This window comes from Camellia sinensis, chromosome 8, assembly GCF_055761805.1.
Source record: "Camellia sinensis isolate YWXY chromosome 8, ASM5576180v1, whole genome shotgun sequence".
In the NCBI taxonomy this organism is placed as follows: Eukaryota; Viridiplantae; Streptophyta; class Magnoliopsida; order Ericales; family Theaceae; genus Camellia; species Camellia sinensis.
This window is the reverse complement of record NC_138968.1, coordinates 200181329-200253417: the sequence shown is the minus strand read 5'-3', so window position 1 is coordinate 200253417 and position 72089 is coordinate 200181329. Positions and strand designations below refer to the sequence as shown.

The following is a 72089-nucleotide window of genomic DNA, read 5'->3' as shown; positions in this document are numbered from 1 at the left end:
ATTATGTGGTAAAATTGAAAACATCAAATAAAAACCCAATTTGATACTTGATAATTAGTTTTTATTTGACAATTAATATCTAAACAAATAAGTTTTAGAAAAAATTGTAAATAAGTAGGACAATCTTGAAACAATTGCACTATATTTGTAATTTTTTTTTTTTGTGTGTGTGTGTGTGGGGAATTGTCATGATCTAACTCTCATCCCAAGGTATTAGAGAAGTGACCGGTCAGTAGTCCGAAATTATCAAAGGCCTGCTTAACAGTAATACAATAATAGGGGCTGGCAAAAGCCTATAAATAATAAAATATAACGTCCAATGAGCTGTGCATGCTTAAATGAAACATGACAAACTTCGATATACATATATATGTACACATAAGTCTAAAATCACGCTTATGTACAACACAAAATATAATCTAGGGATTAAATACCAATAACAAAACGAAACGGTCATAATAATAGTTATCGACAAGATCAATTCGATATTGTAGCAAACACATTCACGTTGTCACAAATTCCCGTAGGCAATTATCAGTCAAACATTAACAATACCTATTTGAAATTCATATTTTAAGAAACACACGATATGATGACAAAGTAATTTCACTCCCATTCATTCTTGTAAAATCAACGTCATAAATAATAGTTCACAGCAGATTCAATTCAACAAATTCCCAAAATTATAAGTCCATCAATATTTCTCAAGAGTATTCCGAAGGGGTGGGCTCCGAGACAAACTCTAATACCAATCTTTCAATTACTCACTTACATTTGATTTGACGGACTGGATAAGGGGGATCAGAATCCATCGGATTTGAATCCTGAGACTGTGAATCCCTAGAACTATTTGGTTGGATTGGATATATATCCTATGTTTGCTTTCTCATGGGATTAGATGTCTGAAAAAGATTATTTTTAGTGAATCCAATGTTTGGTTGAATGGACTGGATAAGAATAAATGTTCAAAAGACTATTTTACCATTTTTCAATTGTTTACTAAGTAATAACAATATTAAACATACCTTTAATATTATAATTATTTTTAGTTAGATTAAATAAAAATTTATTTTATTTTATTTTTTACACAATTAAATAAATTTATTTTTAAAAATATCAATAAAAGTATATGTTATTTTTTTAATTAAAATTTAAATAAATTTATTTTAAAAAATAATAATAATTAAATAAAATATCTATTAAAATATAAATAATGAAATTAAATAAAATATAAACAAAATTTTAAAATAAAACATTAATAAAATATCTATAAAAAATATTTTAAAAAATTAAATAAATAAAACATCAATAAAAAGTTAAATAAAATTATTTTATTTTTAAATTAAGACATTTAAATTTTATTGAATTTTACTAAATATAATATATAATTAAATAGTAGATGGCCAAAATGGTCATTTTACCACCTAATCCCCATGAGATTGTTATCCCATGAAAATTGTCTCACCCCTCCCCCTCATCCCGTGGGACAGAATAATCCCACATATGGGGGATAAGGAATCCGGCCTGATTCCATGTCTGACGGGCTAGAAAAAAAAAAACACCGGATAAAAGGCTTCCAATAGATTACAATCCAAATAGAAAATAGTCTCCCCCCAATCAAATGCACCCAATGAGTAATACCAAAATAAAAAGGTTAATGAATGAAATCCAACATGATATAAAAACATATTTTACAATTCCAAAATGAATCATATTTCACATTCATGTCAAAACATTTGCTATAACAAAGCCCATCATAAAACATACCTTCAAATTTCCCAAACAATTCATATATCCAATCATATCAATATTTGCAATAACAATAACCAATTGAGTCTTATACGTGGTACATCTAATAGAGTAATAATATAACAATGGGTTGAAACCAATAGGACCACTGGGGTCAATCCAATGGAATCACAATGGGTCAATCAATAATCAATAATTCAATGTGGACCATTAAGGTCTAATATTAGAGATCTCTGTTTCAATTAATCCAATAGGCCATGGTATTGTTTTTCCTGGGTGAGGGCCTATTAATCAATGGGCCATGGTATTATTTCTCCCAAACAAGGGCCTCACAAAAAAATGCCACAAATACATTTCAAAAAGGGATATTTATTTCTTCATATAAAATAAACATTTTAAATTCATCATCGTGTAGCGATTTTCAAAATATATTTCGAACATATCTTTATAAGAATATTACTCACAGTGGAAATAATACCATGACCCAATTTTCAGTGCATTTTGAAAAACAACTTTTGTTTATATTTTCATTCTCATTTTCTTCTAAGCATTTCTAGACATAATTTAAACGTCATGGAAGATTGATAAGTTAGAAACCAACTTAAGTAACGAATTAGAAAGATGAAGTATTGATTGGACTTGTGTTTCAATGTGTATGTCTTTGTGTGTATTATGGAGGTTGATCCGTCAGGGTGTATCATCTGACTATGCACTGTGAGTAGCATTATTGTAAAGATATGTTTATATGAATTATGTTTGAAATGTTATTCGATTAACTATAATTTTTAAAATGTTTTTTTTGATAACTCAAGGTGTCCGGGCCAACTTGCATGTACCTCGACTAATTTTTGAAATGTTTTTTTTTTTTTTTTTTTTGATTTCTGAAATGTTACTTTGTTTTAAGTGAACGAATATCCTATTTTGATCTATTATGGCATTCAAAGAAAGTCCCAAGTCATGGGGGACATCATAATAATGTGGGTCTATGACATCTGTATGTTTACAAGATCTCACTCACTACTTGATGAAGTGGTGATATGTTTGATAATCGGTATCCGGAACCGATTACTCTAGTCGGATGACAATGTGTTATGTTTTATTGAATGTACCATTATTATGTTCAGATATGAGAATGATTTTGTTATGACTTGTTTTATGAATATGATATATTCGGAATTTGTTTTCAAACTCTTTTACTTTTGTCACGACCCAAACTCGCCCCTATGGGTTTAGCACCGTAACCGGCCAGTATTCCAAGATTACCGAAGGCCTGCTTAACAGTAATACAGTAAAACAGAGTACAGGGGCCTGGCGGAAGCCAATACAATAAATAAACAATGTCCAATGAGCTGTGACAATCTGTATAAAAAAAGACTTTTCATTCAAATATACTAACCTATCACCCGTGCGATGCACGAGATAATTATAGATATTTATATTTGTTTTAGATTTTTTTTAATATATAAATTATGTTTTTTAAGATTTTTTTCTTATCACTAACCATAATGTATGGGGAAAGTTGAAAAGGGTATTGCAGTAACTATACACGAATTGTATCTATAATTATTTGTATGAGGGGATTTTAAATGCTGATCAGGAGATTTTGACCAAATCAATAATTGCATGCATGTGGAAAGATATGTTGATTGAAAAAAGTTAATAAATGCTGATCCGGGGATTTTGATCAAATCAATAAATGCTGAGTTTTTTTTTTTAAATAAAAAATTTTAAAAATTCAGATTGGGATATTGAAACTCCCATAGGTTTTGGGGGTTAAAAACTCCATTTTGCTTAATATATAATATAGATATAGATAGATAGATAGATATATCTTTTTATTTTTATTTTTATTTTTATTTTTGTGTGGTTTCTATTCGGGGTTTTTTTTTCAATTTATTTAAGATGGAGTTGTGGGTATCTTTTTTTTAAAATTTAATTTATCTGTGGTTTCCATTTGTTTTTAATTATTATTATTTAGGTAAGTTATGATGTGAGTTAGATATGTGATAGACATGTGAGTTTTATTGATTTAAAGTTTATTTAGATAAACTTTAAAGATTTTTTTTTTAGTTTTTTAGTTTTTTTTGTTATGTTATAATATAATATATAAAATATAGGTAGATATCTACAATTTTAATAGAAAATATTATCTGATTTTTTGGGGAAGAGAAAATGAATGCAAGTTTTAATATTTTTTTTTGAAAATTTGTGAGAGAGATTAAGAGGGAGAGATTATGAAATATTTTTGTAATTAAATAAATAAATCAGTTAATAGTGTTTTTTAATCTATTTTGTAAATTAAAAATCAATAATTTTAAAAAATTGATTAATTTGTCCCATTAAGTGATTTAAAATTTTGATAGATATACATAAAAAAAATACATAATTATATTATTAAATCATAATTCAAATTTAGATGTTATATTTGTTTGAGATCTATAGTTAAATAATTATCTTTTTTTTTTTTATTTATTTTTGTATGTAACCATAGTATATGGGAGAAATTGAAAAGGGTGTTGCAATAATTATGAGAGAAGTCAAAAGGGATTGTGGGTTGGAAGAAGTCAATAAATACTGAGGTTGAGTTGGAAGAAGTCAATAAATGCTGAGTTTTTTTTTTTTTTTTAAAATCAAAAAATTAGAAAATTAGGATTAGGAGATTGGAACTCCCACAGGCCTTAGAGTTAAAAACCCCATTTTGCTTAATATATAGTATAGATACAGTCGGACAAAACAGTATGTACATATATACAATCATTCAGTTCAGGGACTTAATCCCTATTAAACAGCACAGTACAGTAAACAGAACTGTTACAGAGACAAAAGGGGGAACTAAAACACCCCTAAGCCATAACTTGACAGGCTCGGAACCTCGCAGTGAGGCACATAAGTTGGCTTGACAAAACTGGAGTTTACCTTGACGCTTCTAGCTGCGGTCTGGTGCCTGTACACCAACATATATATATGAGCAGTGAGCTAAAGCCCAGTGAATAACGTAATGCGTAAAGAGGTTAAAAATGAATGTCCTTACAGTAATGAAAACAGTTCATTAAATCAGTATTTCAGTCGTTCAGTCAGTACAGTCATATGTGGTACATCCATTAACATAACAGTACAGTAAATAGTAGGTCTTAAAAGACCGAACAGTAAATGATGGCCATCAATCAGTAAACAGTAGTGGTTCCAACAAGGGAACTGACAGAGATCTCTGTAACAGTAACAGTAAACAGTAGTTGCTAAGGATGCCACAATACAATTCAAAATATAGGACATACATTCATTCAATTAACAGTAACAGTTCAGAAAGCAGTACAGTTCAATTGCTCAGAAGATAATCATTTTGAACATATCTTTACACAGTTGTTACTCACAGAGTTCTGGGCTACAATAAAGCTAGAGCGCGTCCCCAGTCGCCAACCCTACACAGTTACAGATTGAACACACACACTAAGCTATACAGTTGGGAAAGATAATAACTTAATCTCTAATTTGCCTCGGTGTGTTCTACATCTATATCCTCATTAAGATGTCTTAAACTAGGCCTAAGAATGCCTAGGATGGGATGAAGATGCAAAGATGCACTTTAAAAGCATTTTCAGAATTTTCAAAAAACAGGGGTCACGCTCGAGCGTAGGTTACTCCGCTCGAGCGGACATGCAGACAAAGGTTTCTGCTCGAGCGTATACTTACCCGCTCGAGCGTTTTGCAAAACAGTCAAAAGTGCTGGATAGGTGAAAATCATGCTCGATTGGGCGCTCAATACCCGCTCGAGCATGAGACACAATGTCCCTCTCGAGTGTCAATTATTCCGCTCAAGCGGACTTCAAAACAGTGCCAAGTACTGGGAGCACGAATTACACGCTCGAGCGCCAGTCACCCCGCTCGAGTGTGAGTTCAAAATCTTGAATTCCCAGATTTGAACCTCAAGCTCAAATTCAAGTTTTAAAACATAAATTTCTATCCTCTTGGTCCAATTTTCCAGTAAACATCCCAAAACTCATAGTTTAACATGATTCTCAAGCTCAATTGTAAAATCAAACCCCAAGGGTGTTTCAAACAACTCAATTTCAAACCAATACTCAAGAACATAACTTCAATTGAACATGCATGAGTTTAAACCATTTCAAAGCTTCAATTTCATGCTCCAATGAGCCAATTCTTTCAAAGACAAGGTGAAATCATGGACTTAAACACAATATGAGCATGCATATAACATTTTACCATGAAATCAACTCACAATTCAAACATGCATGCATGGAATGAGCTCCAATTCAACATTATTAAACCAATTCTTGACTTAACTCTTTAAACTACCATGATCCATGCTAGAAAGGACTCAAATATATAATTTGGAGGATGAAATTCATACCTAGGTTCCTCAATTACAAGTCTAGAGGCTCAATATGCAAGAATCCTTCAATCTCTACAAGACTCTAAGCTAAATTGTGAAGAACTCAAGCTTTCTCTACCTCTCACTCTCTCCAGTTGGCAAGAACAAGAAAGATGGGTTAATGAAGTGTTGTAATATTAACATTAGAGATCAACTAAGAGGCTCATGAAAGTCCACTAAGTGGCAAAATGGCAATTAAGTCCAACTCTTGTAATTTAACTCATTTTAATCCAATTTAATCATACCAAATCACATTTTAGATAAATGCACCATAAAATCCTATAAATTCTAACGAACATAGAACATTAATCAGTTTCAGATTCGGCCGCCGATAAGGCCTTCGATTCACTATTTAAACACAAAAACATGAACAATAATTAAACGGCAAACAGATAGACATACAATTAAACAGGTATACTTAATCAATTCAGTCCCAGATTTCAGTCAGTCAGTTCAGTACTTCAATCAATTCAATTACCAATCATAATCAGTCTCTGTTTAGTAGTAATCAGTGGTTAATCGGTAAACAGTGACGAGGGTTGTTACAGTCTCCCCTCCTTAAAAAGAGTTTAGTCCTCTAAACTCGAGTTACCTTCGTTTTGGAAGAAAACAGGACTCAGTGGAAACAGTTTAGGATATCTTTTAGCCATGTCATCTTCCCTCTCCCAAGTGGCATACACGCCACCATGGTTTTTCCAGTCAACTTTCACTAACGGGATCTCTTTGTTTCTCAACTTTTTGATCCGTCTGTTTACAATCTGAATAGGCCGTTCCTCGTAAGTGTTGTTATCACTCAGCACTACACGAGTAGCCTCTATCACATGGAAAGGATCTCAGAGGTAGTCCCTCAACATAGAAATGTAGAAGACATTGTGCATATGCTCCATTTCAGGATGAAGCGCAACCTGATACGCCACCGGATTGATTCTCTCAATAATCTCATATGGTCCGACGTATCTCGGTGCTAACTTGCCTTTGACTCCAAAACGAGTCTGGCCTTTCATCGGTGTCACTTTCATAAATACGTGATCACCCACTTCATATTCTCTATTCCGCCTTCTGACATCAGCATAACTTTTCTGTCTACTCTGTGCAGTTTTCAGTCTCTGTTGTATCAGTTTCACTTTCTCAGTCGTTTCGTATACAATATGGAGCCCAAACAAAGGCCTATTTCCAACTTCTGCCCAGCAAATCGGAGATCTACATTTTCTGCCATACAATGCCTCGAAAGGCGCCATTCCAATACTTGAATGATAGCTGTTGTTGTAGGCGAATTCAGCTAAGGGCAAATGACTTTCCCAGTTTCCCTGAAAATCAAGGACACACATTCTCAATAAATCCTCCAGAGTCTAGATGGTCCTTTCTAACTGGCCATCGGTCTGAGGATGATAAGCACTACTCAGTCTCAATTCAGTACCCAACGCAGTCTGTAAGCTTTGCCAAAATCTCGATGTGAACTTTGAATCCCTGTCAGAAACAATGGACACAGGCACTCTATGCAGTCTAACAATTTCATCAATATAGAGTATAGCCAATTTGTACGCATTACAAATTGTCTTAACAGGTAAGAAGTGAGCAGATTTAGTCAGTCTATCAGCAATAACCCAAATTGAGTCCATACCTTTACTGGAGCGAGGCAATCCCACAATAAAATCCATGGTGATATGCTCCCATTTCCACTCCGGTACTGGTAAGAGCTGCAATAAGCTTGCGGGTCGTTGATGTTCAGCATTAACTTGTTGGCAATGAAGACATTTCGATACAAAATCAGCAATTTCTTTCTTCATTCCCAGCCACCAAAAATTCAGTTTCAGGTCTTGGTACATTTTCGTATTCCCTGGATGGATAGAAAATTTTGAATTGTGGCCCTCTTGCAGAACTCTTCTTTTCAGTTCAGAATCATTTGGTACGCACAGTCTGTCACGCCCCACTTTTTATTACTCGAAGTATTACCAATTTCATTTACTTAATTCTATTTTAGAGATGACATGCAGAAATAAACTCATATATTCAATTCGTAGAAGTGAATAACATTGCTCTCATTCGTATGTAAGTAAATACAACATGAGCATATTAAATAAATTGCCCTTGGGCTTACATCATTAACAACAAATCAAGAAAAATGGTGCAACCCTTTTACACATATGACATTCCGCCCATATAAGAGAGGCCCCGTGGCCAACAAATCAGAAGATCCAAATCTTGCAGCACATTCAGCTCAACACCTGAAAAAGATTCAACAACGTGGGATGAACATATAGTCCAGTAGGGATCTCAACATGACCCTCAACAATAACAACATACAGATAGCTATGATCATGAATACCCAATCTCATACTAGAATAGTAATGTGACAGTTTATACAAAATATACATAAGTATGAACTTTTCTTGAAAACAACCATTTCAATCAACGCCATAGGCGATTCAATTATCTTTTCTTTTCATTAATCCCCGTTCCCAATCTTTCATAACATTAACAATACCTTAGGAAATAATTTCACTAAGCCCACCACTCTCTTTCATTTTCCAAACATACATAGATATGCCCTTTTGTTAATATATATTTCTTTAAAAAATATCCGTTCTCCTTCACACTTTTCAAAAGACAAGGATGACATTTTGGCTTCTTCCTAATACAATCAAATCTATACATGCATCGTTATAAGAAGGGAGATAACAACTCACCAACATGCATAAGATAAAACAATGAGGCAACTCGGCCCTCCAAAACTGTAATCAACCCAATCCATGATATTCCCAGACGCACTGAAACATCAACAACAAAACTTTGCTCTACTAGCTATGTGCGTAGTAAGCCAAAGATACACCTCTCACAACAATATGCCAGTTTACCAAGCGCTAGCTGGAAGGGTATGGTGCCTTATATTCTCAGCGCAGTCAGTTCTCCAGGCGCTAGCTGGAAGGTCACGGTACCTCTGATTCTTAGCGCACGGTATAACACCACCAACCCAACACAACAGGGCATAATCAACATGTATAACACATATACACAAACCATCAAGATACAAGCAATGTGTTAAAGGATATGAACACATAACTACCTTCTCCCGAGCAAGCATACAATATAATGCATCTCAACACTTCATCACATACGATGTTCAATCAATAATGGTATAATGCATACACGACAATTCAACACAACCGTGTCATCCTCCACCAATGACCAAAGACAAAACCTCTAGATGCAAATATTTAGTACATCTATTAAAGACTTAATTACTATGGGACCACAAACCCATCAACAACCCAAGCATGGTAGTTACAAATTTATTCCCCAAATATGTGCACTCGACATGCATGATACAACAATCCAATTTCCATATTTATTTTCTATGACTCACATAGAGTTAATGTTTCATTCTTCACTTTCAAAATCAACTTTCATAATTTTCCAAATCAACATGTTCCACCACTTATTCCAAAAACACTTTTCTCATTTTCCCAATATCAATTCCATTCCTTTCCTAACCTTCCAAATCAATTATGCAACTTAAGTCATAATTATTAAATTAGGGTTTTTCTCCCTCTTTCTCAATATTGACCAAAAGGGCTCAATCAACAAAAATAAACAACAAAGACCTCATTTGAGACCCACAATACACAAGTATTTACCCAAAGAACAAAACCCCTCTTTTAATTTATCATGACAAATATGAATTAGGGCTTTTCTATATTTCAACAACAACATGCTATTTTACGCCATAAATAGTCCAATGAACAACCAAAGACAATAAATCCATTTTTCAATCAACCACCCTAGGTTCCCTCATGATTTTCAAACAAACCCAACATAGGTATGGTTTTCATGCAATACAAAGCTACCACATGTCTATCTATAGACGAAGTATTAAAAAAGAACAAGAAAATCCCTACCTTAAATGTAGAACCCAGGGAGAAGAAGAGCTAAACTCGAAAGTGCTCCAAACACCAAATTTCTCGGATCAAAATGTAGCCCCCAATGATCAACACACTTTTTGTAAAGGCCAAAGGTGAGGAAAACACTCCTACTAGATCAAACCCTAGAGAGAAGTTAGGTTTTAGAGTGAGGAGCTCTCAAAATCGGTTTTGGGGAAAGTAAGAGAGAGAAAAGAAATGTAAAAAGTGATTTAAAATAGCCTAGCTGTCAACTGATATACGACTCTCCCGCTCGAGCGGAGAACACAATGCTCAAGCGTCAAGGACAAAAAGCCAGGTACGCTCGAGCGCAAGAAGGCCCGCTCGAGCGCCAAGACATAAGAATAAAGTACATCCGCTCGAGCGCGAAAACCAGTCCGCTCGAGTGTAGATTTCTCCCTCTGGAAATTTCAATACATTATTTTCAAATTTGAAAACCGGTCTTGGTTTAGTTTCCTTTTCTTCGATGATCTTCTTCAAGAAGTCATCCAGTTGCTGTTTCTTGTAAAACAATTTCAATTTCAGTGCTGGTTGAGTAGAAATAACAGCTATTGTTCCACCTTGTTCTTGTAAAACAATTTCAATTTCAGATTTTTCAAGGTCACAAAGCAATTCCTTCTGTCCGGTAAGCAAACAAGCTAAATTTCCAATCGATTTCCGGCTCAGTGCATCGGCAACGGTGTTGGCTTTTCCCGGATAGTACAAAATCTGTAGGTCATAGTCTTTAATCAGTTCTAGCCATCTCCGCTGTCTCATGTTCAGTTCTTTCTGTGTGAAGAAATATTTCAGACTCTTGTGGTCGGTATATACTTCACATGTCGCCACATACAGATAGTGACGCCAGATTTTCAGTGCAAACACTACTGCGGCAAGTTCCAGATCATGGGTCGGGTAGTTCTTTTCGTGCGGTCTCAGTTGTCGAGAAGCATAGGCAATAACTCTCCCATTCTGCATTAAAACACATCCCAAACCCTTATGAGAAGCATCACTAAATACAGTATAACCATCCATACCTGAAGGTAGGGTAAGAATCGGTGCAGTTATAAGTCGAGTTTTCAACTCTTGGAATGCTGATTCCCTTTGGTCAGTCCAGTCAAATGATATCCCCTTCTAAGTTAACTGAGTCAACGGTAAGGCAATTTTGGAGAAATCTTTGACAAATCTTCTGTAATATCCAGCCAAACCCAAAAAGTTTCGGACTTCGGTCACATTTGTTGGTCTAGGCCAGTTCACTACAGCTTCAATTTTCTGTGGATCAACGAAAATTCCATCTTTCCTAACAACATGCCCTAAAAACATAACATGATCAAGCCAAAATTCACATTTAGACAGTTTAGCATAAAGTTTCTGTTCTCTTAGGGTCTGTAGGGCAAGTCTCAGATGATGTTCATGTTCTTCTATACTTTTGGAGTAAATCAATATGTCATCAATGAATACTACAATAAAGTCATCAAGGTATGGTTTAAAGATTCTGTTCATATGGTCCATAAATGCAGCAGGTGCATTGGTAACTCCGAAAGGCATAACTAAAAATTCATAATGTCCATACCTCGTTCGAAAAGCAGTTTTGTCAATGTCTTCTGGTTTAACTTTCAACTGATGGTATCCTGATCTGAGGTCGATCTTAGAGAACACTTGAGCACCCTGTAACTGATCAAATAAGTCATCAATACGTGGCAATGGGTATTTATTTTTCACAGTTACCTTGTTCAGTTCACGGTAGTCAATACACAGTCTCAGTGAGCCGTCTTTCTTCTTTACAAATAAAACAGGAGCGCCCCATGGCGAAGTGCTAGGCCTGATGAACTTCTTATCTAGCAGTTCTTGCAGTTGCACTTTCAATTCCTTCAGTTCAGTTGGAGCCATTCGGTAAGGAGCTTTAGATACTGGCTGCGTTCCCGGAATCACATCAACGGTAAATTCAATCTCCCTGTCAGTCAAATCCCCTGGCAGATTATCTGAAAAAATATCTGGGAATTCTCTGACTATAGGAATACTGTTCACGTTAGCATTATCATCAGTAGATACAGTCAATACAGAACACAGATATCCCTTACACCCCTTTCTAATCAATTTAACAGCTTTCACAGATGAAATCAAATACGGAGGAGGTACTACTCCAACCCTATTAAACACAAATTCGGGTAAACTTGGTGGATGGAAAACTACTTGTTTCGTTACACAGTCTATGGTAGCATGGTATTTCGTTAACCAGTCCATTCCCAATATTACATCAAAATGATCAATGTTCAGGGGAAGTAAGTCAATAAACAAATGTGCATCTCCAACAATAATTTCACAAGCAGGGTACATATATGCATAGGTCATAGATCCCCCAATGGGTGATGATACAGCTACAGATGATTCATGAGTTCTAATGGTCTATTCAGTTTTCGTGAAAAAGCATACGACACATATGAATGCGTAGACCCCGAATCAATCAGTACATAAGCATTTTGAGTACAAATAGAGAGAATACCTGACACAACGGTCTCGGTATTCTACACGTCTCCCGGTACTAGGGTGAACACTCGGCCCTGCCTCATGGGCTCTTTCCCGGTAGCTTTGGGGTTCGGTTTTGGTGCAACAGTTGATGCTGCCACGCTTGGTGCAGCTTTACTACTGGCTTGTAGAGTAGAGGGGCAGTCTTTAACCGTGTGGCCCACCTTGCCACACCTGTAACAGGCTCCAGATATTTTGCAATAGACCCCTTTGTGCTTCTTGCCACACCCAGAACAGGGTGGTATGAAACCACTCCCTTGGTTGGGGCTAGTTGTTGACCCCGTATTCTGTTTCTTGTTCAATGGGTTATGTTTGCCTTTCTTGAATTTAAAACCTTGCCTTTTACCACGCCATTCAGACGCTGGTGTTTCAGTTTTCAATGCTTCGATGTTCGATTCAGCCATCAAGGCTCGGTCAAGAACATTTACATAATTCGGTAATTTCAGAACATTTATTCTGTCGAGTATTGCAACATTAAGGCCGCCTTCAAACTTTCTGGCCTTCTTGTAGTCAGTGTCAACCATGTGTGGTGCATAACGGGCAAGTTCAGTAAATTTTGTCTCGTATTCAGCAACAGACATCGTGCCTTGTCTCAGCTGTTCAAATTCAGTTACTTTTCTGTCCCTAACACACTGAGGGAAGTACTTTTCAAAGAAAGCTCCTTTGAATTGAGCCCAAGTCATAACAATATTGTCATTACGGATAAGCATCCACCACCTTCTAGCTTCTTCTTGTAGTGTAAAGGTGGACATTAACACTTTGTGTGCTTCGGAGCATGGAAAAACCTCAAACAATTTTTCTGTCTCGAGAACCCACGCTTCAGCTTTTAACGGTTCAAGGCCTCCCTAGAAGGATGAAGGTTTCATTTTGCTGAACTTATGGGTGAGAGCAATTATGTCCTCATCATTAACATTCAAATTCTGCTCCAGCTGTACCGGAGAAGGAGGTGGGGGCTGCTGATTCTGTTGTTGATCTAATCTTTCAGTTATTAGTTCCATCATTCTTTCCAGTCGTGCCATTCTTGCCTCAGAGGATAAGGATTCAAATTCATTTGCAGTTCTTGCATTATCCATTTCACTATAGGCAGTTATAGTAGTTATCAACATAGGCAGTCATTTTGTTTAAACAGATTAACACATTAGTATACATTCAGTCATGTCATAGCCACACACTTATCATGCTCATGTAATGCCCTAATCGTTTTTCTAGGACATCCTATAGCTCATTAGGACACGTGTGTGCGGTATAACTCGTGGTAAGTATCACTCTGATACCACTCTGTCATGACCCAAACCCGCCCCTATGGGTTTAGCATCGTAACCGGCCAGTAATCCAAGATTACCGAAGGCCTGCTTAACAGTAATACAGTAAAACAGAGTACAGGGGCCTAGCGGAAGCCAATACAGTAAATAAACAATGTCCAATGAGCTGTGACAGTCTGTATGCAAAAAGACTTTTCATTCAAATATATACAGTCGGACAAAACAGTATGTACATATATACAATCATTCAGTTCAGAGACCTAATCCCTATTAAACAGTACAGTACAGTAAACAGAACAGTTACAGAGACAAAATGGGGAACTAAAACACCCCTAAGCCATAACTTGACAAGCTTGGAACCTCGCAGTGAGGCACATAGGTTGGCTTGACAAAATTGGAGTTTACCCGGACGCTTCTAGTTGCGGTCTGGTGCCTGTACACCTACATATATATATGAGCAGTGAGCTAAAGCCCAGTGAATAACGTAATGCGTAAAGAGGTTACGAATGAATGTCCTTACAGTAATGAAAACAGTTCATTAAATTAATATTTCAGTCGTTCAGTCAGTACAGTCGTATGTGGTACATCAATTAGCATAACAGTACAGTAAACAGTAGGTCTTAAAAGACCGAACAGTAAATGATGGCCATCAATCAGTAAATAGTAGTGGTTCCAACAAGCGAACTGACAGAGATCTCTGTAACAGTAACAGTAAACAGTAGTTGCTAAGGATGCCACAATACAGTTCAGAATATAGGACATACATTCATTCAATTAACAGTAATAGTTCAGAAAGCAGTACAGTTCAATTGCTCAAAAGATAATCATTTTGAACATATCTTTACACAGTTGTTACTCACAGAGTTCTGGGCTACAGTAAAGCTAGAGCGCGTCCCCAGTCGCCAACCCTACACAGTTACAGATTGAACACACACACTAAGCTATACAGTTGGGAAAGATAATAACTTAATCCCTAATTTACCTCGGTGTGTTCTACATCTATATCCTCATTAAGTTGTCTTAAACTAGGCCTAAGAATGCCTAGGATGGGATGAGGATGCAAAGATGCACTTTAAAAGTATTTTCAGAATTTTCAGAAAACAGGGGTCACGCTTGAGTGTAGGTTACTCCGCTCGAACAGACATGCAGACAAAGGTTTCTGCTCGAGCGTATACTTACACGCTCGAGCGTTCTGCAAAACAATCAAAAGTGCTGGATAGGTGAAAATCACGCTCGATTGGGCGCTCAACACTCGCTCGAGCATGAGACACAATGTCCCGCTCGAGCATCAATTATTCCGCTCGAGCGGACTTCAAAATAGTGCCAAGTACTGGGAGCACGAATTACACGCTCGAGCGCCAGTCACCCCGCTCGAGCGTGAGTTCAAAATCTGGAATTCTCAGATTTGAACCTCAAGCTCAAATTCAAGTTTTAAAACATAAATTTCGATCCTCTTGGGCCAATTTTCCAAAAAACATCCCAAAACTCATAGTTTAACATGATTCCCAAGCTCAATTGTAAAATCAAAGCCCAAGGGTGTCAATTTCAAACCAATACTCAAGAACATAACTTCAATTGAACATGCATGAGTTTAAACCATTTCAAAGCTTCAATTTCATGCTCCAATGAGTCAATTCTTTCAAAGACAAGATGAAATCATGGACTTAAACACAATATGAACATACATATAACATTTTACCATGAAATCAACTCACAACTCACAATTCAAACATGCATGCATGGAATGAGCTCCAATTCAACATTATTGAACCAATTCTTGACTTAACTCTTTAAACTACCATGATCCATGCTAGAAAGGACTCAAATATACAATTTAGAGGATGAAATTCATACCTAGGTTCCTCAATTACAAGTCTAGAGGCTCAATATGCAAGAATCCTTCAATCTCTACAAGACTCTAAGCCAAATTGTGAAGAACTCAAGCTTTCTCTACCTCTTACTCTCTCAAGTCGGCAAGAACAAGAAAGATAGGTTGATGAAGTGTTGTAATATTAACATTAGAGATCAACTAAGAGGCTCATGAAAGTCCACTAAGTGGCAAAATGGCAATTAAGTCCAACTCTTGTAATTTAACTCATTTTAATCTAATTTAATCATACCAAATCACATTTTAGACAAATACACCATAAAATCCTATAAATTCTATTGAACACAGAACATTAATCAGTTTCAGATTCGGCCGCCGATAAGGCCTTCGATTCACAATTTAAACACAAAAACATGAACAGATAATTAAACGGCAAACAGATAGACATACAATTAAACATGTATATTTAATCAATTCAGTCCCAGATTTCAGTCAGTCAGTTCACTACTTCAATCAATTCAGTTACCAATCATAATCAGTCTCTGTTTAGTAGTAATTAGTGGTTAATCGGTAAACAGTGACGAGGGTTGTTACAACTTTAATATTATTCACTGAGTTTTAACTTACTGTATATATATATGTATAGATGGGTGACACGAAGAACAAGCACAGAATGATTCCTTTCGCCAAGTCACCATCGGAAGCCTTTTGAGTTTTTGGTGCCTCCAAGTCGAGGCTAAGTTTAGATGGCCTTTGGCAAGTTTATGTTTATGGTGTTGGGGTTTTGACGTTTATATATATATATGTGTGTGTGTGTGTGTGTGTGTGTGTGTATAAATGTTTTTGTACATGATGTTATGTATGTATTACAAGGTGGATAAATTAATGTAATCATGTGATTGTTCGTATAGATTCACAGATCAATAGATTATTTGTTTTAATCATGTATTAAGCTTTCTCTAGCTATGATTATTTTAATTGTACATGATGATTTTTGGTAATTTCGGATTATTGGCCAATCACCTCACCGACCCTTATGGAGTGGGGTTTGGGTCATGACAAAAACTCTAACGAAGAAAAATTTACATCAAAAATTGAAAAAACTTTTTTTTTTTTGAACCAGAAAAAAAGGGTTCTGTGGTGTCATCATGGCCCCGTTGGGCCCTAGCTCCGGGGTAACCGGTTGCCAGCTAGGAATTAACCCCCACCAAGTGAGGGACCCACTACCAGGGCACCAATGGAGGGCAGACACACGCCACAACAGAGGCCAGGAACGAGGGGAATAAAGGGCGAGCTCTCCAAAGAGATAACACACAGCCCCCTCCCAGGAATCGAACTTGATCTCCCTGCTGTGAAACATGTCGCATCCTCCACCAGGCCACCAACCCTAATGGTAAAAATAGAAAAAACTTATAGCATACATATATACAAGAGACTTGTATTATCAATGAAAAATCAATCATCTACTATTCCATTAAAACACAATTTCCCATACTTTTTATTCAATAACTAATAATTTAATAAAAAAATAAATAATAATGTGAATTCAAGAAAAAGGTAGGGTACGTAGAGAAGCTCTCCGGAGGAGAACCATATTCCTGGATTGGCCCATCCCCTTTACCTCCTCTACACAAAAAGCAAAAGGAAAAGGAAAGGGTAAAGCAATCTATTCGTTTTTGAAGTAATCATTGAGATTAAAGTTATAAGAAATTATTTAGTATTGTAATTTTTTATTTATTAAAAACCTAACATAAACAATGTGGCATAATAATCCTAAAAATCTAATAATTTTATTTCAGTTAGATGGTGCGATTGAGTCGGCGGTGGTCGTCCTCCCCGGTTTGTCTCTCGTCCTCACAAATACAGCAGAAAATTTTCCGTTATCCAACAACAATTACTAACTGCTTCTACTAACAAACAAGTACGACTCCCAGTAATAGTACTAATCAATTGAATTAATGTTAGTAGTGAAAAAGTAAGGAGGGGGCATCCGCATCAACCTGCCTAGTGGGACATGGATGTCTCCTGGAAAGCAAAAAAGTTGGCTCTTATTACACTCCACTCCAATTCTCCTTTTGTCTCCTTGTCAATTTCATGAAGGGAAAAAGAAAAATGAAATGGGAAATATAATTCCGTTTCGGAGGCAGAACCGTAGGGGTTTCAATGGCAGTAGCGGAGGCGGGGGCACTTCCAGCACCAGCACCAGCACCAGCACCGTCGGAGTAGGAGCACAACTAGGAGGAAGAAGAAGAACGACTTCTTTAAATAGGCCAATCATGTCTTCTGAGGAAACGGCAAAGCAGCAGCCGTCGTCTTCATTCCCTCCTGTCAGTCAACAAACCTCTACTACTAGTATTACATCTTCTACTGCAGTTAATAAGAACAAGAACAAGAAGAAGAAGTACGACTTCATCCCCGACAACTACTCTACCCTCGATCAGGTACTTGTGCTTCTTTCTCTCCTTCTCCCTCTTTCTTTCCGCGGCCCCCCCTGCTTTTCCTCAAAATCATGTCATGTCTCTTTGATTCCTTCCGCCAATTATAGTTATAGCTATAGCTATTATGTTGTTTGATTCTAATTTTTGTTAAACTTCCACGGATATTATCCGGTGAAATTAGCAATTTTTTTTATATTTATAATCCTACCACTAATAATCTAAAAACATATACTATAATTAAAATTATATATTTTATTATCCATTGAAAAACAAACAAACAAACATACCCACCTAGACAAAGGTGATTATTCAATCACACAACCCCCAATTTTGCAACTATTACTTGTTGGCTAATCCCTTTTCTCTATTCACCCAAAAAAAATCCCTTCTCTCTTATGCGAGAGAGAGGCTTTATATCATCTATCTGTTGGTGGTAATGGTGGTCGTGGTTGTCTTGTCTCTAGAGCCTAGATTGAGTCTTTAGCTACTAAAGCCGCTAAGACAATACCGCGGATCACTCAATTGGTTGCTTCCCCACCCCACCGTCTCTTGCCTCTTAAATAATAAAATGATAAATGATTCATCCCCCTTTTCCCCCACCCCTTTGACCCCCTCTCTCTCTCATTGGTTACCTTTTCTTTTTCTTTTTCTTTTTTTTCCTCCTCCTCCAATCACCACCTGCCACGTGGCAAAGGGAGGTGAGGGGTGACCCCCAAAAAGGGGTCCCAAGCATTATTCTAATAATAAATCCTGCCAGAAATCCAATTTTGAATGCCAAATAGACATAGAAGTAAGGTTTTAAAAATCAGCTGCAATCATTATGTTGTGTGGTTATCGTCAACCATTATAGCAAGGTGACAAAAACTTATATGTGTGATGGTTGTTTCGGTATTACGTAATAAGGATCCGTTATACACCATTACACTATTTTACAATATTCTTTCCTTTTCCAAAAAAATAAATAAATAAAAGTTTATAAATAAAAAAAAAACAAATACTAAAGTGGTTGAAACTTAAAGGAAATATCTTATATGATTTTTTTTTCTCTATAATTTTTTAAAATTTTTATTTCATTTTATTAGCATGTAAAATAAAAATATATATAAATAGTAATTGTATTTATTTTTGTAATTATTTTATTTAATATTTAGTTGTAAATATTTTTTATTTTGTTAATATAACGTTTTGTTCAAAAATGTTTTTAAAAAAATAAATAAAATCAGTAGTTCAAAAATAATTTTTATTTATGACAAATTTTTATTATTATAATCATTTCATTTAATAATTAGGATTCGTTTATCAACTATATATTTTAGTTAAAAGGTTATTACAAGTTATCACATTACTTTCTCTACTTTTCTGAATATCTTTTCATAAAAAACTAAAAATATATTAAAATAGCCTGTTTCCAAACAAGACCGTAATTGTAAATAATTTTATTTAGTTAGCTGTAAAGTGTTGTCTAAAAAAATGCCTCAAAAATAATTTTTGTTTAGAATAATGTTTGGGACCCAAAAATGTTTGGGACCCCTTTTTGGGGGGTCACCCCCTCACCCTCTTTGCCACGTGGCAGGGGGTGATTGGAGGAGCAGGAAAAAAAAGAAAAAGAAAAAGAAAAGGTAACCAATGTGAGAGAGAGGGGGTCAAAGGGGGTGGGGGGAAAAAGGGGGATGAATCATTACTCTTTTTGTTTATGACACAACTTTTATTTTTATAATCATTTCATTTAATAATTGTGAATATTTTTTATTTAATTAGTTCAAGTATTGGTCAAAAATAAATTGTAGACGTTTAAAATAAATTATTCTTAATTAATTTTTTAAATAAAATATAAAAAATTTCTGTTAGTGATTTGAAAATATGAAATATATTAGATTATACTTAAAACTTAACAAAAATTGATCAAAATCTATTTTAAACATTCTAAAAATAAAAATATACATATCGATAAATTTTCTTCAAATTATGCAAAAAAATAAAAAATAAAAAATTACGGCTCCAATTACCGGGGCTTTTCCCAAACTAAGCCTTTTTTGCATCCTATTTCCCAAACTAGGCCTAGTTTGGACGGAATTTCCAAGCTAAGCTAAAGCGCTATTACAAATCGCGCTTTCATTGTTTGGAGCCCAAAATGTGATGAATAGTGAAAGTGCTATTAAAAACCGCGCTTTTAATTAATAAAGCGCTGTTGAAAATCACGCTTTTAACATAATTTTTTTTTTTTGAAGAAAACGCTATTCGAAATAGCGCTTTCACTGTGCATTCCTATTCGGAAGAAAACACTATTTGAAATAGCGCTTTCACTGTGCTTTCTTACGAAACGTTTAAAATATATTAAAATGTGACCAAAATAAAACACAAATGCTTTGTAGCACAAATGGTAGTGTGCTTGTCTTGCACTACAGTGGCCTGGGTTCAATCCGTGGGAATTGCTACCTTTCAATTAAGTTAAACTTTTTTTTTTTTTTTTCCTTCCACTCACTCTACACTTTATATATTTATTATGTAATTTTTTTATCAAAAAAAAGTAAAATGTTTGTTTGGTTAACTAAAATTTTTTTCTATAAAATACAATTTTTTTCAAAATGTCAACATGATTATTTAAAAAGTATTCAGTGTATTTGGTTTGAATTTTTTGGATTTAGTTATTTGAAAATTGAGTTTTTTTATTTTCGTATTTTTTTGTTTTTAGTGAATATTTTTAAAATTTTAAATATTTTTTTTTTTTACTTTTTTAGATACACCTTAGTTAGATGTATCTAAAAAGTAAACAAATTGTAAAAAAATATTTTACAAAATTAATAAATACATAAAAATATAAACAATGAACTAAAAAAATATTTTTGTATTTTTAGTATCTTTTCAGCAAATTTTCATTTTTTTCAGCAAAATGTACTCAAAAAAATATGCACAGTGAAACTGTATTCCAAAAATATTTTTTCAGCAAAATGTACGCTTTTAAAATATTTTAGTACATTTTAAAATCGTACATTTTTTTATTTTTTCATAAATATATAAAGTATAGAGTGAGTGAAAAAATACAAAAAATGTACTGAAAAAATTAATACAAAATATTAATTTTTTCAGCAAAATGTACTCAAAAAATGCACGCTTTTAAAATATTTTGGTACATTTTAAAAGAGTACATTTTGCTGAAAAAATATTTTTTGAGTACGCTTTCACTGTGCATAATTTGCTGAAAAGATACTAAAACTACAAAATTATTTTTTCAGTACATTTTTTGTATTTTTATGTATTTATTAATTTTTTAAAATATTTTTTCACAATTTTTTTACTTTTTAGATACATCTAACTAAGGTGCATCTAAAAAAGTAAAAAAAAAATGTTTAAAAATTTAAAAATATTCACTAAAAACAAAAAAATACGAAAATAAAAAAACTCAGTTTTCAAATAACTAAATCCAAAAAATTCAAACAAAATACACTGAATACTTTTTAAATAATCATGTTGACATTTTAAAAAAAATTGTATTTTATAGAAAAAAAATGTAGTTAACCAAACAAACATTTTACTTTTTTTTTGATAAAAAAATTACATAATAAATATATAAAGTGTAGAGTGGGTGGAAGAAAAAAAAAATTACATAATAAATATATAAAGTGTAGAGTGGGTGGAAGAAAAAAAAAAAAATGAAAGGTAGCAATTCCCGCGGATTGAACCCACGCCACTGTGGTGCAAGACAAGCACACTACCATTTGTGCTACAAAGCATTTGTGTTTTACTTTAGTCACATTTTAATATATTTTAAATATTTTCCTAAGAAAGCACAGTGAAAGCGCTATTTCAAATAGCGTTTTCTTCCGAATACGAATGCACAGTGAAAGCGCTATTTCGAATAGCGTTTTCTTTAAAAAAAAAAAATTTATGTTAAAAGCGTGATTTTCAACAGCGCTTTATTAATTAAAAGTGCGGTTTTTAATAGCACTTTCACTATTCATTATATTTTGGACTCCAAACAGTGAAAGCGTGAGCTTTAGCTTAGTTTGAAAATTCCGTCCAAACTAGGCCTAGTTTGAGTATTAGGATGCAAAAGAGGCTTAGTTTGGGAAATTACCACCATTACGTTTTCGCCTTTACACCAGCGACCACTTTTCAAAACCTTATTTATAGAAGGATTTTCTGAATAACATATGAAGGATGTCAAGTTGATGTTTTGGATTCAATTTGTGACAAAACGAAGTATAAAATACAGCAGTTCAGAGCTTGATCATGTTCTTGACTGAACTTGGAGGATTGAGTCCCCTTTCTCTCATTCAATCCACAGTATACCTCTACTTGTTAGCCAGTTTCTAAGGTAAAAAATTAATTACTAATTGCGAGTCTTAGGTTTTAGTAATTTTGTATGGAATGGATGCTGTAAAAAAGTATGCTGGTTGTAGGCCCGTTGTCTGTGATTTTCCTCATCTTTAACCAAGTTCCAAATTCTCTCGAGTCCTATTCCCCACTCATAACAAGGTTGGTCCTATAAATTATAAACAATTAGGCCAAGGAACTTACCACCTTCTCCTCCCTTTTCTTGGAGTCTTCTTCATTCTTGAGTAATATCTTTGATCAGCTACATTATACATAGACATATGGCTATATTATGTACTAACATTGATGTATGTATAAGCTTTTTTTGGAGAAATATGGGTCCAGTGCAAATTAGAATAAGACATCGAAGTTTTTCCACAGTTCTATCAAAGAAGTGGAGATTATTTGATTTACTTTATGTTCATGATGTTGAACTCATCAATAAAATTATTTAAAAGGAAGAAATGAACTCATCAATAAAATCATTTAAAAGGAAGAAATGGTCATCGGCTTAAACTATTGACTGCAACAAATTTGCACTTGAATGCCACTACCCTTTAGACAAATATGGTATATGTTAACTGGTGGATGGAAGACAGATTTCTCCAATGCAAATCCATGATGCAACATTTTTCTTGGTTGATCTCTATTTATGCAATAATAAACAAGAAGAAATATATCCTTCCAATGGAAAATTCTTAAGACCCCTAAAACATCAACCCTAAATTTACACACAATGGCGTTGACTAGTACTTGTCATTTATCGATTTGTTTAGGAATCAATCAACCAAGAAAAACAAGAAGCTAAGTTTGATAGAAAACTCATTGTGTCCAATGAAGCATGAACATTTTTATGTTGAAAATTTTTCATTGATACTCTTATGTTGAATAAATTGATGGAGATGCCATTATAGCCGTCAAATTCCTTATTTTTGTTCTTATTTCTTTATTTATTCTTATTCTTTTCTTCTTTTTTTGTGCTGAACTCAAGTGTCTACTTTAGCATATGGGGTTCATGTCTGTTACCAATTTCCATCGACATTAAATTCTAGTAATCACTAAACACTATATGCAGATTGGCTGATTATGTTGTTTCACTCTATGCAAATACTTTTCTTTTTCTTTTTTTCCTTTTTTCTTTTTTTTGTTTGTGTTGAACTCCTGATTTGATGCAGTTCAGAACATGCTTTCCTTTCTCAGGTTACTGCAGCCTTGAGAGAATCAGGCCTTGAGTCGTCAAATCTTATTATTGGAATAGATTTCACAAAAAGTAATGAGTGGACAGGTTTGTATAGGTGTAAAACAAGTTTATTTTCCGACATAATAACATGGCCTCTCCATAGTTGGCTAATAATTATTCCATGGCCTTGAAACCAATGATCACATTGTCTTTGAATTTATATTTGGTTAAACATTGCATTTACCTTCAGATTATTTATGTTCTTATGGGAGCGTTTGTCTTAAATTTACGTGTATGTTGGGACTAATGCATTAATGTTGTCACTGAAGGCAAAATCTCATTCAACAATCGGAGCCTGCATAAGATTGGTGATATACCTAATCCATATGAGAAAGCTATCTCTATTATCGGAAAGACATTGGCTCCCTTTGATGAAGATAACTTAATTCCCTGTTTTGGGTTTGGTGATTGTAAGTTATGATCCTCTTTGAAAATTTTATTCCGAATTCAAGTTTTTCTTGTATTCATTGTTTTAATTTTTCCCTTGATAGCTACTACCCATGATCAAGAAGTGTTTAGCTTTCACAATGATCATTCACCTTGCCATGGCTTTGAAGAAGTCTTAAGTTGCTACAAGCAGATAGTTCCAAACTTGCGACTGTCTGGTTGGTGTCTTGCTCCTTTTATATCTATATGGTGTTCATATTTTGTTGGTCATTTGTAGACCATTCTGCTTTTCTAATTAACCCATGGGCTGTTTCTGATCATAACATACCATCAATGTTTTATTATCTCAAGAAATCTTATAGATATTTATTTGATTGTGTTAAAGGACCAACATCTTATGCACCGGTAGTTGAGGCTGCAGTAGACATTGTGGAGAAAAGTGGTGGGCAATACCATGTTTTGGTTATCATAGCAGATGGCCAGGTCACTTCTAAGGCTGCCTTTCTCTGATACACATGAATACGCACACACACTCAACTCACTCACTTGGCCTCCCAAACATAATTTCATTTTTCATTAAGGTCACAAGAAGCGTGAACACGGGTGACAAGGAACTCAGCCCACAAGAAGAGAAAACAATTAATTCTATTGTCAATGCAAGGTATTTTGACATAACAATATTTTAGTCCATTTAGATCATGTTTAAGGCTTTTGCTACATTGATCCTGTTTAGTCGGATTATAATTGTTGTAATGGAACTGGGTTACAATTACAATTACAAATTTCAGTTATCTAGGCCTTTTAGAAGGTCAATTTTGTTGGGTGTGTCTCTTGTATTTTGCGAGACCCATACAATTATTGGTTTCTACATGTATTTGGATTAGGTTTTGGAGTTTAGAATTCATCAGGAATCCAATGTGTAGGGTTTTATTAATTGTGTGGGACTAGGATTTCTATGGTTTGCCTATAAATACAGAACTTGTGGGGATTCTAGGAGTGATATTGAGAGGGTTGGTAGAGATGAAAGAGAGATGAAAATATAGCAGGGGCACAGGGAGTGAGCAAGGAAGCGGATTTGCTTCAGGGCTCAATTACCCTTCAGCAAGAGAACAAGTGTGGTTTCAGGGTTATAGCATTGGTGTTGGGTTTTGGGTATTTTTGGTCTCATGATTGTTCACTCCTCTTGAATCATATCACACATGTCAAAGATAGAATGTCATATTTTCTCTCTAGAATTCATATCACTCTTCTTCTACTTGGTGGATTTGAAAATCCAAAGGTAGTTGAGATATTATTTCATTTGTGCATAACGCAATTAGACAACAGTCATTAGACTAGGGTTTATTTTATCCTGGAGGCAAATTCGTTGGTAATCCGGTGCACAATAGTTTCAGTAGAATTGGCGGGAGCGAATATCTCTTAAGGAAAGTGATTTATTAAAGCGTGTTGAAGCAATCTACATTTTCCTCGATCTTTATCTTCTTCCATCACATTTACCAATTTGCACCACCTCCCATTAAATAGGCAAGCTATGTTTCAGGGTGGGAATCAGTTTTCTTTCCTCACCTTGGTCTCAACAATTCCTGAAAGGTACAATTTATTATCCACAAGCAACTTCTTAACATGTATTTGTTTAATAGGGTCATTCATACTCCTAATGTTCCCAAGAGCCTGTCTTAATCATTTTTTTTTTCTCAAGAGACTTCTTCCTTTTGACTTATTCTTCTTCAATTTCTTATTATCAAACCATTCAGCTAAGGGAACATAGTTTTCACCCTTCTCTTACACTCCCTAGTTCCTTGTCATCATTAAGCATAGGCTCTCTCCAGATTCCCCCTTACTCTTCTCAGGACTTTCATTATCCTGAGCAACTTGGTGTTTAATTGATAAATCTGTGGTGTATACAACAGATATACCTGAATGAATTTTTTTCTTTATCATCTTGAATCAAGATATTAATAATATAATAATTCTCCCAACTTTTATGGTTTTATTTTATATTATTTTTTGTGTTTGCTTTTAATCCAATTAAGCTTTGCATTGGAAGGTTTAGCTGATCTTGCAAAGTCCACATCAAGAAGGGATACTGAAAACTAAATTCTAATAACATTCCAATTCTGCCCCTCCCTGCCTTTCTTCTTTTTACTTTATTTGACCAGTAACTATCCATTATCAATTGTTCTTGTTGGTGTTGGTGATGGGCCTTGGGAAGACATGAAGAAATTTGATGACAAGGTCCCTGATCGTGAATTTGATAACTTTCAGGTACAAGGCCAGTAGCTAGCAATGTAGCATATCTTTAAGCAACTTACCCATGTTATAATTCAACATTAAGAGTCTCTTTGGTTGACTGTCTTCCATGTGTACAGTTTGTTAACTTCACTGCCATTATGTCTAAAGATGCTACTCCCTCTGAGAAAGAAACTGCTTTTGCTCTTGCTGCTCTCATGGAGATTCCCATTCAATACAAAGCAGCCATTGAGCTTGGTTTGCTAGGGTAAGGAGCATTTAATCTTGTTTCCACTTTATATTGCAATTTTGAGTACTAAACTAATCCTTTTCTTAATTTTTACTTTTGAGCCTTTCATCAAATGATAAGAGCTCCTTTGTAATCACCGTAGAAATTTGAAGTACATGGAACTGAGGTCATTCCAATTGTTTTACTTAGTAATTTATGTTGGTTCCTTGAGAGTTCCTAGAATGGTACCCTATGCTTGTCAATTTTAAAAATTTATACAGTGAGGTCATTTCATCTTTTTAATTATTGTTTTGGAGATGATAATTCTCCTGGATGCATACATGCTTTCAACTTAATTCTATATATATATAAGAGAATGACTTGGGCTTTTTTCTGAAGGCCTTGTCTAATGGAAAGCATTCAGTAGCATTTGCTATGCATGTTCTCTCTCTCTCTCTCTCTCTCTCTCTCTCATTTATCGTGTTGGGCAAAAGACGTGTGACAGGAAAAGCTAAGAAAGTAGTTCCACGCCCTCCCCCAGTTCCTTACACTCCCCGTCCTTCTCGTGAACGAAGCAATCTTTCGACACCTGTGGTAGATGAACAAAACCAGGTAATAGCCTGACTGTTATTGCTTCTCTTGTCCCATAGATACAATTGCTTGTTAGTGCTGTAAAAGTTCTCCTATATACCTTGAAAGTTGCCAGAAAAGTTGGATATTTTCTAGTTCAATTGGTATACCTAATAAAAATTAGTCAAGACAAGACGAAATATCAAAGGAAAAATGAAAGTGACTATAAATTTGCCACCCATATCAATTGATTGAACCACTTGGGTGGGTCAATCACTTTCTTCTGCTTCTCTCTCTTTTTTTTCTTAATTAAAAAAAAAAGGCACAGTAAAGAGGCAAGTGGACTGACCTTCGTTTATGGATCATTCCAATAATTTATTCAGGATATTAATCTTTTATTTCTTTTATGTTTCTTATTTGAGTGAAGGTTTGCCCAATTTGCCTGACTAATGTGAAGGATATGGCTTTTGGCTGTGGGCACACGGTGAGATGCAGTGATGACATTATTATTTTGGTTTGAGTAATGTTATACAACCTAACAAATTTTACAAATTTTTCTTACTTGCATGAGTTGTTCCTCCTGTCATATTATTCTAGTGGTTCTGTCTCACAGGTATCACAGTTTCATTATTACATATCACATATCACATTTTTGAGTAAGAAACTTTTGCAAAATTTGTTAGTTTGTATAATATTTTCCCTTGTTAGTTTGACAATTTTGAGTGATAATTAAATGTTGTTTGCAGACTTGTAGAGAATGTGGGTCAAGAGTGTCCAACTGTCCCATTTGCCGCCAGCAGATTACCAGCCGTCTCAGGTTGTATACCGGGTGATTGCACCCAGAGTGGTCCAACAGATGAGAAACGGTCATCAATGTGTACATATGTCAAGAACAACATTTTACAAACAAACATATAAACACACCAAGGAACTTTGGTACAGTTTTACAAATAAATATACCAACACACTCAATGGGTTTCAAGTGTTGGTAGTGTTTGTTTGTAAAAGCAACAACAGATTCAAGTGGATAGTGTGTTGATATGTTTGTTTGTTTGTTTGTAAAAGTGTTGGCGTACAGACATTTAACTATTCTTATTTTAAGCCTTGTTAATCTGGTTAGTCTGTTTTTTAGTATATATTGATATTAATATACCCGAATAACAATATGAAGTATGAGTTGTCTGTTTCATAAATCTAATGCTTACTTTTATTTCTATTTATTTATATTTTATTTAGCGAAATGTCATTCATAGATAACTTGGTGACTTCTTAAATTTTTTTTTTTTGGTTGAGAATGGTGACTTTTTAGATTTTGAAAGCAATGCATGACAACCTAATTTGGTATATATGTTATTGAAAATGTCTTTCACAATAATACACAACAAAGCCATTATTCATCCACTTATCATTCATTTCGTTGCCAAGTTGGTTCTTCAAAATGTTTGTAGGAACCAAAAAAAAAAAATCTCTCTTGTACTGTTGCAGTCACTATTATATAAATTAGAGAAAACATCAAGAGTATGTAAACTAAAAAAGATCATCTTCTAAGCAAGATCAATGGTTCTTTCTAAAAGAGGAAATTCATCCATCAAAGATGTACTTGAACTAATTTCATGCACTATCACTATATTGATTTTCTCTTTATAATGTCAATGGTTCTTTTTTTTTTTTTTTTTGGTTACTTTTTTTGTTGATTTATTTTCAACGGGGTGTCCATATAATGAATAAAAACAAATAAACAAACATGTTCTAAACTATCATTGAAAATCATTTACTCTTCAACGTCAAAACAATACAATTAGACCACCCAATTATAAAATTGCATTACTTTTAAATGCATTTACATATATATATATATATATTTTAATTTATAAATAAATAATTTAAATATATAATTTTAAAGTTAAAAGGGAATTTTAAAAAAAGAAAAATTACAACAAGTGTAGTGTCAGAAAAATAATTACTAGTCATTGAAAAAATTATAATTATAATTATTAATATTAATAAAAATTCTCACTAAAATACAATTCAGCTTGTTTGGTTTGGATTTTTAGGATTCATTTTTCAAAAAATTAAAAAATTTTATTTTTCATTTTTTTTTGTTTTTATTGAATTTTTTAATATTCTAAGTATTTTTTTTTTAAAATTTTTAGATACACCTAACATAAATATACTTAAAAGTATAATATTTGTGAAAAAAATATTTAGAAAATTCACTACATATCAAAAACACACAAAAAAATACAAGAATTCAGTACATTTTTTGTATTTTTGTATATTTATTGATTTTTTTAAAATATTTTTTTAAAAATAATTTACTTTTTAGATACATTTAAGTAAGGTGCATCTAAAAATATTCACTGAAAACAAAAAAATACGAAAAATAAAAAACTTAATTTTTAAAAAATTGAATTAAGAAAATTAAAATCAAATATATTGATTATTTTTATAAAAATAACTAATATAATTTCACCTAAAAAACAATATGCTGTGATTGTGAGGAACTAACCAAACATTATAATCTTGGTCGAAGTAAACCAGAAAGAGATTCTGATAACAAGGAGCTTGGAGCTCTAAAAGTTTAAAAAACCCTATTATTAGATATTAAGGCCTTATTTGGCAAGTTAACATTCTAGTTAAAAAGTTATTAAAAATGTCAAAAAGCTTATAACTTATATAAAAAAGTTAAGATTTATTTTTCTCTCTATTTTTTGCAAATCTTTTCATAAAAAGTCAAAAAATCATCCCATACATACTAGTTTTTTTTTATCTCATATTTTAGCGAAAAAGTCAAAAAAATTCTAAAATAGCATGTTCCCAAACGAGGCCTAAGGCGTGTTTGTTTAGTTGATTAAGATGGAAGGGAATTAAGAATATGATAAAATTAATTAAGGAGATTATTAGTGTGGCGGTGACCACAGGATTATAGTATTAATATGTAAAATTAATATTTTTTTAATTTTTAGTATTTTGTTAACAGTATAAATATTTTTTTCCTAAAAAATATATAATTTTATTTTATAAAATATTCATTTTGTATTGTTAAAGCAGCAAAGTAGATTAGCATTTCTCAAAAGAAGAAAAAATTTGAAGATTTGAGCCCGTTGTCCTCCAATATTGTAGAATCCATAAATTAATTTTTCAATCCCATTTCTCGTGAGGAAAAACTAAACTAATTGTGGTATGAGAACGGTGGGTGATTCTACTTACATCATTACTTTACCTCTTTACACCCTTCACATGAGTTTTTTTTTTCTTCCAATTTTATCCATGTGTGAAATTACTTTTAAGGGCAAAATACTAAAATTAAATATATTTGATTATCTCCTTATACCCCTTGGTCTTCAATCCCTACTCTTTTTCCTTTCTCAACTTTTCTTTTCTTTTACACATTTCTTTTGAAAAAGTGATAATCATAGTGTTTTGATCATCAAATAAAGCAATAGATGAAGAAACGGTGGTGAATAACCATAAAAAAAGTGAAATTGCGAGTTTTTTTATTTGTTTTATAGGTTTTTGTTTTGATTTTCTAGGCTGGTCTTCGACTTTTGTTCGGTATTTCAAAATCGAACAAAATAACATAATCCGGTATCAAACTGCCGAACAAAAAATATAAGTCTGGTATCCAACTGCCGAATAAAATATACATTTTTTGTAATATAAAGCCGGACTTTTTAAATTTATTCGGTTACTCATTGCCATGTATGTTCAGTTTCATTTTTTTTTTTTTTTTTGCTTTGAAGGATTATACTTATACTCATTGCAACAATGCATGTACTGCATTATTAGTGGACTCCAGTCATGAATTCATTACAGATGAGATTTGTTAAGTTTTTTTATGAATACAATTTTTTCTTATTTTTAATTTGTATTGAGTTTTATTAATAATTTGATGTATAAATGTATTTATTATGTTTACATTTTTAGTAATCGTCAAGCATTAATTAAATAGGCTTCTGACGTTGGGAGGAAGACTGGATTTGTCATTGTTGTAAAGACATCAAATGCGAGAGGTAATGGCAGAAAACTAAGACTTACCATTGTTTGTGAAAGAAGTGGTTACTATAAAGATAACAGGAAGATCAAGGGGGAACAATTAAGGTTGACAGATTCTAAAAAGTGTGGATGTCCATTCTATTAAGGGGAGAAAAATTAACTACAAATGATGAGTGGGTGTTGCATGTCTTATGCGGAGTGTACAATCATCCGTCTGTTGAACATCTTGAAGGGCAATCATTTGCTGGTAGATTATCTAAGGACGAAACATCCTTATTAGTTGACATGTCAAAAAGTATGGTGCGACCAAAAGAGATATTGGTTACATTGAAACAAAGGGATGCATTTAATGCAACAATAATGAAGACAATCTACAATGCACGTCATTGACATTTAGTAGTACAAAGGACAAGAAGATCATAGATGCAACAACTATTGGGGCCATTGTCAATTCAAAATTATGTTGAGTGGCATTGATGTGATGATAGAGAGATGGTGGCTGACTTGTTCTGGGCACACCCGGTTAGTTTGGAGTTGTTACGTGCATTTCCACATGTGTTAATTATGGATTGCATATACAAGACTAATAGGTATCGACTCCCTCTCTCAGAGATTGTTGGGGTAACATCAATGGGCTTGACATTTTTAGTTCCTTTTGCTTATCTTAGTCATGAACGGGATGACAACTATTCATGGGCTTTAGGCGTATTGCGTACTGTTATGGAGAATACACATTTTCCAAAAGTCATTATTATAGATAGAGAGTTGGTTTTGATAAAAGGCATATCAAAAGTTCTACTTATGGCCACTAATCTTTTATGTAGATGGCATATTAGCAAGAATGTTCTGATGAAGTGCAAGGAGGTTTTTAAAATGAAAGATAAATGGGATAAGTTCATGCATAGTTGGAGTGCTTTGGTATTGGTTAGAACAGAAACATCATTCAATGAACAATTTTTTAATCTGAAGACCAAATTTAGTACGTGTCCTCAAACTATTAAGTATGTTACTACCAATTGGTTAGAACCATACAAGAAACAATTTCTTGTAGCTTGGACAGACAATAGTATGCATTTTAGAAATACTACTACAAACAGGTAAATTATGGTCATTACATTTATGAATTGCTATAATTTTTTGATTTTTATATTAAATACCTAAATATACATACTTATAGGGCGGAGAGTTCTCATGCTAAATTGAAAAGGCAACTTGGATCAAGTCAAGGCAATTTTGAGACATCTTAGACCAAAATACACAATTTGTTAGAGTTACAGCATGCAGACATTAAAGCCTCATTTCAGCAGAGTTTGATTGTAGTCCAACACAACTACATACCCACTGAGTTCATTGAATTACGTGATTTTATTTTCAATTTGTAGTTTGGACAAAATATTGGTAGAGTCAAAGAGATCGAATAATGTAGGAATAGATGTTGCTGCATGTGGCTGCATTTTGCGACATACACACAGGTCGCCATGTGCACATGAAATAGCTGAGTATTTTCAACAAGGTCGACCAATTCCCCTCTCATGCACAAATCCTCATTGGAGGAAGTTAGATATGTTTCCAGTTTCAGAAAGTGTTTTTATGGAGTTGGATTGCAAAATAGATACTGGTTTTTTTATTGAGAAATTCCAAATGATTGACAAGATGCAACAAGTGATCCTTCTGAAGAAGTTGAGGGAGTTAATTAGTCTAAGCAATACATTTTTTATGGAACCTGAACTCAAGACTGACATGCGAGGTAGAGGCCGAGGTCGTGGCCGTGGTATTCCAAATCGATACATCTACTAAACGTGAGCTATTTGCGTTTGAGTTTGTACTATTTGGGGAATATAGTTATTTACAGGGTGTTACTATCTTAACTGCACCAGTTCGTAAGCAACTGCAATGGAAGAAAGCAAAAAATGATAATGTATGGAATTACATAAAACTTGTAACTATGTACAAAATTTCTTTTAATAGTTGTTCAGCCTCATTTTAATTATTCCATATATCCATTGTTGTATATTTGTGAAGTGGGTTTGTATGACGCAATCAACAAATCGTATCTCTTACTTCGAACAATTTTTGGAGAAGTTAAGACTATATATCCGTCACATAAAAGATGTATAAGCATATGGCAATTGTGGTTTCAGGACAGTAACTGGATTAATTGGTATAGGTGAAAATGATTGGCAACAAGTTAGGTGCAACTTGTTGACTGAGTTGTATTCGAATGTTGTGCACTATGTGCAACTATTTGGTTCTCAAGAAAGGGTTGATGACCTTAACTCTATCTTATCCTACTTCGAACCTAGCCCTGAATTTAATCGTTAGATGACTATACCCGACATGGGCCATTTGATAGCATCATACTATCGAGTCGTTCTTTATCATTTATCCATGTAACAATGCTTGAAGTTTCTACCACTTAGATCAGCACCGATTGCAACACCTGATCGAAGAGATATTTACATAGGGTTTGTAAATGGAAACCATTTTGTGCAGATAACTACCAAACCTACTTAGATCATTACCATGTCTTATTTTGTAATTCTACTTATTAATTTTCTTGTTATAGGTTTATCTGCAACCTAGTCATCTAGTACCTCTGATAGCAAATAATTGGATTCATTTTCATCACCGGGTGCTAGTGGATGGAAGAAAGCATATACTATCCGTATGCATCAATTCTGTACTCTTATTAGCCCGAACGTAGTAACTACTGAAATATTCGATATAGACGATATAGCGATCCCGGGTTTACCCTTGTTGTACAGTGATCCGGACATGTGTCCGTGGATGTTGGTAGTTGTTTATTATCTTGTTTGCATCCTTTTTACTTTGTATTTGAGTTATAGGATGTGTTGGGCAGGTTTGTTATAGGTTGGTTGTGTTTGGGAGCCTAGTGCTGCTGCCCAGATTTTTGGACCTTTGCTCGAGCGAGGAGTTGGTCGCTCCAGCGAGAGTTGAGTTCATGTCTGGTGGATCGAGCCAGAGTGGCTTCGCTCGAGCGAGCGATTGCATCTGGTTCTGGACCTGAGAACTGCATTTCTTGGCTCGAGCGAGCTTTCTTCGCTCGAGCGGTCTGGTTTGTTCTTCACTCAAGCGAGAAGTCTGTCGCTCGAGCGTGCTTCTGGTTGCAGACCTGAGGGTTTGAGTTGTTAGCTCGAGCGAGCATTCTTTCGCTCGAGCGCACTTCTGAGTTTTCGGCTCGAGCGAGAACTTCTTGGCTCGAGCGAGAGTTTTCTGTGTCTGGTCGCTCGAGCGACAAAGGCTTCGCTCGAGCGAGCGTGTTTTATATCAGCGGACAATAGCGTTTTTGAACATCAGTTTTTCACTTTCTTTTTCTTTCAAACCCTAGATCCGAGACTCTCTCTCTCTAAACCTACACTCTCTCTAAGATTTGATCTCCCTAGAGTGTGAATCTAGCCTAGGGCCTTTGTTAAAAAGATAGAGGGCGTTGAGAGCTTCGACTTAATCTGAAAAAGTTTGGATTTGGAGCACGTTGATCTTCGAGTCTGCATCTCCTTTTTGGCTCAAACTTCGAGGTAGGGATATCCTACTCCTCTCTATGGGTTTTGTCTTTAAATATTAGTATTTTGAGATGTTGGGGTTGGTTTGGTAATTTTGTGAAAGTTCGGGGCTTTTGTGTAATTTTACAAAAGTTGGGGTTTTATTTATAATAAACCTAGATGCATGTTCGGCATAAAGAAATGGAATAAATGTTGAATTATTGATGAAAATGGAACCTAAGGGTTGAAATGTTAATTATGGAAAATGACCTAATTACATTGTTTGATTAATTGGAATAATTAATTGTGAGAAATGAGAAAATGAAATGAGATTGTTGAGATTGGGAATGCAAAGGGTTAAAGGGTGTAGTTGAATTATTTATCACTCACCGGAATGAAATGTTGATTGAATATCCATTTGTGCATTTATTTTCTGTTTAGAAATAATTGCTTTGGGCTATCGGTGGAGGATAGTCGTGATTGTTGTAGACAATGCATGATGATTAGGCAAACGGAAACTAATCAATGGAATGTGTCATGGAATTTGACGGTTGATAGAATACATTAACTGTATGTATTGAGTGATTGTATGTAGAACCAATGTGTTTGTATACGTTATGTGTAGAGGAGGAGATGGGGGATGTACTCCGCGGTTTAGGGGAATATAGGGGATGTACCTCTAAACCGGATAGTGTTGGGAGAAGATAGGGGATGAACTCCGTAGATACAGCTCATATGCTTGTCTAGAGAAGTGAAGATAGAGCTCATATGCTTATCTTTGTGAAATGTGGATACAGCTTATACGCTTATCTGTGAATGTGGGATATAGTTTTTATACATATCTGTTGAAATAATGATAGAGCTAACATGCTTATCTGTTGAAAAGGGGAAAATGAAAAGTAACTTGGATTCATAAGTCGTATGACATAAATATGTGATTTATGTGAATGTATCAGTGTTGGCCATCTATCAATTGCTAATCTTTTAGTCATTGTTCATGGTTGGTTTAGTGTATTTCTACTGGGCTGTGGCTCACCCTTTATGGGAATATCATTTTCAGGTACAGGTAGCATGCCACCTCCAAGGACATAGCTTGGGAGGCTAGAGGCGGACATACTTTTGTCGTTTTATTTTTGATGTACTACATGTAAATTCAAGCCAAGGGCTTAATGCGTAAATGAGTTAGTACTCTTTTGTTGTAACCAAGTGTTAACTTGGAAAGCTGTAAGCCCATAGGGCATTTGCTTTTGTTGTTAACATACAATACTTTTTGTAATGAAACTCTGATAAATGGAAGAATGTGGAGCTTTTACATATCAATGCATATCTTTATTGATGGGTTTAATGTTGTTATTTTGAGGGCGTTACAGACGAATTGTGATAACATGTTTGATTGATGGACACAAATAATGACAGATTTTATGGATGCTTTTATGGATATTCGTACACTTGATTTTTTTATGAAAAATTTTATACATACTTTTTATGTATGATTTTATAGATGCGTGTTTGATTTATGAATATTTTTTATCGAACTGGATTAATTCAAATTCATTAACATTGTATTACCAAACAAGCCCAAAGTATCATTTGGAGCAAAGTGGCTCTGTAAATGTATGGCAACAAAACGCTAGACAAATCTATTTTTTCCAGCAACATAACACCAGAAAAATGTAATTTGTCTAGTACCGTGTGACCGAACAGACACTTCACAGTGGGCTTCACTGACTTTGTTGTGAAGCAAATTGAAATTATCCAATTGTACGACAACATAATGTTGGGAAAAAATATAATTTGTCTGGTAACACGATACTGGAGTAATTGAAATTCATTAGTATTTTATTACCAAACATGCCCGACACAAATTATTACCATATTATTTGGAAGGAAGTGGCTCTGTAAATATATAGGAACAAAAGGTTAGACAAACCAATTCATTTCGGCGTTATAACACCGAAGTTTTGTAAATTGTTTCGCATTCTGTGACCGAACAAGCACTTCATTGTGGGCTCCACTGGCTTTGTTGTAAAGCAAACTAAAATTATCCAATTGAACGGTAACATAATGTTAGGAAAAAAAATTGTATCCGATAATATGGCACTGGAGTAATTCAAATTGATTAGTATTATATTACCGAACAAGCCTAACACAAATTAAACAAACATTGTCTAAGAGAAAGTGGCTCTGTAAATGTATAGCAACAAAATGTTAAAGGGATCTATTGTTTCCGGCAACTGAACACCGGAAAAATATGAGTGTAAAGAGATGGGTTTTGAAGATTTTTTTTACCTTAGGGTTTGTTTTGGTAATATATTGAGTGTAATGAGAATCTAATATTTTTTTTAGTGGTGTAATGAGATGTAGAGTGTAAAGAGGTAAAAGAGTGGTGTAAGTAGAATCATCCGAGAACGATCCCACTCCATAATAAAACTACCAAATAAGTCATCAAGACTTACCTCATTAGCAATCCAATTCTACTCACTCCCCAAGACAGCCAAAAAAGCATGGCCTAAGAGCATCTCCAACGGTTGTAGGCATTTTACCTATCTAAATATTATTATAAAGTATATATTTTATTTTGCCTATCAACTGTTTTATGTTTTTACTTCAACCATACTCTTTATTTTAGCTATTTATCCAAATACTATTAATTTTATAAAATGCCACGTCAACAACAAAGATGAAGGGAAATAATCCTAATGATTGAATACATTTTGCCTAGCGTTGAAGGCTAGCTGCATGTAGCTAGTGAATATGAGTTGAGCAAAACTGCCTAATCATATACCTAGTGCATTGGAATTGAAAAAAGTAAATCACACTAGACATTTTAACTAACAAGTATTATATGCCTAGTGCATTAGAAATGCTCTAATAATAAGGGTTTTTAGTGAAGACCCAACCCGAAACACATGGGTTCCCCGTTTTCCACCTATAGGGTCGGGCCGGTGCCATTGAATTTGAATCCCACCGGGATGGGTACCGGCCCCATTTCTCCATGTGTTTTGAATCGGATACAGGTAGGACTTTCCCTTCTGTTCTACGTCACTCTCTCTCACTCCTCCAGCACGCTGACCATGGTGATTCTCCGGCCTGGTGAGTTTCTCTCTCTTTTTCTTTTTTCTTTCTCTTTCAAATACTTAGTGTGGAATGTATCTATACAATATATATAAAGCACCGAGGTATAGTAAACAGTATTTTCTGCCTCGGATGAGCAGTAACCTCTCGGGTGTTGAAATATCTGTTTTGGCCATTGGTCTTTTTCTTTTCTTTCCTTATTCTAAAGCTTAAAAACAGAACCAACAAAACACAAATAGAGAAAGAGAGAGAGACAGAAGAAATCGAAGGAGACGGAGGAGGAAGACCCATCCGTGACTACCACCACCGTTGACATCCGCCCGCTTCAGCTAAGCAGCGAACGAGCTCTTGCACTTCTCCCTCCTGCCAGAGTTCTCACACTCCCCTCTCCCATCGTTCAGGTTCGTTTTTCAGAATTTAGGATTTTCATACATACAATATCTGATTTTTGTTTTTAATTTTTTTTTCCTTCCCTGTTCATCGTTTTTCTTTTCTTGTGAAAATAGTTTTTTTGGAACAGTTTTTTTGAGTTGCAAAAAACAGATTGAACCAGATTGAATTTGTCATTTTTTCCTCCTTTTTCGTTGAAGTTAGGGTTGTCTGCTTGTGAAATGCATTTTTTTTTAACAATTGTTAAGTCTCCTAACAGTATATATAATACAATCTGATCTTGGGGTCAGATTGTGGTATGGTTAGAGCAGAAAAGCAGGGTTATGATGTGTTAGGATGGGTGTATAATTTGAATGGTAACACAAAAGACAACCTAAAGACAACACCAAGTAGATGTAAAATAAAATGAAGGGGAAAATAGTGAGATTGAAACATCGTTGACAGCAACAAGAAAAGAACAGAGGCATAATATAACTTCAAAATATCAACAATATTTATTACCTGATCATGCAGAGAACGAAACTTGGATTGCCAGGAGATGACTTTCTAAATTTGCTATTAAGAGGGTAAACATCAAATAACTTCATCAATCCTTATATTATTGATTATCACTTCGATCCTTAGTGTGCCTTCACCATTACAATGAGGATAAGAGTGGAAAATTCAAAGAACATCATTACATCACTTACAGAGACTCTTCAATTGAGCAATAGATCTTGCTGCTGCGGACTATTCCTATTGTTGTCCACATGCTACCCTTCTTCCCAACAACCTCAGTCATTCCCATCTCATCATCCCAATGGGCCCTCGAAATATTTTTCCTAATGAAAAAATACACAATTAATTGTTAAAACACAATGATCTAAAGAATTTATTAACGGTTTTTCATCAAAATTTCTACCTAAACTACAACTTGGGTATATCACTAGATGTGAAGTAATGTTCTTCATCATTCGTGTCTGGCACACAGACCTCAGAATCATTCGTTCCACCTGAAAAACTTGCCCATTCTTGAACCTCCATCCCACTAATATTTGTCAAATAACTTATCAACAATAAATGCAAGATTAAAATCCCATAAAGACTTTGGTTCTCAAGGATAGAGAATCATAGTATAAGATTTCCTTCAATATGGTGAAGAAGAGATACTAAATTGTAACATTAAATAGCTCACCTTGGCAACCTCTAATTGCTGAATTAGACTCAGTAAAGTGAACCTTTTAGTTCATACAGGCCACAATAACGAAAAACTTCCTATTGAAACTAAATATATATATATATATATATATTTCTGAACATTTTCACAACGTTTCATACAAACCAAGACAACCAAAAACATAGAAAAAAACTATGAAAATGATAATCGCACAAAGTCCCAAACATCTAAGTTGTTGACTAATACTAATTTGATAGGCCTTCTCTGAACAAAGTCCCAATCACCTTAAACAGTGAGTCAAGTCTAGGATTTTTTTTTTCCAGTACACTAAAAAAATTCATTTTGAAAAGAATTCTTCAAATTATTATCTTTTTAATCCAAGATTAATCTTTTCTTTTTAGTCCCAAACATAGGAATGAATTGTTTATTTTTTATTTTTTCTTTTGCACTGTGAAAGAAAAATTCTTTGATAAATTTATTGACTTGGAATCGTGTTCAGATTCAATCAAGGAAATTGATTTTTCTTCTACAAAGGGTTTTTCGATGGATTTCTGAGTTTTGATACGGTAAATTTCGCGATTTTGTTATTTTTTCTCTTCCTTATTTGTTCTTTGTGTTATTAAATGTTTGATTTCATTATGATTTTGTTGTGTGTTTTAGAGCTAATCCACAGTTTCAAACCATATCTTCAGATTCAATCAAAGAAATTGATTTTCTTCTGTAGAGGGTCTTTGGAAGATGGATTTCTGAGTTCTGATACGGTAAATTTCGTTGTTTGTTTGCTTGTTTTTTTATTTTTTTATTTTTTATAATTATAGTCTTATTTGAAAATCAAAGTGTACAAAATAAAGTAAGTGCAGCAACGTTTTTGGGTAAGTTCTGATTTTTCTATCGTTCTTTTTGTTATCGATTCCATTTTCTTTGGTTTCTATGATTACCATGATGTGTGGGTATTTTTATTTTGGGCATTCATCTAGGTATGACTCCTAAATTTTTGAGTTTTGTGTAGATCAATAACTTAATTTGTGTGATTCAGAAAAATTTAAGGGTTTATTATTTAGCTTTGTAATTTTTGTCTATAATATTTTTTTGGATTTTATATGTTGTTAAACTTTTAGGGTTTGTGCAAATAAAGAATTAAAAACTCAATTTGTGTGATTCAAAACTTTTTTGGTGTTTTCCTATTTGGCTTTGACATGAATTTTGAAGATGTATTTAATGGCAACGATTGACCTTCAAAACCCAATTCTAGCTCTGACGGACTAAGCATATAATCAATATTGTGATGGAATTTAGTTCTTTGGGTTGAATACTGGTGATTTTGTTCTTTTCAAAGATAATATCCATTGGGTGTTTGAATTTTGTGCTTGAATTATTTGATAAAATACTTGGAAGACAAATTGCCACATAATCACTGATGTGGTCAAAAAGTAGTAGGTTAACTTAGTTCCCTTCACCAACAAGTATGTTCTTGCTAATTCTCTTATTGGAAAAGTTTTGTATTTTGTTTTATCTTTGATTTTTGAGGAATTGAATAGATTATTGATTTGTTGGTGCAATTATGTTTTTGTTACTTGCTTTGTTTGGTAGTTGTGCTTTGTCTTTGTCTTCATCTTCCTTCTTTGATCATGAACGGAGGTATTGTGAGAGTTTGCCTAAAAAATTAGAGAGTTTGCCTAAGAAAATTAAGGCTCTTGCCTTCTTTAAGCTACTGTACATTATTTTATTTATTTATTTATTTGCATTAAAAGGAGGTCTGATTTTTAATTTTTCTTTGTCAACAATTTTTTTTGCTTGCTTATTTTTCTATTTCTATTTTGAAGGGTTGTGTGGTGGTTGTGCTTTTGCTTTGTCTTTGTCTCCGTCTTCATTGTTTGATCATAAATGGGAATTCTATGAGAGGTCGACTAACAAAGTTACGGTTTTTGCTTTTTTTCCAGATCCTATACATTTTTTTTGTTGTTGTTGCGTAAGGGGGTCTTGATTTTTATTTTTCTGCCTATTTTTCAATTTTGTTTCTCACGATTTTTTTGTGGAACTTGCTTCTGTTTTTGTTTCTATTCAGAAGGGTTGTGGGGTGGTTTTGCTTTGGCTTCGTATTCCTTATGTTCATCAGCTAACAAATTGTGTCACTATATTTGTTTACATGTTCCATAAATGTCAACAACTTCTTAAGATCACTTTTAAACGTCGATTTGAACTGTTAAAGATCCAATCTTTTCTCTTCATTGCTTTTTTTGGGGGGGTTTGGAAATGATTTTTGTTTGAGTTTCATTCATAAAAGAGAATTATACCACATTAGTATGAATCATGTTTTAATTTGATTGGGGGTTAGGGCCTTGGGCCACTATGGAGGATTAAATAGAAATGTGAGGAAAACTACACATAGCCATTGGAGTCTTGGCCAATGGTTTGCTTCATATTTAGTGGTTTCATATTTCGTTGTGACGTGAGTTTGCAATAAGTTTTATAATTTCCTCTGTTACCTTTAGTAGATTTTGTTACTTGTTTCATATTTTTTTCATTTGTGTATCATTTAATAAACAAATTCTAGGTGTATAACAACAATCATCTAGACATGGATATGCATTTCTTCTTTCTTTGGTTATGTGTGCACAAATATGGGATTTAAGAGAGTTGTAGGCTAAGATTACACTTTCTCAGTCTCTATTGCAGGGAAATAATGGATTTTGTGACAACAATATAGTTTACCAAATGCATAGGATTAACAAGATCAAGGTGAGTACCTTCTAATTTCTAGCTATCATAATTTCTGAAACCACAAATTAAAGGTAATTGTTACTTGATAATTTGCACACATAATATTTTAGATAATCGTTATAATGATCTCAAGCATTATATGTTCATTATTTCAACTTAGACAAAACAAAAATTGCATTGAATAAATTGTACAACAAAAAGTGTACCCTTTATGAAGTAGGCTACTCTTAAGCTAGAAAACAATTTGTTAATTTTAACAAACAAATGTTTGCATTTCAAATGATCAAGTCTAAAACATTTGGTATAATTTCACAATTGCACTTATGTTTTCATTTTTCTTATCTATCCCATGCATTTCTAATTATGTTTAAAATACATGTTTTGTTTTATATCTACATGTTGGGAGGTGGGAAAGATAAATGTCACAATTGATTATTTTATTTTTTCTTCTACTAAATATCTTAAATTAATATGCAAACTCAGTAATACCGATTAAATTTTCATGCTTAATGTTGACTGCCCATTTATTTTTTTTGTTCTTTGTTTTTAAATTTTCATACCTAGGACTGTTGATGGGCTGTTACACTGGTGGACTGGTTTTGATCACAAAAAACTTGAATGAATGTGCTCAAAACATAGGGAATGAATGTGTATTTCAAAGTGTACAACCAAACTTTGAGTTAAGAGAACTGGGTGATTGCATGAAGGCCTGGCAACGGTTTAACTGCTTCTACTTGCTGTTTAAGCTTGGTTGTTGTGTGTTGCATTCATTGCTGGTATGAGTTGAATCCTTATCAACTCTGTTTGTATTTGTTTGTTTGCTGCTAGGAGTGCACATGATTGGTCTATCACTAGGTGCCGACACAGTTGGGATAAGGTGTTTTGGACAATGATGCAATTCTTTTTCCTCCTAGATCATTGTAATATATTCTCCCTTTCTTTTGCTGCTCAAAAACAAATCTGTGGAATAACCTTGGTTATGTTACTGTTAATCTTTTCAGCAATCATTATGAATTGTTTTTTCCCTCTTGCGAATATTTGAGTTTATTACGAACTTTTTCTTTTCTTTTTCATGGCTGAGCAAGTAAGCGAATCAAAACTACATGCCAAGCTAAGAAGGCTTCCGTCTGGAATGTAGTCAGTTCACTGTGAGGATCACCCTTCCAATTCTACGAGTGTGAAAAATGACCTTGGTTATTTTGTCACATTTCTTTTTTCTTTTTCGAGTCAATTCACCATGAGGATCAACCTTTCGAGTCTACGAGTGAAAAATGTCCTTGGTTATTTTGTTACACTTATTTTTGAGTATTACCAGTTATGTTTATCTCTTGTGATATATTGAAATTTAGAGAGAAATTCTCTTGCAATTGTTTTCCACTAAACAGATAGCTCAATTCTAAGTTAGTTTATATGTACATAACGTTTTTCTCTCCGTATAATTTTCTACTCTAGACTTAATATGTTTATAAATTTCAGTTCTAAACACAAATGTAATGGGCACTAGCTGGGCTGGGCATTAGTTAGCGGCCCTTTAACTAGTATAATGAAGAAGCTCTGTAATCTGTAGAGATAAGCTTAAAAAATAATAGTCCTCTCTCTCTCTCTCTCTCTCTCCTTCTCTATTTATTAGAGTTTTCACTTTTTTGTGATCCAAATGTGAAAAGGTTGGTAATTTTTTATCCCATGTTCTTCAATTCTTTTCCATGAATTGTTTCATCTCTATAACATGTGATTTATCTCTATATATATCAGTGTGATTGTCTCTAACAGTATATTTTTGTAACAACCCTCACCTTACTCTTGCCATACTCGCATACATTCTTGCATGGTCTTGCTTGTTATGTTAATTTGAAGGTTTTATCTTGCCTTGAATTGCTTAAGTTGCTTGCATGATTTTGTTCCTTGCTTAGCGTATGTGTGTGCGTAGCCGAGGTCATCTTAAGCTTAGTCCGCCTTTGAACCTTGTACTTAGAACTATCTTGAGATCTTGTTCAACCCCATCTTCACCTCGGGCATTCATTGCCGAGATGTTTTGCACTTGAACCTTGTCCGCAGGCAGGTATGGCCTAGGCCGAGATGTGGCGCACCCCGGCCAAGGTGTGGCACAGCTTAGTCAAGTGTCGTCCTCCCTAGCCGATGTTTTTCTATCCTGTTGCTGGATCCTTGTTTTGAGCCGATGTCATCTCTTTGCCGATGTGTCTTACCCGAGCTTGCTGCATACGATGTGTCAGAGACTTGTCTTGTCTATCAATCACCTTTTTGGGGCTGAACCAACCCGATAACGCCACGTGTCCGAGCTGTTTGTTAAGGCAGCCGGCAGATCTTGAAAACATATCATTTTCTTGTCTCAAATCTTTGTTTTAGAGAGAGAAGCTCTAGAGAGTTCTTGAGTGAGAGTGAGTCTCCCAAGCTTGATCTTCGTGGCTTGAACCGTTAGATCCGAGTTTTGAGGTTAGAATCTTGATCTCCTTTGGTTGTTCTTGCTGATCATCTAGCTGCATTGCATGATCGGATTTGTTTTGCATGTCATGCATCGTTTTGAAGTTGGTTTTGGTAAGAGAAAATGGTTTTTCATGTGTTCTTGAAGAAAGTCTCATTTTGATCGAAAAGTTTAGAACGAAAACCATGTTTTGTGTTTGTTCTTGCATGACTTTCTTGAATGGGTACCCAGGTCCATATGTTTTGAACTCTTGGCATGAAAACTCAGATTTTTGTAACAAGTTGTGATTTTGCATCCATCTTTCAAATGATCATGTTCTTCATATTCTTCAAAGGAAAACCCAGGTCTTTCCTGACTTTGTTTAACGGGACCTCGGCTTAGCCCTGGACGGTACCCAGTGTGTTTTCGAGGAACGGGAGCAGTGTTTAAGCTCCCAGCTTGTTTTGCTTTGTCTTTGACTTGGATCTGGCAAGAGTGCCGAGATCATTTGCATGTATTTGGAGCTTGCTTTGAGAATGTGACTTGCCATGTGATTGTAGGTCCTTGATATTTGCTTTGAGTCTACACCTGAAGAACTAGGTGAGTGGTATTTCTAATAAAGCTATGTTACACTTGCTTTGATAAATCTTGTTTTGTTTGTTTGACGTGGTATTTGCTAAGCATGAATAAATGGCCTTGTTTGATTGTTAACCTCGGAAAGTCCCTTGTGCTGGAGGACTCTAAACTTCCGCAGTACTATGTATAAAAGGATACGGTCCTTGTTAAATCGGGCTACGGGCCTAAGTAACACAAGTCCCTTGTGCCGGAGGACTCTAAACTTTCGCAGTACTATGTGTAAAAGGATACGGTCCTTGTTAAATCGGGCTACGGGCCTAAGTAACACAAGTCCCTTGTACTGGAGGACTCTAAACTTTCGCGGTACCAAGTGCACTAGTCCCTTGTATTGGAGGACTCTAAACTTTCGCAATACTTTTGACCAAACGATTACGGATCGTACAGCCCTTGATACTTGACTGATGAATACGATTCATACCTTGGTTCGCCGATGTTATGATGCTTGACTGATGAATACGGTTCATCCCTTGGTTCGCCGATGTTATGATGCTTGACTGATGAATACGGTTCATCCCTTGGTTCGCCGATGTTATGATACTTGACTGATGAATACGGTTCATCCCTTGGTTCGCCGATGTTATGATACTTGACTGATGAATACGGTTCATCCCTTGGTTCGCCGATATTATGATACTTGAATGATGAATACGGTTCATCCCTTGTTTTGCCTACGTCAGTAAACATCTTTGGATACTCGTAATATTTGATTGATGAATACGGTTCATCCCTTGTCTTGTTAAAGTTTTGATGTGTTTCGTTTTGAAGGACCTCGGCTTTATTCATGCAAAACCTTTATTTTTAGTACCATTCACTGAGTTTTGTACTCACCCCTCTATATATATGTAGGTGATGAGCAGGACGGCGGCGACGCCTAGATCGTTTTGGATGCTTGTTTTGGATTTGTGCTTACGTCGGCTTTACTTTTGTAATTACGTCGGCGATGCCCTGTTTTACATGCCGGCAAATCTTGAAAATCATGCTTCTTGACTTGTATTAGCTGTATTTTGTATATGTCGGCTCGAGAAGCCTCTTGATCAAGATGTAACATGTATTTTTACCTTATTGTATTCAAGTTGTGAAGTTAATTGGAATGTTTGGCATTGCTTTGATCTACGCACAGCTCTTATGGACCACTTGTATTTGATTTATTGCTTCCGCATTTGTGAGCCCCCTATATCCATACTCTGATTGTGTTAAGTTTTGAAAAGTTGGCCTTCGGTAATTACGGATTACTGGCCATCACGGCACCAAACTACTAGGGGTGGTTTGGTGTCGTGACAGAATGGTATCAGAGCACAAGTTCCTCGGTATACGCTATTCACACACTTTGAGTCCTAAAGAGCATAGGATTTCCCTTAGAAAGATGTTAGGGTTGCATCATGATATTTGTTATTTGAACGAGACGTGCATTGTCTTGATATGCTTATTTGTTGTTTGCCTACGGGGTTATCTGTTTAATTGTTTTAAAGTCATACCTTGCATACTCATAGTATCATGAGGAGAGGTAGACCACCACTTGGCCGAGATCAGCCCGAAGATAGAATGGACAGATTGGAAAGGTTAGTTGAAGGTTTGGCCCGCAAGTTGAGGCAAACCAGACAGCAGTTCACTAGTGCTACGTCGGCTCAGACCGAGCAGACCAACGGCCGAAATGTAGTTCCACCTCCTCCAGCGCCGCAGGTTCCCCCGCAACCAGCCTTATATGGGGATGGCACGATAGCTTTGATCAGGGAGTTCAAGAAGATGAGACCACCGAGATTCTCTGGGGGTATAGAGCCGATGAAGGCTGAAGCATGGGTTTTGGAAATGGAAAAGTTATTCGAGATCTTCCCTAGCACTGACGCTCAGAAAGTGACGTTGGCAGCATTCACATTAGATGATGACGCCCGCAGGTGGTGGATAATGGTTAGAGGGAGCAATCCAGATTTGACCTGGACCCGATTCTTAGAGTTGTTCTACAAGAAACATTTTCCTCTAAGTGTTCGAAACCGCAAGGCTACCGAATTTCATACTCTGACGCAAGGCAACAGAACAGTGGCGGAATATGACCGCGCTTTTACTGAATTAGTAAGGTTTGTACCTCACATGACCAACGATGAATATATGAAGGCCAGGAAGTTCGAGTGTGGGCTTCGTGGACCGATTCAAGACCGGGTCAACTTGCTCGATATGCCGACTTATGCCGAAGTATTGGACAAAGCCATTCAGGCCGAAGCTAACTTGAACCGATACCAGAGCTCGGGAGAAAACCAGCGAAAGAGGCAGAACTATGACAATCGCCGAGGATAGTTGGGCACCAAGAAGAGAACAAACATGGGCAGTACTAGTAACCTAAGGCAGGAAGGGAGTGCTAAACCGATGTGTTCGGATTGTGGGAAACAGCATTTCGGGATCTGTCGACGAACGTCTGGAGCCTGTTATGAATGTGGCGAGATGGGCCATTATGTGAGAGATTGCCCCAAAGCAAAGGCTGATAACAACAAGAAAGGAGAGAATACCTCGGGTTCCACTCAGAAGGGAAATGCTGGGAGAGGATAGATGAGACAGGGCAGAGTGTTTGCATTGGTACCAGGAGACACTCAGAATGCTGAGGCAGTGGTGTCAGGTATGTTACTAATTTGCTCCCAAGATGCCTATGTGTTGATTGACTCGGGTTCTACTCATTCGTTTATATCTACTAAGTTTGCCGAGAAAATTAATAGAGAACTAGAGCCCCTTGATTATGTGTTATCTGTGTCTACTCCATCTGGGAGATCCATGATTGTTGCATCCATTTACAGAGCATGTGTTGTTGTGATTGAGAATGTTGAATTGCTAGTAGATCTAATGCCTCTAGACCTAGCTCATTTTGATATTATACTGGGAATGGACTGGTTAGTTGCAAACGATGCATCTATTAATTGTGTTTCGAAAAGTGTCACACTGAGACCCCCAAACCTAGCCGAGGTTATTTTCCAGGGTAAAGGGATAGTGCCCCCACCATACTTTATTTCGTCCATTAAGGCCTGTAAGTTAATTCAGAAGGGGTGTCGAGGTTACTTGTGTAGTATACTGAGTGATCAGAATGGAAATGTTAACTTAGCCGACATCCCGATTGTTAGTGATTTCCCCGACGTCTTTCCGGATGAATTGCCTGGCCACTTGACCGATAGAGAAATAGAGTTTACTGTCGATATTACATCGGGAACGCAGCCGATCTCCAAACCACCTTATAGAATGGCCCCTGCTGAACTTAGAGAATTGAAACTGCAATTGCAAGAGCTGTTAGATAAGGGATTTATTAGGCCGAGCACTTCACCCTGGGGAGCACCTGTTTTATTTGTTAAGAAGAAGGATGGCACACTCCGTCTTTGTATTGATTATAGAGAACTCAATAAAGTCACCATTAAGAACAAGTACCCGTTACCTAGAATTGATGATTTGCTTGATCAGTTGCAAGGAGCACGAGTCTTTTCTAAGATCGACCTTCGGTCTGGTTACCATCAGCTTAAAGTTAAAGCCGAGGATGTTGAGAAGACTGCTTTTCGAACAAGATATGGCCACTACGAGTTTTTAGTAATGCCTTTTGGAGTGACTAATGCCCCTGCTGCATTTATGGATCTACTGAACCGAATCTTCAAACCATATTTAGATGAATTTGTAGTTGTTTTCATTGATGATATATTGATCTATTCCAAGAGTAATGTTGAACATGAAAACCATTTGGGACTTGCCTTACAGATTTTGAGAGAACGGAAATTGTATGCGAAGTTTAACAAGTGTGAGTTTTGGCTTTCTACCATCTCATTTTTGGGTCATGTGATTAACGAAGAGGGTATCTCAGTAGATCCTAGCAAAGTTGAAGCCGTAGTAAATTGGCCGAGGCCGACTAATGTGTCCGAGATTCGTAGTTTTCTGGGTTTGGCAGGTTATTACAGGAAGTTTGTGAAAGATTTCTCAAGGATTGCAATTCCATTAACGCAACTGACTAAGAAGGGAGCACTGTATGAATGGACTAAAGATCGGGAGTCAGCCTTCCAGGAACTGAAGACGAGGTTAATTACAGCACCAGTACTTGCACTACCATCAGGTAACGAAGAGTTTCATGTCTATAGTGATGCATCGCATAAGGGTTTGGGTTGTGTACTAATGCAAAAGGGTAAGGTTATAGCTTATGCATCTCGTCAGTTGAAACCTCATGAGAAAAACTATCCTACCCATGACTTAGAATTGGCGGCCGTAGTATTTGCTTTAAAGATTTGGCGTCACTATTTGTATGGAGCTACTTGTCAGGTTTTTACAGATCATAAGAGCTTAAAGTATCTATTCACTCAGAAGGAATTGAATTTGAGACAGAGACGGTGGCTTGAGTTGTTGAAAGACTACGATATGCAGATTCAATATCACCCCGGGAAAGCCAACAGTGTAGCCGACGCTTTGAGCAGGAAGTCAGATGGAAATTTGGCATGTTTAACCGTGATGTCAGCAGAGCCGACTATTGTTAACGAAGTAAAGACAAGACAGATGGAGGATAACTTCCTCAAGAAAATAGCCGAGGAAATTGGCACAAAGCCGAGACCAGGGTATACCATCGAAAACCAAGTACTCAAGTTTGAAGGAAGGTTATGTGTGGCCCACATCCCAGAGCTGAAGAAAAAGATTTTGCAGGAAGCTCATAGCTCTAAGTTTGCTGTCCATCCAGGGAACACCAAAATGTATCAAGATGTGAAGCAGACTTTCTGGTGGCCAAATATGAAGAGAGAAATAGCCGAATTCGTGTCCCAGTGTTTACATTGTCAGCAAGTGAAAGCAGAACATCAAAGACCAGCAGGACTTCTTCAATCTTTGCCGATTCCTGAGTGGAAATGGGAACACATCTCCATGGATTTTGTGATTGGTTTGCCGAAAACACCGAAGGGTATGGATTCAATTTGGGTTGTTGTTGATAGGTTAACTAAGTCAGCACACTTTCTACCCGTTAAGACTACCTTCAACGCCAATCAACTTGCCTTGCTATATGTGAACGAGATTGTCAGACTTCATGGAGTGCCGATGTCAATTGTTTCAGACCGAGATCCTAAATTTGTTTCTAGATTTTGGCAGAGTCTACAGAGGGCTTTTGGAGCCGAGCTGAGATTTAGTACAGCCTTTCATCCCCAGACAGATGGGCAGACTGAGAGGACAATTCAGATGCTTGAAGATATGCTTAGACTTTGTGTATTGGACTTCCAAGGAAGTTGGGGAACACATTTACCCTTAGTGGAATTCGCTTACAATAACAGTTATCAAGCTAGCATTGGCATGGCGCCGTATGAGGCCTTGTACGGAAGGAAATGTAGATCGCCGATATGTTGGACCGAAGTCGGAGACAGAGCTCTGCTTGGTCCCGAATTGATTCAAGTGACAACAGAGAAGATTAAACTTATCCAACAGAGGATTAGGACTGCCCAGAGCCGACAAAAGAGCTACGCCGACCAGAGAAGGAATGAGTTAGAGTTCGAAGTTGGGAATCACGTATTCCTGAAAGTCTCACCGATGAAAGGAGTTTCCAGATTTGGAAGGAAAGGTAAGTTAGCACCTCGCTATATTGGGCCATTTGAAATTCTTGAGAGAATTAATCCCGTTGCCTACAGACTTGCTTTGCCGCCAGATTTGAGCCAAGTCCACAATGTGTTTCATGTTTCGATGTTGAGGAAGTACATCCGAGATCCACTACATGTAATTGATCATTCCGAGATCACAGTTAATGAAGATTTGGGCTACGAGGAGAAGCCAATGAGGATTGTTGACCGACAAGTGAGGCAATTGAGGAACAGATCGATACCGATGGTAAAGGTCGAATGGAAGGAGCATTATGGCACAGAAGCCACGTGGGAAAAGGAAGAGGATATGAGAGTCCGTTATCCGGAGTTGTTCTGGGAACAAGGTAATTCGAGTTTGGGGACCAAACTTCTTTAAGGGGGGTAGGATATAACAACCCTCACCTTACTCTTGCCATACTCGCATACATTCTTGCATGGTCTTGCTTGTTATGTTAATTTGAAGGTTTTATCTTGCCTTGAATTGCTTAAGTTGCTTGCATGATTTTGTTCCTTGCTTAGCGTATGTGTGTGCGTAGCCGAGGTCATCTTGAGCTTAGTCCGCCTTTGAACCTTGTACTTAGAACTATCTTGAGATCTTGTTCAACCCCATCTTCACCTCGGGCATTCATTGCCGAGATGTTTTGCACTTGAACCTTGTCCGCAGGCAGGTATGGCCTAGGCCGAGATGTGGCGCACCCCGGCCAAGGTGTGGCACAGCTTAGTCAAGTGTCGTCCTCCCTAGCCGATGTTTTTCTATCCTGTTGCTGGATCCTTGTTTTGAGCCGATGTCATCTCTTTGCCGATGTGTCTTACCCGAGCTTGCTGCATACGATGTGTCAGAGACTTGTCTTGTCTATCAATCACCTTTTTGGGGCTGAACCAACCCGATAACGCCACGTGTCCGAGCTGTTTGTTAAGGCAGCCGGCAGATCTTGAAAACATATCATTTTCTTGTCTCAAATCTTTGTTTTAGAGAGAGAAGCTCTAGAGAGTTCTTGAGTGAGAGTGAATCTCCCAAGCTTGATCTTCGTGGCTTGAACCGTTAGATCCGAGTTTTGAGGTTAGAATCTTGATCTCCTTTGGTTGTTCTTGCTGATCATCTAGCTGCATTGCATGATCGGATTTGTTTTGCATGTCATGCATCGTTTTGAAGTTGGTTTTGGTAAGAGAAAATGGTTTTTCATGTGTTCTTGAAGAAAGTCTCATTTTGATCGAAAAGTTTAGAACGAAAACCATGTTTTGTGTTTGTTCTTGCATGACTTTCTTGAATGGGTACCCAGGTCCATATGTTTTGAACTCTTGGCATGAAAACTCAGATTTTTGTAACAAGTTGTGATTTTGCATCCATCTTTCAAATGATCATGTTCTTCATATTCTTCAAAGGAAAACCCAGGTCTTTCCTGACTTTGTTTAACGGGACCTCGGCTTAGCCCTGGACGGTACCCAGTGTGTTTTCGAGGAACGGGAGCAGTGTTTAAGCTCCCAGCTTGTTTTGCTTTGTCTTTGACTTGGATCTGGCAAGAGTGCCGAGATCATTTGCATGTATTTGGAGCTTGCTTTGAGAATGTGACTTGCCATGTGATTGTAGGTCCTTGATATTTGCTTTGAGTCTACACCTGAAGAACTAGGTGAGTGGTATTTCTAATAAAGCTATGTTACACTTGCTTTGATAAATCTTGTTTTGTTTGTTTGACGTGGTATTTGCTAAGCATGAATAAATGGCCTTGTTTGATTGTTAACCTCGGAAAGTCCCTTGTGCTGGAGGACTCTAAACTTCCGCAGTACTATGTATAAAAGGATACGGTCCTTGTTAAATCGGGCTACGGGCCTAAGTAACACAAGTCCCTTGTGCCGGAGGACTCTAAACTTTCGCAGTACTATGTGTAAAAGGATACGGTCCTTGTTAAATCGGGCTACGGGCCTAAGTAACACAAGTCCCTTGTACTGGAGGACTCTAAACTTTCGCGGTACCAAGTGCACTAGTCCCTTGTATTGGAGGACTCTAAACTTTCGCAATACTTTTGACCAAACGATTACGGATCGTACAGCCCTTGATACTTGACTGATGAATACGATTCATACCTTGGTTCGCCGATGTTATGATGCTTGACTGATGAATACGGTTCATCCCTTGGTTCGCCGATGTTATGATGCTTGACTGATGAATACGGTTCATCCCTTGGTTCGCCGATGTTATGATACTTGACTGATGAATACGGTTCATCCCTTGGTTCGCCGATGTTATGATACTTGACTGATGAATACGGTTCATCCCTTGGTTCGCCGATGTTATGATACTTGAATGATGAATACGGTTCATCCCTTGTTTTGCCTACGTCAGTAAACATCTTTGGATACTCGTAATATTTGATTGATGAATACGGTTCATCCCTTGTCTTGTTAAAGTTTTGATGTGTTTCGTTTTGAAGGACCTCGGCTTTATTCATGCAAAACCTTTATTTTTAGTACCATTCACTGAGTTTTGTACTCACCCCTCTATATATATGTAGGTGATGAGCAGGACGGCGGCGACGCCTAGATCGTTTTGGATGCTTGTTTTGGATTTGTGCTTACGTCGGCTTTACTTTTGTAATTACGTCGGCGATGCCCTGTTTTACATGCCGGCAAATCTTGAAAATCATGCTTCTTGACTTGTATTAGCTGTATTTTGTATATGTCGGCTCGAGAAGCCTCTTGATCAAGATGTAACATGTATTTTTACCTTATTGTATTCAAGTTGTGAAGTTAATTGGAATGTTTGGCATTGCTTTGATCTACGCACAGCTCTTATGGACCACTTGTATTTGATTTATTGCTTCCGCATTTGTGAGCCCCCTATATCCATACTCTGATTGTGTTAAGTTTTGAAAAGTTGGCCTTCGGTAATTACGGATTACTGGCCATCACGGCACCAAACTACTAGGGGCGGTTTGGGGTCGTGACAATTTTGTTATTAGTTGGTTATATATATCATCTGAATCTATTCTATTCTTTTCTCTTTTCATCTGTTTGGCTAAGAAACTTGTTTCCTTATCCACCATAACTTTGATTCACTTCTCATTGCTAAGGTTTGCCAAGAAATTTCTTGAAACTTGTGTTTTTTGGGTTCATTTTGGTTCACAAAACTTGTTATTAGCTTTAATTGAAACCTCTATTTCTGGGTTAATTTGCTTTTGCTAGTTGGGTTTGTGGTTTCATGAAAGTTCAATACTTACAATACAATTGCTATAATTTGCAGAAGCACTTGTGCTAATAGATGATTACACTTGGGCCCATTTGGCTGGAGGGTTTTTTTTGAAGTTCCTAAACACACACTCTCTCTCTCTCTCTCTCTAATATTATGCAAGTTGTGCACTTTTATGGGGGGTTCATATTCATGTGTAAAAGAGCATGTTCTATTAGCTAAGATTGAGACTGCCCTTCAAAAGTCTTTCGTACAACTTACAAGTAAACATAGACACTACCCTTCGATTCTAAATGATTTATGGATCCCATTTTATTAGGGGAATAAGTTTATAAGATTATGATAATGAACAGTTCTACTGTTTAAAAAATAAAATCGGAAAAATATCGAGAAAATATATTGAAAGATTGAAATTGATTTCATGTGTGAGTGACACACTAATTTTCTGGTTCTGTTTCTTGTCTCTGCTCCTGGGTTCATAGACTTTCTATATGATAATTCTAGGTGTAATTCTTTCACTGAGGTATATATTCATGTATAAATTCTGGTAATGTTATGCATGCATAAATTCCTGGCAAAATGTGTCACTTCAAAAAAAAAAAAAAAATAATGTTGTGGCTAAATAAGGATCGTAAACCAATTGAGTTGAATAACTCGAGTTCGACTTGCTATTTCTTTCCCTTTTTTTTTTTAACAATGTTTGGAAGTCATCTTCTCTGGTTTTTGTTGGTTTTTGGGGCTGCAAAACAAAAATAAATTGGTGGAAGTGGCTCACTTCTCATGGGCTGAATTTGGTTCAAAGATTTGCTTGAAGTTGTTCATTAACTTTTAGATATATTGTACATGTGACTGCTATTATTTTATTATCATGCCTGTCCTTTTTAAAATCATTACTTTGGCATCTTTGGCAGGACAAGAATGCACAAATGATTGCTGAGTTTCTCAATTTTTTGACAGGATCACTTGCAACCTCTAAGCACATTGTCGAGACTACCAAGTCTTTTAGCATAACTGTCAGTTGTGGTAATTATTCTTACCACTTAAATCTGTACATGATTACTAAAATTCTTTATTGTTTGAAGGAATTTTTTATCTGATAATCTGGAAGCTTGATAGATACCTCAAGTATTTATTAATGCTTTAGAATTTGCTCTTTTATTAAAGTTATTAAATTTTCACTTGTGAAGTTGTTTAAGTGTTTAGAGATAAAATGCTATGGGAGCAGATTCTGCTTATCATTCTTTATGGTTTTATTTAGAAAATTGAGAGTTTTACATGATCCTAATACCTTTTTCCCGTTCTTTGAGCTTATTTTACATGATTTGTCATCTTCTATGTGATTTTTCACCTCCTATCTTTCTTAGTATATTATGGCTTTATGTTCTCCAGAGCTTTTAAGGATTGAAGATGTCTGAAGCTGAAGCAAACTCTCAACTAAGCTTGAAATCCCGGTGAAGGTGAAGGTGAAGGTGAAGGTGAAGGTGAAGGTGAAGTTGAAGTGATTTAGATTTTTAGATACTTACACTCCTTTTTTGCCATGAGACAAAGCTTGGGAAGAATTTCAAGTCCCACCATCGGCAATGCCACTAAACACAATTTGATCGCCTTCTCCTCCTCTGCTTTTTCCACTTCTGCTAGTGGCGGTGGAGGCAGAGGTAGGGGACGAGGCTCCTCCAACTTTCGAATTCACTGTTCCCACCACCACCACCACCCCCACCCCGCCTACCCCTGGTGATGGTGATGACAATGATTCGAAAGACTTCCCATCTGGGATGGGTCATGGCCGATGTAAACCCCTCCTTGGTACCCCTATTCTTCCATCATTTTCTTCTTTCATCTCTTCCATTGTTAGTAGTAGTGGCAACAACACCACTACTACTGGACGTGGCAGAGCCTCTGCCCCTCCTTTGCAATCTGAGCATGAGCCTAAGAGACCCATTTTCTTTAGCAAAGAAGACGGGACTGATTTGACCACTCCCTCTAAAATCCAAATTGGAAATCCCTCAGACAGCAACCTTCCCTTTAGTATTTTATCTGTCCTGTCCGGTGCCGGCCGTGGAAAGCCCTCCGCTAAACAATTGCTTCCCGACGACATGCCTAAGGAAGAAAACCGCCACCTCAGGTCCCGTCATACTGCTATAGGGAGAGGCCAAGTATCCATTGACACTAAGAGTAGTGCAACCCCAAAGTTGAGCCGTGAGGAGGCTGTGAAGAAGGCCGTGGGGATATTGTCGAGGGGCGGTGTTGATGTGGCAGACAGAGTGGAGGACGGTGGGACGGGAACAGACAGTTTTAGAGGGAGAGGCACTCGCGGCGGTGGTCGAGGGAGGGGTTGGAGAGGCAGAGGGAGAGGCGCTGGAAGAGGAGGCCGTGGGGTTCAAGATGCGGACGATGACTACGGAGCCGGCCTTTATCTTGGTGACAATGCTGATGGTGAGAAATTGGCTAAGAGGATTGGACCCGAGAATATGAATAAATTGGTGGAAGGATTCGAAGAGATGAGCGGCAGTGTGTTGCCTTCTCCATATTGTATTTCTATATTAATTACCGGACTAAGCAATTTTCGCTAATAGTTATCTGACATCTTACTTCTTCATATACTTTGTGGTTTTGAAGATTGAATGCGAACCAGAGTACTTGATGGAGGAGTTTGGTACAAACCCAGATATTGACGAGAAGCCGCCCATTCCTCTTCGGGATGCACTTGAGAAGATGAAGCCATTCCTAATGGCTTATGAGGGAATTCAGAGCCAAGAAGAGTGGGAGGTATTCCTAAACCCTATATTCTCCTATCCTATTTCTTATGTTGATTTTGTTTTTCTTTTGCGGCACTACATATTGGTTACTATTTACAACTTAACAGTTGCTGGTTCGAAAAATGCAATAGGTCATAATCATGCTTTTAAATGGTTGTTTTCTTATTCTTCGTTATTTTATTTAAAAAATTACTGTGTTAGAACGTGTAATGAACAATATCTTGTAATGCTAACACCCTTCTTGAGCTATATTTAGGTTTTTGTAACTCGTAATCGTGGTAATTTTTCTTGATATTTTCTCTGTTAGTTTTTCTTTGACCATCTTGCTCCTCTATTTTTGTCTAGTCAGTGTTGTATGTTTGATTTTATTTTGCCTATCATTTCCACTGGTATTTATAACATAGTTAGTGTTGTCTCTATAGCATACATTACATCCTGATCAATCTCTCTTTTCTTGTGATATTCGGTTGACTAAGCTAGGAAATTGTGCTTGTAAAGGACCAATGATTGGCAACCTTTTGTTTTAGGCATGTTTTTCCAACAAGAAACAGTGTACTGGGAGAGATTTTTTCGGTGACGATTAGCATCTATAAACTTAACCGTATTAGTGTCTATGCTTAAACTATGGACCCTAATTACTGTCTTGGTTGGGCTCATTGAACTTTTTGGGTTGCACTCAATTCAAAGAGACATTGAAACAAAGAAACACCTCTAATGCACAATGTTAACAAATCTAAAAATAAATTTTCTAAGACCTGGGTTCTTTTTTGTTGGACCAAGCACAAGCCCAAAGAAGCGACCATGTGAAATATTCCCAATAACCACATCTTCTGCTCCCCTTTCTTTATTATTAATAGTCTTGTAAATAAAAGCATCTTAGCAAAGTAGTCCTGCTTTCTTTTCTTTTAAATAGCTGATAACATTGCAGCTAAAACTACTTTGTTATGGAAAATCTTCTATGCCATGTGGTTGGCATTACAAACTAGCCACAATTTTCCTCCATGGGTCTGTTTGGTGCGGCTTATCTGAGCTGCTTATAGTTTTTTTCTTTTTTTATTCTGTATTCTAGGGGTCTGTGTCAGAATGTTTCATGCAGTTTTTTGCTTAGAACTTATTAAGCAGAAATAACTTAAATACGCTAAAAAACTAATTATATGAAAGTTGGGGGAGGGGTGCTTTTAGTCTCTCCTTTCTAATCATTAGCTTTTAGATTACAATAAGCTTCACCAGACATGTATGTTGGGCTTAGACTGATCAATCACAAAGCAAGGAATGATTTTCCTAAAATATTGTACGAGAATGCTGAAAAGAAATGGTTGACTGGTTTTAAATGTGATTTGAAGAGCTTGCATTATAGAATTATTTCAACTCTCAAGATTATGTCCACAGCTGCAAACTAGAAAAGGAATGTTACTTAGTTTCTTTATCACCATGATTCAATACTTGATGCTGCATTCTTCTGTATTTTCTTTATCGTCCTGCGTACAATTTGTTACTGGTTCATCACTGCTGTGTTCATTCTCCTTTATTACAATAGTAACGGAACTTGTTGGGTCAGTGCCACCTTAATCCATAATCAAAGCATGTCATTATTTCTAGTCTTTATGTTAAGGCACATGCAATGACTTTTGACATCTTATAATTTAGAAACTTTAAGTTGTTTTTGATATTTTTTCTTTTTTCCTTTTTTCTGCATGCAACCTTGAGTTATGCAAGGTCATTTTTTTCTTGCTTGCTGATTAACTACATAATGTGATTGTATTGTCTCTCCCGACTTTAAGGTCACAACATTGGGAGACATATGATTATGCTTGTTTCATCACAAAAATTTAGTCATTTCACCTATTTTTTTCTTTTTGATTATTTATAGCTGGATTTTGATTATTTGGAGATATGATCTCATTCGGTAGCACTTCGTTATTTATAAAGGTGTCTTGGTTTTCGATGCTCCAAAGAGGCAATAATATTCTAGATTTCCTCCAGCTAAATAGGACGACCTAGTGCACATGACTCCTACTAAAGCAAGGTTGGGGAAGGGCAAGATGTACACAACATGTCTCCCATATTTCTAGAAATGCTGTTTCTAGGGATGGGATAGGATTTTCTTCAGCTATGCTTAATATTACTTTTCCTGATTATAGCTGGATTTGGATTGTTATGGTTGATACTCCACTCCATATCGATGGTGTGGTTGTTAAAATCACGATTCGGTGTAATCCTAAAACTCTTCATAGAACCAAACTTGCAACCTCTCCCTACTTTTAAAATACTTCAATAAAGTGGCAATTTCATAGAAAGAGCTTTCTCAGCTTCTGACATTGATTTCCATTAGACTTTACCAGCTTTACCAATAACAACCTATTTAATCTCCGGATGCATCTGATTTGAACATTTTTCCATGAAGATTAAATAAAGCACTAACAGAGGATTCTTCGGTAAAATTTTCCCTCCAAAATGGGGCTGCTCCAACCCATTAGGAGGCTTCACCACTCTATTATCCCCTACCAAACACCTATCCTTGATCTCCTTTCCGCGCTGCCCCACTAAAGCTTCCCTTACCTTCTTTCCATTGTAATAAATTATACATTAAAATTTTTGAAATTTCTTGTTTTTCCTAGCAGATGATTTTCCCTTCCCTTATTCATCTAAACCGTATAGCTCTTGATTTATCATTGTCAATGCAAGTACAATCATGGATCTTCCTATCCATCTTCCTAACCATTAGTTCAAATTGTACTTCACTTAGGTTACCACCTTTATCATTAGTGAGGGTAAATTTCTTAAATTTACCAGTGTTCTTATCAATTGTTATGAGAACTTAAGACCCATTATCATCAGTTTGAAGTGAACCCTTAGAAACAAAATCCTTCCTTTACCAGACCCTATCTCAAACACTGATGGAACCTACAAAATGGATTATCATTTGAATCGTCAAGGCTCTCCACCTCAACTCCACATGGAGGAATCACAGCCAAAGGAGACGCCACAGGTTGCATTTCCACGATAGAATTAAGCTTAACCACAACCTTCTTATAATCTAAACCTCCCTCCAAGGAATGTGAGTACTTTTAGCAAACCCAATGTCACCCTACTGAAGCAACTTCAACACTTTATGTAAATCTAATAAATCCTCTTCCTTTAAACCTACATCAACCGCAACATCTTATCAAGCTTTTACCTCATCGTGACCTCCTAAAAGAACCGCTCCAATAGAAAAATTGCCACCCTTGTCTGAACAAGCCATCATAGGGTTCCTTACAACCTCTCAAGTAGATGAAACCCTCCTTAGGATATAAAGGTTGAAGAACACTTGAAACTCTCTCAAGAACTCATAGGGCTACTCAAACTCAGAGGCATGAGCCCTTAAAATATATTAGGTCATTTCTATGAGCATAGACACGGCAAAATCAGTGCCGTAGCGGTGCTGGACATAGGGACACACCGGGGACATGCCACGGACTAGTACGGGACAAGCCATTTGTGGTGTCCCTTATTTTTTTATTATTTTTTTGTGTTTTTAGTGTGGGACACGGCAGGGACAAAAGAAGAGACCTTATTTTAAAATCATAAGAAAAAAAAAGGGAAGAGAAAATTGAACCTGTTCGTCGATTGAAGTCCGAAGTCGATCTCCATCTTCATCAAGCTCCATCTCAGTTGATCTCCATCCTGGTAAGCCTCTCGTCTCTGGGCCTCTCGCCTCTTGTCTCTCTCTTTCTCCATCTTCTCGCCTTTCGTCTTCTCATCTGTAGTCGCGATCGATCAAAGAACTCTATCCAGTGTCTCTCTCTCAATGCTCGCTCTATCTCTCTCACCTCGCGATCGATATTGACGAGCTCGTCACTCACTCTCTCGCTAGCTCTCTATTTGGCTTTCTCTCTCACCTTACGCTCTATATATATAATCTATATTATATTTATATATTATATATGTATTTATTTATATATTATATGTTTGTTTATATTTATTTATATTTATATATTAGATTTATTTATTTAAATGTAATGGTATTTATTATATATATGTCTTTATTTATTTATTTAAATGTATATTTTTGTTAACAAATAAAAATATATTTTAAAAAAAAAAAAAATTGCCATGTCCCCTGCTGTGTCTATGTCCCAATTTTTTGAAAATTTTCGTGTCTCATGTCCGTGTCCATGCTTCATAGGGTCCTTTTATATATGAAAAGAGCAATCAGAAAGCTAAAGCAAGTCAGATTAGGTCAATTTCTGCATGAGCACTGCTCATTGGAAGAAAAAACAATAAAAAATAGGCTCAGTCGCTTGATCTCTAAGCGAGCCCTAAGTGAGTGCTCCAATCTGGAAATATCAATAGGAAAATCAATTTCTGCACAATGGTGATTGATCACTTTTAAATGGGCTCGATTGTTATTCTACTAGGGTGCTCTAGTGCTTATCAAGTGCGCATGAAGGCTCAAGCATTTATCAAGCCCTTGTCTCTAGAGATGTGCAAACTCACTAATGTTTCTAAAAATTATCCTATGGTCAATGCAATACTCATCTAATGCAAAAAGATTGAAAAGATAAATACATTAAATTGCTTTTTGTCGTGGATAGGGACTGTAGCAGTAATTCTTTAAATATATAATATTCTGTTGTCTTTCACCAGTTGCTTGTAACTTTTATCTTTTCAACTTTTCCAGGAAGTTGTGAAAGATACAATGGAGAAAGTCCCTGTTATGAAAGAGCTTGTGGATCACTACAGTGGACCGGACAGAGTAACTGCTAAGAAACAACAGGAAGAGCTGGAAAGGGTAGCAAAAACTCTTCCTCAAAGTGCACCTGCTTCAGTCAAGCGTTTTACTGATCGTGCTATTCTCTCTCTCCAGGTTGGGGTTCATTGTAATGCTTCTATGTTAATTCTACATTGTGGTTTACATAATGGTGCTAAACTTGACGGGCTCTACATATTTTGTTGATTCTGTGGCTTTTTAGCTTTACTCCTGGTGTGGGGGGTTTTGTGGCACCATTGCTAGATATGTGGTACCTGTTGTGGTCAACCACGAAGATGGGTGCCATTGGTTCTATGTGAGATTGTTTTATATATATATACATATTGGGGAACAGAAACAGTATGAAAGTATCTGAATACAAAATAATTTCATCTAACAGAGGAGTGAAGTTTTCTACTCATTTGCCTTCCTACACAATCCATGATTTCATGTTCTGCTTGGTTGGATTGAAGGGCCACAAATTGTAGTCTCCTGTAGGATATAGTCCTCTGTTCTTTTATTTTTCATTCCCTGTTTTGGTTGAGTTCTCATCAACCTTTGTATCGGCCTTGGCTTGCATAGGATTGGGCTCAATTATAGGTGCCAACCTAGTTGGGATGTATTTTTGAGCTATGATGCATTTCAGTCAAGTCCCCTCTTCTATCCTTTATCAATAAAATTATTCTTTGCTGATCAAAAAAAAGAAGGAAACAAAATAGGAAATGTAGAAGCGAGAGAATAAGCTCTGTGATTTGCTAAATTACCTGTAAACCTTGGTAAAAAGATATGGCTTGCATTAGCACATACCGCTTTGATGTTAGCTCTTTGATGGTTGCTAAATCATCTGATTGCCCTGATTTCTACCCATGTTAATTTCTAAATGAGACGTGTGTATTACTAAATTTGATTTTCGTAGTGATTCGTGTGTAAAATTGGGAGTGTTACCAATGAAACACTAAAGAAAGTATATAGGGAATGTTTGTTGATGTCAGTGTATCATGTTTGGATAATTTCCTCTTTGTTGATACGCTTATCTCCCTCATTTTTTTCGTTCTTTTTTGTTACTTTTTTTTTTTCTTCATTGTTATGTATATGTATAAAAAAAAAAAATCTTGCTAAAAATATTAAAACAACTTGCATAAATCTGCAGAAAAGAATCTGAAAGGAATTATGAGCGGGTAAAGAAATTTGAAAGAACTCCCTTGATGTTTGTGACTCCTCTTTGATTTGAAATTCTGCACAGGGAAAACTTTGTAATTTGTTTGTAATACGATATATATAATGCAGAGCAACCCAGGCTGGGGATTTGATAGGAAATGCCAGTTTATGGATAAGCTGGTGTGGGAGGTCTCACAGCATTACAAGTAAGCTTTGGTATGGCTCATATGTGTCGATTGCAGACAGGAGTGGAAGTGGATTCACAATTTTGATCATTGAAGGTGGTTGTCATTAGGGGATTCCAAGTGCTGCTGCTGGTTTATTGAGGTATAATTATATTCGTACTTTTTCCTTTGTTGAATACTGAAATTTTATTTTGTATTTGCCCTGTCTGTCTTTTGAGGAATGAGGATTTTGTAGGGCAAATTTGATATTGTAATAATTTCTGTTAAAAGTAGTTTTTTTTTTTTTTTTGGGTACCGTGTCAATCAAGTTTTATTCATGAATGTCACACAAACAACAATTCCTTTTTTTTTAGCCTCTTTCTTACTTCAATGATGCTTAGCTTGTGGGATTAGCTCTATTTATGGTAGTGCAAAACTTTTATACTCATTTGTACCCTTGTGCATAATATACACATATTTTTATTTCTCTGTGGCTGGCTCTATTTTGTTTTGTGCACTTTTATCCCTAAAATGTGGTGTTTGTTTTGAGGGATAAGACCATGGGATTGGACTAACTAATAGTCCCTATGTAGGACTATTGTGTCCTATGGGGGCCACAAATGGGGGGATAAGGGGGGATATTAGGAATGGCAACGGGTCGGGCCGGGGCCGGGAATGACACTCCCCGTCCCCGATCCCCGAAAGTAGAAAAATCCTCGTCTCCGCTCCCGATCCTCGATGGGAAAACCATCACCTCCTCCGCCCACATCCCCTAACGGGGTCGGGTTCCCCGACCCCGAAAAATCCCCGACAGATTTATTCTCAACACACACACACACACACACACAAGAAGAACTGTTCAGATCAACCACAATTCATCAACAACCATCACCAACAGCAACAGCAACAGATATATATATATATATATATATATAAGAACTTAAAAAAAAAATGTGTTCATCAACACAAACAGACAACAGCAGATGTATATATATAACTTAAAAAAAAAAAAATTGTTCATCAACAACATATATATATATATATATATATATATATATATGGAGAGAGAGAGAGAGAGAGAGAGAGAGAGAGGGGGCTTCTGCAGTTCTTTTTGGTCAAGGTCTTGTTCAGATCGATCCAGATCGGTAGCTTCACGGTCTGTTCAGATTGAACCACGATCTGTTTAGATTGATCCAGATCAGTAGCTTCACGAGATCGATCCTGGCCCAGTTCAAATCGGTGGCAACAGAGGGCTTCACGAATGGACCACGGACGGTTCACAAGCGAGACGGAGAGGGAGAAGGGAGGGCTTTACAAGCGAGACAGAGAGGGAGAAGGGAGGGCTTTACAAGCGAGACAGAGAGGGAGAAGTGAGTGAGGAAGAGAGACATGAGAGAAGCAGTGAGATGAGAGAGATGAGAGACGCAAGTGAGGGAGAGAGAGAGACGCGATGAGACAGGGAGAAATAAAAGTGTGATTAATGGATTTGGTTTATATATATATATATACCTAGGGGTAAAATAGGAATTTTATTTCGGGGATAATCGGGGATGGGGACGGGGACGGGGCTAGGACACATATCCCCATCCCTGGCCCGAGAGTGATCAGGGATCGATTTTTAAATACCATCCCCATCCCCGTGGGGATATTTTTCGGGGAAAAATCGCACAAATTAGGTCGGGGGGTCGGGTTTCCGTTGGGTCGGGTTTAAATTGCCATCCCTAGGCGATATGGGATAAGGGGTGAAATGATCATTTTAACCCTGTACTATTTAATTGTATATTATATTTAGTAAAATTCAATAAAATTTAAATGTCTTAATTTAAAAATGAAATAATTTTTTTATTTTTTATTGATGTTTTATTTATTAAGTTTTTTAAAATAAATTTTTATAGATGTTTTATTTTAAAATTTTGTTTGTATTTTATTTAATTTTATTATTTAAATTTTATTATTTTTTAAAATAAATTTATTTAAAATTTTAATTAAAAAATAACATTTATTTTTATTGATATTTTATTTATTTAATTTTTAAAAATAAATTTATTTAATTGTGTAAAAAATAAAATAAAATAAATTTTTATCTAATCTAACTAAAAATAATTAAAATATTAAAGATATGTTTAATATTGTTATTACTTAGTAAATAATTTAAAAGAATAAAATAGTCATTTGAACATTTATCTTTTCTCATAATATCTTAAATAAACATAAGATTCATATCCTAATCAAATAGTTATTTTTTGACATTTAATCTCATGATTAAACAAGTATGTGATACAAATTCAGTTGAACCAATTAGTTCGGGGACAATGTATTTAAGGACTAATAGTTTAGTGGAATCCAATCTCTTCTTATTCAGTCTGTCCAAACAAACGCACAATGCCAGTAGTGAAAAAAAAAAAAAAAAAAATTAACAGAGCACTTAATTTTTGTCCATGTATTTGCCATCTTGTTTTAATCGCCAAAACTTGCATATTTCTTTAGATAATACATCTTTTATTAACTATCTAATACTCAGTAGTATTCTTTATTATTTTTTGTTATTTATTTTTTCGTAGAAGTATTTATTTTATTTGAGGTATCCTAAATAAGTGCACTATTTGATTTTGTAGATTGAAAAATTGAGGAAAAAAATATGATTGTTTGGGTTAATTTTTTGACTTGTTATGAATAAATGTGTATTAAAAAATTGTATAAATTAGTATGTAGGAAAAGATTAGGAGTGTGAGTTGTACGGCCGTACTATTCGTGCAACTGAATTGATGCTAATAAATGATTGGCTACTTTTCGGGTATTGGACTGGACGGTGCTGTTCGGCTTGTGGGGGCCATCACGGGTTCTGTTTTGATAATTTGAACCGTTCAATGTGTAAAACTCGTCGAGTACTATATGCTTGTAAAAAATTACGTTGATCGGATATCGATAGCTATCTGATCAGATTGTTTTTTTTTTTCAACCGTTAACTATAACACCATCTATTTTTTTATACAAAACTGATTATCATGTAGTTAGCGATATTCGATCAATGTGATTTTTTTACAGACATATAGTACTCGACGAGTTCTACATATTGATGGTTCAGATTATCAAAACGGGACCCGTGATGGGTCCCCATGGACCGAACAACAGTGTGTTAAAATTGCACTCTAATTGTGCAATTTTTCTTTAAAAACGCAGCCACAGATCTGAACCGGTCAGATTGACTTGTAATTCTGTGTGTAAAATTAATTTTTTAATATTTTTTTTTGATAAATAATTATAACTTTTTAACTTTTTGAGTAATTTTTTTATTTTTTATTTTTTATTTCTTTTACACATGGCAAACCAGGCCTTTGGGAACGATTGCCGAATATCCTACTAAAATGAACTCGTTGCATTTAAGTTTCAAAAGCCTTTAAATTACAAAATTGTTACTAATGGAGAAATTTGTATTAAAATTATGTAAAAATGGGATTTCCTTTAGCCCAAAAGTCATTTTCATTCTCCGAAGGACCAAAACACTCTCGCTTTATCCTGGGTGGGCAAGGGAGAGGAGAGAGAGAGAGGGGACATAATTAGGTGTGAGGATTTTAAGTTTTTGGTACAACTTGCAATTTTTATGAGGTGGAACTAATGAATTGGTTGGCCGTAAAAGAGGGATTCACTGCACATTCTTGAAAAATTTAGACGGTGTTTGGGATGATTTTCAAATTATGATTCTATCTCGACATTTTAATATGATATTTGGATAGTATTTTCAAATCACATTTTCACAATATTTACAAAATTCTGTAAAAAAGTTGTGTGAGGCGCAATTTTTAAATTTTTTTTTTCAAATTTGGCCTAACCAGTCGACTCACCGGATGTCCCACCAGTCGTCCGGTCGGTTGACCAGAATAGTGTAAATTTTTATTTTTTTATTTTTTTTTTTGTAATTGACATGTTAATTTTTATATATTCGAAAAAAATATTTTCTGAATTTTTTATTTTTTGTGTTTTAATAGAATTTTGAGTTGTATGCTTAGTTATGAGTTGTAAGTTTTTGTATCAAATATCATAAGTCACATAAAAAATTCTCCACTCAATTCAAAATTCTTTTCAAAACTCTTTCACCAAACAAATTTTTCACACCCAAATCATAATTCTAAAACTCACAAATTCAAAATACAACTTCTACTTTCAAATCATAATTAGAAAGTTCTACCAAATCCAACCTTAATCTCTAATTTAAAAATCTAACAAAATACAAACAATTGACTTAAAATGAAGATACATGCTTTAGTTGAGTAATTGTCACGACCCAAACCCGTCCCGAGAAGGTTGGCATCGAGACCGGCCAGTAATCCTAGATTACCACAGGCCTTTCTGTACAAACATACATAACCGGGGCTTGCGGAAGCAAAAACAAAGCACTAATAGTCCAAAGAGCTGTGCATTTATATGAACATACATTACATGCCAAAAATGTTAATTTACCCACTACATTACATCACATATAATCAAAATTCATATACAAGACATAGGCTCACGCCTCATGTACAACCAAAACCAAGCTTCCTAACGGCCTTCTGGGCCTAGCCCCAACTCGGAGGCACCAAAAACACCGGGTAGGCTTCAAAACGGCGGCTCAGCTCGGACTTCGCCTAGGCTTGACTCCCAGAGTGCTCACCTATAATTACATATACAAACAATGAGCTAAAGCTCAGCAAGTAACATTAAAGTAAAGGGGTAGTGAACAAATCCCACATTTCATATATCCATAAAATAAACCATTCATAAACATAATCATCTCTCAATTTATTTTCCCAAATGGTTCTAATAATTCCCGGTATCTCATAGGCGCGCTCAATTTTGTTTTCTGAACCCATTACGGTCATCAATTTCTTTCCCAAAGTTCTCATCTCAACAGATATTCTTCTAATTCAAACAGATATTCTTCAATTAATTCGCATAAACACATAATTAATTACTGATAAATATGACACATATTTTGGGGTCATTACAGTAATATTATACATCATCAAATAAATATTATGAAAAAATTTATGAAATTAAATTAAAGATAATTACATAATATATAACAAAACATTACAAACTAATTAAAGGAAGAATTTTCATAAAAGATATTTCTACCTAGCATTATTGGCTTTAATAATTGACAGGGCTGCTTAACGCGACCTAGGTAAAGCACCACGTACGACAAAGAAAAAAAAGAGAAAAAAGAAAAAGAAAAAGCACCAGGTACGACAAAAGACAATCTCAATTGGTTGGAGTAGGACAGCTGGTAGATGTTTGCTCTTGCGCTCTCTCTCACTCTCTCTCTTTTAACTTTGTGGCTCCTCTTCATCCATTGTATCACAAATGGTGTGGCCCCTTGTCTCCGGCAGAAATGTGACGAATAACCCGCATAACCAAATCGTCACCCCAAACACCCCATATAACAGCAATCCTGAATTATTCCTTCCAGCTGCGACCAAAACAGGGCTGAACACCCCACCCAAAACCACTGCCTGCCTCACCATAGACATTGCCGAGTTCCTCACACACGTCGGAAACAACTCTATCGTTGAAAAATCTAGAAATCCCCTAGATGTTGATTTGTGATTATGTATCAATTTAAAGCAGAATATAACAATCCCAATCAAACAATCAAACAATCAAGACAAAGAGACACAACGATTTAACGTGGAAAAAACCACAATTGGACACCTCCAACTGTGATAAAAAAACCACTGGCAACAGCCACAAGAACAATCCACTAAGAAGATTTAAAGGAATTACACAGGTATACTCTCAATTACCTAGCGAATCCACAACGCCTAATTGAACCAACCTCTATGTGCCTCTTCCAACCCCATCTTCACCACGGAATTGTCTTTCTGATGAGCCACTCTGGATTCCACCACAGCTTCTGGCTCGAATTCTTCAGAATCCACAACTGAAGAACAACACTCTCTTTTGTAGAACAAAACACAACCTTTGATGTACTCTCTTTAGAACATGAGTTGAAGACTCAATCAAAACATCAAAGAAAAACTAGCAAAATCTCTCCAGATATAAACCTTAAGATCCAAAAATAAGATCTGAAGAAGTCCCCCTAGTGTTGGGAGAAAACCAATTATTTATAGAAAACCAAAGCAATCCTAATTTCAGAAGAAAACCAACTCTTTAATCAAATCTGGAAATCTGGGATCGCGCGGTCCGCTCGAGCGCCCTTTTCCCCGCTCGAGCGGAGACTTCAAATTCAGTGATTTCATACAGGCTCCGCGCTCGAGCGTCGGTTTTGCCGCTCGAGCGGCAAATCACACTATCCAGTACTTTTGCAGGCGACTGCAGAGATGCTGAGAGCTTCCAATCCCCGCTCGAGCGTCACTTTCCCCGCTCGAGCGGGAAGGCCAAAAATGGAAAAACTGGAAAAATATAACATGATCGAACAGGCAACTTTTAATGCATTTTTGCATTTTGCTTCGGCGGCGCTGCCCCTCGACCCCGCCGTGGCGCAGCCCCGGACCCGCCAAGGGGCGCTGCCCCCTGGACCCCCGCGAGCTGACCGGGCAGCTCAATCCCCGTCATAATCAGCGAAGTGGCAATCTTGAAAGTTTTATCATCACAAACTTCTCTGAAATGCTTGATTCGGGTTGGATTCGCATCTAAACGCTCATAGCCTTACTGAAATAAAAGTGCGAATAAAATTACAACTCAAAGGAGTTTTGTCAAACGAAATTGCCAATAAATAAAACCTAACAGTCTAAATCAGCAGCACGTTAAACGTAGTGCACGCACTGAAGAATGATACCATCTCCAACCCAATCTGCAACCCCCTCCACCACCAACACCACGAGGACGTCATCATCTTGTCTCCCTGTCCCTGTCCCTGTCCCTTTCCATTATTATTACTATATTATAATCATCATCGCAGCTCCTCATGACCACTACCAAGAAAGAGCACATCACGCTACACATGCCGCTCAACGTGGTGAACCCTAATAGGGAGCCTTTCCTGTTCAGTCTCCCTACTAGTAAGAATGTGACCAGCGACGCAGGAAGCTCCGACAGGGCGTTAAGCGTGGTGCTCAGGTACAGATTCAAAGCCAAGCTCCCCACCCCCAGCGGCATCCTATAGTACACCATCCCGATCCCAAAACCAATCACCATAACTGCCAATAATCGTTTCAAAGCCCAACTTTTCTCCAGCAGCATCTTCATGGCCGAGTACAAGTAGAGGCCGCCAACCACCACCACGACGTCGTCCTTTTCCTTGTCCTTGCATGATTCCTCTTCTACTACTTGAACTTGTTCAATATCATCATCGTCATCATCATCAATGGACGTGGTCAAGCTACTGCGTTTTGCAGGGGTTGCAAGAGTCTTAAGCATGGCGAGGAATTCTTGTTTACGTCCTCGGAGGAAGAGCCATCTGGGAGACTCGAGGGCTAAGAAATGAAAGAGAAAAGATAGGGATTATAAAAAATTTTTCATGAAATTGATCATGAAAAATTTATGACTTTTAAATTATCTTGATTAGTGTGTGGTATTTTATTTTAAGTGTAATTCAAGGATCACAAATATTTTATGATTATTTTCATGAAATTTTTTTCATGATACCTAGCATTGCTCGAAATGAAATAAGACACAGTAGAAGATTGCCGGAACACATGTCCACAGATACAGTAACCTCCATGAAGAGCCCCTATTGAAGTAAGCGATGGCTGGTAAGGATAGAAATCAATAATACCGACCTGGGGTCGCCAGCGTTTCCCAACGAGCTCCGTGGATAAAACGAACGAGCTCCGTGGATAAAACGAGAGCGCAGGTTCCAATGGTGGAACGGCCAAAGCCGCTAACAAATCTGAGGGCTGAGTAGATCCAGATGTTGGTGGAGAAGAACACTGTGGAGAGGCCAGCAAGTGACATGAGGAGGCAGGATAGGAGTAGCATGTTCTTGCGACCGAGTGATGAGGAGTCTGCTAGTGTGGCCAGGATGAATCCACCGGCAAGGCAACCCATGAAGAATGATGACGCCGGCAGCCCTGTCATTATCGAACCGGCGCACTCCAATGACCACTCTGAGATTATGGAGGTGTCGATAGGCATATCCCAAGCCCATGAATTCCTCGGAAGTTGGCAGATCATCATCATCGTGTCACCACCACCAGTAGTAGTAGTAAGGTGCCATGCTGGTTGGGCATCCGTGAACACACTGACGAAGGTTTGTTGTGCGTCAAAGACCCAAGCAACTGACACCAGGGCAGCCTGAAAGAACTGAGCCCACCCGAAATCTCCTAGACACTGTTCGATAGTCTCATCCAAGGTGGAGGAGGAGGATGAGGGGGGTATGTATTTCTCATCACCCTCTACCCTCCTAATACCACTCGGAGTTTCTGACTCGGTTCGTGATAGAATTAGGGGAGTTGGATCAGCCATCTCTCTCTCTCTCTCTCAACTATACTCTTTCCTTTGCTTTGCTTGCGTCCCTCTCTTTTGTTACCCTCCTCTCTAAATACTGAGAACAGACACAGACAGACAGCGCATGATCACGACTAGAGGTCTCTAACTTGTCATACAATAATATGATTTTCTTATAATATAATGATGTATATTAATATAATGATGTCAAGTCAGTGGCTTTAGTCTGTGACGACAGTAGATCGGTATTGAACGAAGCACAACCAAAAAATAAAATTAAAAATTTAAACATCCTAGCTAAAAACATCTATCCGAACGTAGAATAGCTTAAGCATCCGTGTTAATTAACTTAATTTATACAAAAAAACAAAAACTATCCAACTGAAAATAGATTAACTTAAACATTAGTGTAGACACTACAAGAATTTACACATTTTGCGACCACTTTTGCCGACTAAAAAAATTTTGGTCGCAAAAAAATGACGTTTGGCGACCAAATATTAATTAGTCGCGAATGATCATTAATTTTGGCGACCAAATATTATTGGTCGCAGAAGGTTATATTTTGGCGACCAAAAAATGAGTTGGTCGCAGAAAGTGGTATGCTTTTGCCGACCAACTACAAATTTGGTCGCGGAATGTCACATATTTTTTGGCGACCAAAAATTTAGTCGCCAAAAACTTATTTTCAGCAACTAAAAAAAATTAGTCGCCAAATATTTCACATTTAGCGACTAATATTTTAGTTGCCGTTGATTGAGATTTAGCGACTAAAAAAGTTTGTCGGCGAAGATACATTTTCTGCGACTAATATGGTCTTTGGTTGCCAAAAGTTTGGGAGGGAAATTTGAAACGTGGTGGTGGAATTGAAAGCCCTTGCTCCCAAGATCAACAAATAAAAAAAATCAAAGCCCTGACTCTCAAGATCAATCTATAGCCAATGGTTCTAATCATAAAGGAAGAACAAAGAACGCCATTAGTGGCATGGGTTAGTGAGAGAAGCTCTTCCATTCTCTGGAATTCCTAAAATTCTACGGTTTCAATAGCTCATTGATGTCGATGGAGTCTCCACAGTTTACCAAAGGGATTTCGTCTAGGGCTAAGCATGTAGTTAGGGATTCGAAATCACCAGCGTTATTTGGTTTGGGGCAAACTGAATCGGGGTTTGAGCTTAGAGCAAGGGGAATCGAAAATATCC

At 36.2% G+C, this 72089-nt stretch overlaps 4 protein-coding genes and 1 long non-coding RNA gene across 15 annotated transcripts in view; 4 read left to right on the top strand and 1 right to left on the bottom strand.

The window, feature by feature from the left end:
* The first annotated feature begins 17430 nt into the window (after positions 1–17430).
* On the top strand, positions 17431–28248 carry RGLG4 (Ca(2)-dependent phospholipid-binding protein (Copine) family). 6 transcript variants are annotated; one of them, XR_014338993.1, is made up of 12 exons: positions 17431–18089; positions 23601–23685; positions 23910–24050; positions 24132–24245; positions 24413–24510; positions 24609–24688; positions 26187–26292; positions 26397–26524; positions 26885–27097; positions 27483–27539; positions 27669–27711; positions 27802–28248. XR_014338993.1 is itself a non-coding variant. In XM_028216063.2 (12 exons), the coding sequence occupies exons 1-12, from the start codon at positions 17667–17669 to the stop codon at positions 27807–27809; spliced, it is 1401 nt and encodes a 466-aa protein (XP_028071864.2). In that variant the 5' UTR covers positions 17431–17666; the 3' UTR covers positions 27810–28248. The 6 variants fall into 6 exon arrangements, 3 of the variants coding, with proteins under 3 accessions (XP_028071864.2, XP_028071863.2, XP_082740704.1); XM_028216063.2 differs by having other exon boundaries at positions 26980–27097; XR_014338992.1 differs by lacking the exon at positions 27669–27711.
* Positions 28249–37520: 9272 nt separating this feature from the next.
* LOC114304151 (uncharacterized) lies at positions 37521–43665 on the top strand. 2 transcript variants are annotated; one of them, XR_014338989.1, is made up of 6 exons: positions 37521–37644; positions 37835–38027; positions 39672–39738; positions 39865–39933; positions 41837–41911; positions 42722–43665. It is a non-coding gene; the product is annotated as an uncharacterized LOC114304151 (long non-coding RNA). The 2 variants fall into 2 exon arrangements; XR_014338990.1 differs by lacking the exon at positions 42722–43665 and adding an exon at positions 42458–42715.
* A 10954-nt stretch (positions 43666–54619) lies between these two features.
* Positions 54620–62990, top strand: LOC114274191 (uncharacterized). The gene is made up of 5 exons (XM_082885941.1): positions 54620–54716; positions 55332–56232; positions 56276–56459; positions 61113–61298; positions 62469–62990. The coding sequence occupies exons 1-5, from the start codon at positions 54620–54622 to the stop codon at positions 62547–62549; spliced, it is 1449 nt and encodes a 482-aa protein (XP_082742067.1). The 3' UTR covers positions 62550–62990.
* A 6247-nt stretch (positions 62991–69237) lies between these two features.
* On the bottom strand, positions 69238–71097 carry LOC114268717 (organic cation/carnitine transporter 3). The gene is made up of 2 exons (XM_082884577.1): positions 70225–71097; positions 69238–69918 (listed from the first exon to the last, which is right to left on the bottom strand). The coding sequence occupies exons 1-2, from the start codon at positions 70907–70909 to the stop codon at positions 69335–69337; spliced, it is 1269 nt and encodes a 422-aa protein (XP_082740703.1). The 5' UTR covers positions 70910–71097; the 3' UTR covers positions 69238–69334.
* Positions 71098–71809: 712 nt separating this feature from the next.
* Positions 71810–72089, top strand: part of LOC114292834 (ATP-dependent 6-phosphofructokinase 7-like) — a 10973-nt gene continuing 10693 nt past the window's right edge. For 3 of the 5 annotated variants that reach the window (XR_014338987.1, XR_014338986.1, XR_014338985.1), the window contains exon 1: positions 71812–72089. This exon is cut by the window's right edge and continues 160 nt beyond it. The gene's annotated coding sequence lies outside the window, so the exon portion shown is untranslated. The other 2 variants (XR_014338988.1, XM_082884576.1) reach the window with 2 other exon arrangements.

What these genes read in the sequence shown, in the direction of transcription:
- RGLG4 (XM_028216062.2), top strand. Translation starts at nt 17,667, where the DNA reads ATGTCTCCTGGAAAGCAAAAAAGTTGGCTCTTATTACACTCCACTCCA. An exon ending in ATTGAGCTTGGTTTGCTAGG is followed by an intron (nt 26,525 to 26,979) that starts GTAAGGAGCATT and finishes GTTGGGCAAAAG; the next exon opens with ACGTGTGACAGGAAAAGCTA. An exon ending in TGGTAGATGAACAAAACCAG is followed by an intron (nt 27,098 to 27,482) that starts GTAATAGCCTGA and finishes ATTTGAGTGAAG; the next exon opens with GTTTGCCCAATTTGCCTGAC.
- LOC114274191 (XM_082885941.1), top strand. Translation starts at nt 54,620, where the DNA reads ATGATTGCTGAGTTTCTCAATTTTTTGACAGGATCACTTGCAACCTCT. An exon ending in TAGCATAACTGTCAGTTGTG is followed by an intron (nt 54,717 to 55,331) that starts GTAATTATTCTT and finishes CACTTCTGCTAG; the next exon opens with TGGCGGTGGAGGCAGAGGTA. An exon ending in GTGCTATTCTCTCTCTCCAG is followed by an intron (nt 61,299 to 62,468) that starts GTTGGGGTTCAT and finishes TATATAATGCAG; the next exon opens with AGCAACCCAGGCTGGGGATT.
- LOC114268717 (XM_082884577.1), bottom strand. Translation starts at nt 70,909, where the DNA reads ATGGCTGATCCAACTCCCCTAATTCTATCACGAACCGAGTCAGAAACT. An exon ending in GGAAACGCTGGCGACCCCAG is followed by an intron (nt 69,919 to 70,224) that starts GTCGGTATTATT and finishes TTCATTTCTTAG; the next exon opens with CCCTCGAGTCTCCCAGATGG.